General features: G+C 38.5%; 2 protein-coding genes and 2 non-coding genes across 4 annotated transcripts; 2 read left to right on the top strand and 2 right to left on the bottom strand.

Moving 5' to 3' along the window:
- Positions 1-29,121: 29,121 nt before the first annotated feature.
- LOC112696503 (polyubiquitin) lies at positions 29,122-30,767 on the top strand. Its single transcript, XM_025749299.3, has one exon. It carries the CDS (start codon positions 29,683-29,685, stop codon positions 30,601-30,603), a length of 921 nt encoding a protein of 306 aa, XP_025605084.1. The 5' UTR covers positions 29,122-29,682; the 3' UTR covers positions 30,604-30,767.
- Positions 30,768-31,706: 939 nt separating this feature from the next.
- LOC112696504 (riboflavin synthase) lies at positions 31,707-33,142 on the bottom strand. The gene has a single exon (XM_025749301.3). It carries the CDS (start codon positions 32,618-32,620, stop codon positions 31,979-31,981), a length of 642 nt encoding a protein of 213 aa, XP_025605086.1. The 5' UTR covers positions 32,621-33,142; the 3' UTR covers positions 31,707-31,978.
- On the bottom strand, positions 33,117-33,188 carry TRNAP-AGG (transfer RNA proline (anticodon AGG)). The gene has a single exon. It is a non-coding gene; the product is annotated as a tRNA-Pro (tRNA).
- Positions 33,189-46,496: 13,308 nt separating this feature from the next.
- LOC112700182 (small nucleolar RNA R71) lies at positions 46,497-46,600 on the top strand. The gene has a single exon (XR_003153097.1). It is a non-coding gene; the product is annotated as a small nucleolar RNA R71 (small nucleolar RNA).
- The last annotated feature ends 25,489 nt before the right edge of the window (positions 46,601-72,089 follow it).

Genomic DNA, 72,089 nt, shown 5'->3' with positions numbered 1-72,089 from the left:
GATGGCCAGAAGGAGAAAATGGCGCGGGCGCGTGGGGTGCGCGTTCGCATGGATAGGCTTGTGCGACTAGCACAAGTGCGGCCCAGCTCCAGCACAACTCACTACCAAACACCCTATTACGTCGACTTGCAGAGCCACGTGTTCGCGTGGGTGACGCGGACGCGTGGGGAGGCCATGTTACAAATGACGCGAGTGCGTCAGCCACGCGGACGCGTGGGTCAATTTGTGCCAAAGGCACGCCTCCAGCCACACTTTTGCGTGACTCTCTATTTCTTTTCTTCTCGAGTCTAAGGCACTATGATGCGGATGCGTCATCGACGCTGTCGCGTCGTGTGCTCGCTTTTTTATATATAAAAATGCAAATGTAGTATGCATATGAGATGCAAGATATAGGCATTAGTGCTGAGAAGAGTTATAGATGAGGGAAGATAAGGAGAGGGTGAGGAACAATCATACCATGGTGGGTTGTCTCCCACCCAGCACTTTGCTTTAACGTCCTTAAATTGGACGCTCCACTAGCTCAGTCTTCTGCTGTGGGTGGATCCTTCAAGAGGAAGATCTCTAGTTTCTAGTTTTTCGTCATCTTTTCGCCATGGAATAGCTTCAAGCGATGTCCATTGACCTTGATAAGTTCGGAGCTTGAAGGATGGCTCAAGTGAAAGACTCCGTATGGTTCCACCCGCTCTACTCGGTACGGACCATCCCATCTGGATCTCAGCTTGCCTGGCATGAGTCGCATCCTAGAGTTGTAGAGTAGGACTAAGTCCCCAGGTTGGAATTCTCTTATCTTAATGCTCTTGTCATGCACAGCCTTCACCTTCTCTTTATACAGCCTGGAGTTTTCATAAGCATCTAGGCGAAGGCTCTCTAATTCTTGTAGTTGCAACTTCCGTTCAGCTCCGGCTCTCTCATAGTCCATGTTGCATTCCTTTACCGCCCAGAAGGCTTTATGCTCTAACTCAACTGGGAGATGACAGGCCTTTCCATAAACCAAGCGAAAAGGACTCATCCCAATAGGTGTCTTGTATGCTGTCCGGTATGCCCAAAGCGCGTCTTAGAGCCTGGAGCTCCAGTCCTTTCTATTAGGCTTGACTATCTTTTGCAGTATGCGCTTTATCTCTCTGTTAGATACATCTACTTGCCCATTAGTCTGGGGGTGATAGGCTGTTGATACTTTATGGATTCTCTTTAGTAAACCTGTTAGTCTCCTGTTACAAAAGTGAGTGCCTTGATCGCTCACGATTGCTCGTGGTGATCCAAAGCGACAAATAATATGGTTTCTAACAAAGGAAACAACAGTGTTAGCATCATCAGTATTGGTAGAAATTGCTTCCACCCATTTAGAAACATAATCTACAGCTAATAGTATATAAAGATAGCCATTAGAATTTGGAAATGGACCCATGAAATCAATGCCCCAAACATCAAAAATTTCATAGAAAAGCATAATTTGCTGAGGCATCTCATCCCTCTGGGATATATTACCAAACCTTTGGCATGGGGGACAAGATTTACAAAGATTAGCAGCATCTCTAAAAAGAGTAGGCCACCAGAATCCACAGTCTAAAACTTTTCTAGCAATTCGTTGAGGGTCAAAATGTCCTTCACTCTCGGATGAGTGGCAGGCCTCTAAAATGGACTAAATTCTGATTGAGGCACACACCGTCTAATTACCTGGTCAGCACCACACCTCCATAGATATGGATCATCCCATACATAGTATTTGGACTCGCTTTTCAGCTTGTCTTTCTGATGCTTAGTAAAATTAGGAGGAAAAGTATGGCTAACTAGATAATTAGCTACAAGTGCATACCAAGGGGCTACATCAGATACTGCTTGTAAGCTATCAAACGGGAAATTATCATTGATAGGAATGGAATCATCTTTAATGTGCTCAAAGTGACTCAAGTGGTCAGCCACTAAATTTTGGTTACCACTCCTATCTTTAATTTCCAGATCAAATTCTTGCAACAATAGCATCTAACGTATTAGCCTTGGCTTAGACTCCTTTTTAGCTAATAAATATTTTAGAGTTGCATGATCTGAGTACACTACTACCTTAGTACCAGGTAAATAGGCTCGGAATTTATCCAGAGCAAAAACAATAGCTAGAAGCTCTTTTTCAATAGTAGTGTGATTAGATTGAGCAGCATCTAAAGTCTTAGATGCATAAGCAATTATAAAAGGGTCGTTACCTTCATGTTGAGCCAGTGCTGCTCCTACTGCATGATTGGAAGCGTCACACATGATTTCAAATGCTTGACTCCAGTCTGGTCCTCTAACAATCGGAGCTTGAGTTAGGGCGGTCTTTAGCTTATCAAACGCTTGTTTGCAATCCTCACTGAACTCGAACTCAATCTCTTTCTACAGTAGTCTAGATAAGGGCAGTGCTACCTTACTGAAGTCCTTGAATGAATCTCCTGTAAAAACCTGCATGGCCAAGGAACGAATGGACTTCCCTCACAGAATAGGGGTAAGGTAAACTAGAAATAACATCCACCTTTGCTGGGTCTACAGAGATACCAGTATTAGAAACAACATGTCCTAGAACAATGCCTTGTTTTACCATAAAATGACACTTTTCAAAATTTAAAACAAGGTTTGAATGAACACACCTGTCCAATACTTTAGACATACTATCCAAGCAAAGGTTAAATAAATCACCATAAATGTTAAAGTCATCCATAAAAACTTTCATACAGGTCTCAATGAGATCAGAGAAAATACTCATCATACACCTTTAGAAAGTAGCTGGTGCATTGCACAAGCCAAAGGGCATTCTTTTATAAGCATAAGTCCCAAAAGGACATGTAAAGGTAGTCTTTTCCTGATCCTCAGGAGCTATATGGATTTGAAAATAACCTGTATAACCATCTAGAAAGCATTAGTGAGATTTACCTGACAAGCGATCAAGCATCTGATCAATGAATGGCAAGGGATAATGATCCTTACGGGTGGCTTGGTTGAGACGCCTGTAGTCAATGCAAACTCTCCATGCGTTCTGTACTCTGGTTGTCAGAAGTTCTCCTTGCTCATTCCTTATTGTTGTGACTCCAGACTTCTTGGGCACTACTTGTACTGGGCTGACCCATTCGCTATCTGAAATGGGGTAAATGATATCTACTTCAAGTAGTCTGGTAACTTCCTTCTTGACAACTTCTAAGATGGTGGGATTCAATCTTCTCTGAGGTTGACGGATAGGCTTTGCTCCTTCTTCTAAGAATATTCTATGTTCACAAACTTGAGGGCTGATGCCTACTATATCCGCCAAGCTCTATCCAATTGCTTTCTTATGCGTCCTCAATACACTAAGCAGTTGTTCTTCTTGTTGGGAAGTGAGCTCCCTTGCAATGATGATTGGAAACTTCTGCTTGTCCTCAAGGTATGCATACTTGAGGTGTGGAGGAAGGGGCTTTAATTCTATTTTCCGTTCATGGTTTGGTTCTGGAGTCTCTGACCCTGGCGAAAATGGTAATGAATCTTCAGTATGTTCAGAGGTTGTCCCCACACCTGGATCTTGCTCCATGTGACTCTCTTCCATTTCTTCCTGGTGGGTTGCAGCTATAATTTCATCAATGATGTCACATTGGAATATGGAGTGATCTTCTGGGGGATGCTTCATAGCTTTATCTAGATTGAAGCTCATTGTTCTGCCATCTACCTCAAAGGAATAAGTACCCGAAAAGGCATCCAGCTTGAATTTTGAAGTCTTCAAAAACAGTCTACCAAGCAGGATTGACGAAGGTCTCCCTGAGTCAGTTTGGGGCATCTCTAGGATATAAAAATCAATGGGAAATGTGAGCCCCTTAATGCTCACTAATACATCTTCAGCAATTCCAACCACTGTGATAATGCTTTTATCTGCTAACACAAAACGAGTTGCCGACCTTTTTAAGGGAGGGAGCCTTAAAGCATTATATATAGACAAAGGCGTAATACTCATGCATGCTCCTAAATCACACATACAGTCAAAAAATATCACACCTCCAATAGTACAGTTAACCATGCATGGGCCTGGGTCACTACATTTTTCAGGTATATTTCCCATTAAAGCAGATATAGAACTACCTAAAGGAATAGTTTCTAATTCATTAATTTTATCTTTATGTATGCACAACTCTTTTAGAAACTTTGCATATTTAGGCACTTGCTGAATAACATAAAAAAGGGGAACAGTTACCTCAACCTTTTTGAAAATCTCTACCATTTTGGGATCTAGTTCCATTTGCTTTCTGGGCTTCTTAGCAAGGTGTGAAAATGGAATAGGAGTAGCGTCCTTTATAGCTTCAACCTGTTGGGGTCCTGCACTCCTTGGTTGGGCTGTTTTTGCTTCAGCTATGTCTTGTACTTCATCTTCTTCTTCAACATCCTCTACCTCAACCGTGTTTGTAGTTGGGGCATGTACTAGCAGGCTTGACTCCTCTAGACTCATCTCTTACAGTGTGATTCCAAACCTCAGGGTAATTGCATTGACGTCATCCTTTGGGTTGGGTAATGGTTGAGAGGGGAGTCCACTAGAGCTTGAGGACTGGTTGTTGGAGTTATTCAGTGATCCAATCTGTGAGACAAGGGCTTGCAAGGTAGAATTCAGACCATTTAGAGTAGAAGTAAGGTTGTTTTCCATGGCCTGTTGTCTTCGATCAATAGATTGTAGCAATTCATCATTAGGAGATGAAGAGAGGTAAGTGATCTGAGGGGTCTGCTGAGATGCTTGAGACTGCCTTAGATGAGGTGCTCTGTAGGCCTGATTCTGATTCTGCTGCCTGAAGCTATTATTATTATTCCACCTCTGATTTCCATTGTTATCTTTGCCTTCTTTGTTATGATTATCCCTCCAACCTTGGTTAAAATTATCTCTCCAACCTTGGCTGGGTTATCCTGCCATCCATGGTTGTAGCCGCCACCTTGATTGTACCCTTGATTGGGGCGGTCATAGAAGTTGTGGGTGGCTGCCACAGTATGGTCTTCCTGTTGGAGTTGCGGACACTTATCAGTATAATGACTGTAGTCGGCACAGATTCCGCATACTCTTTGTGGAACCAACTATTGGCTATGCTGTGGTGGAGAAGGTTGAGCTTGCTGAGCTTGTTGTTGACTTAGTTGCATCTGCTTCAGTAAATTGGTCATTTCACATAAGCTCTGAGTTATAGCAGCAGTCTCTTTGCAAGAGGATACCTCTGCAACAGCTCTTGACCGACTTTATTTCTGCCTGTGATTTCTAGTAGATTCAGCTAAGTCGCTGATCAATTGCCATGCCTCTTCCGTGGTCTTGTACTTCTTCATAGACCCATTGCTAGCACCTTCCAATGTGGTCTTATCTTGAGATTTTATACCCTGTGTAAAGTAGCCGAGCAATACTATCTTGTCAATCATATGGTGGGGACATGCTTCCAGAATATTATTGAAGCTCTCCAAATATTCATAGAGAGTCTCAGATTCATCCTGAACGATCATGGACATGTCTTTCTTCAGTTTATCGGTAACCTCAGCTGGAAAGAATTTCTCTAAGAATTCTCTTCTAAGAGTATCCCAATTAGAAACAGTCGCTCTGGGTTGAGTGTAGTACCACTCTTTTGCCTTCCCCTCAAGAGAGAATGGGAAAGCCTTTAGCAGAATAGAAATTTCATCAGTTCCATCACGCTTAACAGTGGAACAAGCTGTCTGGAAATCCCTAAGGTGCTTGATAAGCTCTTGAGCAGGTAAGCCATGAAACTTGGGCATCAAGTTGAGTAGTGCAGCCTTTATTTCAAAATCCACAGCCACTGCTAGGTGGCGTGCCTGGAATGGTTGTAGTGTAAAATCAGGGGCTACTTGCTCCTGGATAGTGACTCTCCTAGGTGCTGCCATGTCACCTACGCGTAAAGCAACTAGGTCAGTAGAAAGGGAGCTGATTTCTTCCTTAGATGACGTTTCAGATTCGTCCTCGGAGAGGACTAACCGACGCCGAGCTTGCCTTATACGTGAAATAGTTTTTTCAATCTCAGGGTCAAATACTAGCAAGCTTGGATCAGAAAGTGAACATGTCATTTAACGAAAGAAACGTGTAGCTCATAGTAACAAAAATAAAAAATAAAAAGGCAATTACATAAATTCCAATCAATAAATTAGCACACTATTGCAACTCCCCGGCAACGGTGCCAAAAATTGATTGTAGCGGAAATTGGCAGATTAAGACTTAATTAGAAAAATGGCGTTGCGAGTACAGTTCTTAACCGGCAAAAATCTACTCATCAATTTAGAAAAGGGTTGTCACAATTTTTAGAAATAAAATACTGGGAGTATGAGTCCCAGGTCGTCTCCCAACGAGTTGCAGGAAGATGTGCTATTTTATCAATCAGAGGTTTTCAAAAGGGGTTTTGAATTTGTTGAACAGAAAATTAAATTAGAGAATTTACATGATTTAAATAAAATCTTGACTGGGAGAAGGTTAATTGGAAGTTCTATCCTTGTTAGAATTTTATCAAGAGCAATTAATAATTAGTCATTGTTTTAATTTAGTTAACCCTCAACGAATGAAGGAAAGTCAAATTAAAAATCAACTTCTATTCACAAGTCCTAATCCTCTCCCTTGGGAAGGATTAGAGTTAGTGATTGACAAGTCAACCAACAATAAACCAATTACAATTGAACTCTTGAGTATTCTAACTCAAGGTTCTCCTTTTAATCATCTCCCAATCAAGTTGGGGAAACAACTCACTCATCATAATTATAGACTTCACAAAATCAATGGGGAAAACAAGAGAAGACATAACAAATAATAATAAAAGAGATTAATTAAAAGTAGAAATAGTTCTGTATTAATAACTTATGAAAATAATCCAATGTCAACTCTAGAGGAATTAAGAATATGGAAGACTAAAGGAAAAGTAAATAATAAACTGTAGTGACTAGTACCGGAGGTAGACTCTTCTCAAAAGTTAAAGCCAAAATCTTCAAAATCCTAATTATGAATGTTCAAGTGAGAAAACCTAGGAGAGTAGTAAATTCAGATCTAAAAACTTGAAATTATGCAGAATGAATTCTCCTTCCGTCTCTGCATGTTCCCTGGCTCTAATCTGTGTTTCTGGGCTGAAAACCGGGTTGAAATCTGGCCCAGAATCTTTGCCAGCGACTTTTGTAATTCTGCAGATCGCGCACGTCACGCGGCCGCGTCGTCTACGCGATCACGTCTCTAATACCACGCGTGCGGGTCGTCTACGCATTTGCGTCGTTCGTCCAGCTTCCAATCCGCGCGGCCGCGTCAGGCACGCGGGCGCGTCACTTTGATTTCTTCCATTTCGCGCGGTCGCGTGAGCCATGCGACTGCATGACTTTTCGCTGGTCATCTCCTCAATTTCTTGTGTTCCTTCCATTTTTGCATGCTTCCTCTTCATTCCTTACGCCATTCCTGCCCTATGAAGCCTGAAACACTTAACACACAGATCACGGTATCGAATGGTACGAAGGAAGATAAAAATATACAACTAAAAGGTCTTTAGGAAGCAAGTTATCAATCATAGAATATTTTTAGGAAGGAATTGTAAATACATGTAAATCACATGAATAAGTGGGTGAAGACTTGATAAATCCACACAATTAAATACAATATAAATCATAAAATAGTGGTTTATCAATAGGGGTTCCCATGGGTTTGGCATTTTCCATACCAAATTTCTTAACTAGTTCCTTGGCATACTTTTCTTGATGAATGAAAATACCTTTTTCAGCTTATTTAATTTGTAGCCCAAGGAAAAACTTAAGTTCACCCATCATACTCATGTCAAATTCACTTGTCATGAGTTTTCCAAATTCAGTACAAAGGGATTCATTTGCTGATCCAAAAACAATGTCATCAACATATATTTGGACTAGAATGAAAGAATCATTAGAATTCTTGATAAATAGAGTAGTATCTATGGTGCCTCTTTGAAAACCATTTTTCAAAAGAAAAGAACTAAGTCTCTCATACGAAGCTCTAGGAGCTTGCCTCAAACCATAGAGAGCTTTTGATAATTTGAAAACATGGTTAGGAAGCTCTTTATTTTCAAAACCAGGTGGCTGTTCCACATACACTTGTCTATCTTTCACACCATTCAAAAATGCACATTTCACATCCATTTGATATAATTTAAAACCACAAAATGCAACATAAGCTAAGAGGAGTCTTATGGCTTCCATTCGGGCAACAGGGTCAAAGGATTCATCAAATTCTATTCCTTCTTCTTGGTCATATTCTTGTGCCACTAGCCTTGCTTTGTTTCTTGCAATGCTACCATTCTCTCCTAGCTTGTTCCAAAATATCCACTTGGTGCCGGTCACTTTCTTTCCATTCGGCCTTAGAACTAATGTCCACATTTGGTTCTTTTCAAATTCAAGAAGCTCATCTTCCATTGCCTTAACCCAAGAAAGGTCATCAAGGGCTTCCTTGACATTCGGAGGCTCCATTTGAGAAAGAAGGGTTATGTTTGTCTCTTCACTTTCCTTTCTAGTTGAAGATCGAGTTCTAACCCCATGAGAGACGTCTGGTGCACGAAATTGTAAATCACACTTTTCACAATTCGTACCACTAACCAGCAAGTGCACTGGGTCGTCCAAGTAATACCTTACGTGAGTAAGGGTCGATCCCACAGAGATTATTGGCTTGAAGCAAGCTATGGTTATCTTGTAACTCTTAGTCAGGATATCAATTATAATTATCAGTTGACTTGCAAATGAACAAGAGAGCATGGATTAAATAATACTTATTATGCAGTAATGGAGAATATATTAGAGTTTTGGAGATGCTTTGTCTTCTGAATCTCTGCTTTCCCCCTGTCTTCTTCTTCACGCACGCAAGGTTCCTCCTATGGCAAGCTGTGTGTTGGTGGATCACCGTTGTCAATGGCTACCATCCGTCCTCTCAGTGAAACTGGTCCAGGTGCACTGTCACCGCACGACTAATCATCTGTCGGTTCTCACTCATGCTGGAATAGGATCCATTGATCCTTTTGCGTCTGTCACTACGCCCAACCCTTGTGAGTTTGAAGTTCTTCACAGTCATTCAATCCCTGAATCCTACTCGGAATACCACAGACAAGGTTTAGACCTTCCAGATTCTCAAGAATGCTGCCAATGGATTCTAACTTATACCACGAAGATTCTGATTAAGGAATCCAAGAGATACTCATTCAATCAAAGGTAGAATGGAGGTGGTTGTCAGGCACGCGTTCATAGATTGAGAATAGTGATGAGTGTCACGGATCATCACATTCATCATATTGAACTGCAAATGAACATCTTAGATAGAAATAAGCATGTTTGAATAGAAAACATAAATAGTTGCATTAATTCATCGAGACGCTGCCGAGCTCTTCACCCGTCAAAAAGTACAAAGTTCAGATCTAAAATGTCATGAGATACAAAATAAGTCTCTAAAAGTTGTTTAAATACTAAACTAGTAACCTAGGTTTACAGAAAAAGAGAAAACTGAGATAGATAGTGCAGAAATCCACTTCTGGGGCCCACTTGGTGTGTGATGGGGCTGAGACTTGAGCTTTTCACGTGCGTGGGCTGTTTCTGGAGTTAAACATCTGGTTGTAACCTGTTTTGGGCGTTTAGCTCCAAACTGCAACCTGTTTCTGGCGTTTAATGCCAGAATAGAACATGGAACTGGCGTTAAACGCAAGTTTATGTCATTTATCTTCGAATAAAGTATGGACTATTATATATTGATGGAAAGCCCTGGATGTCTACTTTCCAAACCAGTTGAGAGCGCACCAATTGGACTTTTGTAACTCCAAAGAATCCATTCTGATTGCAGGGAGGTCAGAATCCAACAATATCAGCAGTCCTTTTTCAGCCTGAATCAGATTTTTGCTCAGCTCCCTCAATTTCAGCCAAAAAATACCTGAAATCACAGAAAAACACACAAACTCATATTAAAGTCCAGAAATATGAATTTTTCCTAAAAACTAATAAAAATATTCTAAAAACTAACTAAAACCTACTAAAAACTACATGAAATTACCCCCAAAAAGCGTATAAAATATCCGCTCATCACAACACCAAACTTAAATTGTTGCTTGTCCCTACGCAACTAGATAAATAAAATAGGATAAAAAGAAATCAAGAAGCAATAATATCTCAGAGTTTTAAGTGAAGCTCATATTCTAATTAGATGAGCGGGACTAGTAGCTTTTTGCTTCCGAACAGTTTTGGCATCTCACTTTATCCTTTGAAATTCAGAATCATTGGCATCCATAGGAACTCAGAATTCAGATAGTATCATTGATTCTCCTAGTTTAGTATGTTGATTCTTGAACACAGCTACTTTATGAGTCTTGGCCGTGGCCCTAAGCACTTTGTTTTCCAGTATTACCACCGGATACATAAATGCCACAAACACATAACTGGGTGAACCTTTTCAGATTGTGACTTAGCTTTGCTAAAGTCCCCAATTAGAGGTGTTCAGAGTTCTTAAGCACACTCTTTTGCTTTGGATCATGACTTTAACCACTCAGTCTCAAGCTTTTTACTTGGACCTTCATGACACAAGCACATGGTTAGGGACAGCTTGAGTAAGCCACTTAGGTCAGGATTTTATTCCTTTAGGCCCTCCTTTCCATTGATGCTCAAAGCCTTGGATCCTTTTTGCCCTTGCCTTTTGGTTTAAAGGGCTATTGGCTTTTTTTCACTGCTTTTTCTTCCTTCAAGAATCAATTTCATGATTTTTCAGATCATCAATAACATTTCTCTTGTTCATCATTCTTTCAAGAGCCAACAATTTTAACATTCATAAAATTCAATATAAAAAATACGCACTGTTCAGGCATTTATTCAGAAGACAAAAAGTATTGCCACCACATATAAATAATTAGAATTTTCCTTATTAAAAACTTGAAAAAATTATTGCCTCCTTATTCTAAAAATCTACTATTTTATTCATGTTTGATGATGATGAGAAAAATAAATTATAGCTTAATTGGAGATAAAATCAAAATAGAGATACTAATTACTACTACTCATATATAACTTCTAAGGTAAATTCCTAATAAGAACAATTATCACAGAGTTAAGGCTAAGATTAGGACTTAACAACCTTTATTTTGGGAAGTGGAGGCTCCTTTAGTCTGTGGGGTGCTTGGCCCTTCAAGAGATAGCTTCTGACGCTTCAGTTGCTTCAGTTCACGCCCTTGCTCTTCTTGTTCCCCAAGCAGTCTGCAATGCATGCTATTTTGATTTTTTTTTTGTTCTTCCTTTAGTTGGTCCATATCTTCTTGTAACTTGGTAATAGATGCTTCAAGACGCTCCCAGTATTCAATTTGAGGGATTTCCGAGAGGAACTCCTGTGCTTTCCTCTTGATGGGGTCGTCCTGCACTTGTTGTCCTTCCCTTGACTTTTTGGTGATTGGTTGCTCAACTGAAATATACTCATTTACTCCCATCTTTACCCCAGCATCTTTACATAGCATAGAGATTAAGCTTGGATAAGCCAATTTGACATCTTTGAAGTTCTTGTTTGCAATTGTGTAAAGTTCACAAGAGATCAGTTGATGAACTTCCACTTCTTTTTCCAACATAATGCAATGGATCATTACTGCTCTTTTGATGGTGACTTCAGAGTAGTTGCTATTGGGCAATATAGAACACCCAATGAAGTCCAGCCAGCCTCTGGCGACTGGTTTGAGATCTCCTCTCTTGAGTTGGTTTGGGACACCCTTTGTGTTGGTTGTCCACTTGGTTCCAGGGAGGCATATGTCCTCTAGAATTTTGTCCAACCCCTTATTTGTTCTCATCATTCTCCTATTAAAGGAGTCTGGGACATCTTTCAGTTGAGGCAGCTTGAATATCTCTCTTATTTTGTTAGGGTAGAGGTGAACAATCTTCCCTCTGACCAGAGTTCGATAGTCATAGAAGGCGGTTTTAGCTATTCTCTGCCTGTCTTTTTGCCACATATTAGAATAGAATTCCTGAACCATGTTTCTTCCCACCTTTGTTTCAGGATTAGCTAGGATTTCCTAGCTCCTGTTTTGAATTTGCTCTTGGATCTTCGGATATTCGTCTTCTTTTAGATCGCATTTAACTTCCGGGATCACTGACTTTAGACCCATTATTTTGTAGTAATGGTCTGAATGTTCTTTGGTTAAGAACTTCCCTTGATTCCAAAGTGGTTTTAGAATATTCTCTTTATTGCCTCTTGGAGTGGTTTGTTTTCCCTTAGGAGCCATGATCTTAGTGGGTATTAGTTTAGTGATCACAGATAAACACACCAAACTTAGAGGTTTGCTTGTCCTCAAGCAAAAGAAAGGAAAGGAGAGGGATAGAGGGAGAGCCAAGTTTGAATTGTAGAGGAGAGGAGTGAGGCCAAACGTGGATTTAAAGGGAAGGGGGTGGGTTTTCGAAAATTTTGAAGAAAATATGATAGAAGATATGATTTGTAAAAGATAAGTATGATAGGAAAAAAATGCACTTTTAAAATTTAAAAGATATGAATAATATGAAAGATATTTGAAAAAGATAGATTTGTTTTGAAAAAGATATTATGAAGATTTGAAAAAGATATTGATAAGTTGAAAAGATTTGAGAGGGAAAAGAGATAGATTTATTTTGAAAAAGATTTGAAAAGAAGTTGAAGAGGATTTAAAAAAGATTTATGTTTAGAATTAAGATACATTTGATATCTTTGAAAAAGGATTTCAAAAATTAGGATTTGTAATATGTTTATGCAAGAAATTATGGATGGAAACATGAAAATTTGAAAAAAAAAACAAGTTGGGAACAAAAACTTCCTCCCTTCCACAATCCTGGCATTACACGCCCAACTGCTGCATGTTTTGGCCGTTTAACGCCCAGTTGGTGCTTGGTCCGGGCGTTTAACGCCCAGCTGTTGCTTCTAGCTGGCGTTAAACGTAGCTGGGCGTTAAACGCCAGAAACTCCTTTATCACTGGGCGTTTTTCTGAATGCCCAGGATGCTGTAAATGTGGCGTTAAACGCCAAGAAGCTGCTTCTTTCTGGCGTTTAATGCCTAGATGGCTATCTCTACTGGCGTTAAACACCCAGTAGATGTTTCTTTTGGGCGTTTAACGCCCAAAACAGCTTTTACTAGCGTTTTCGCACCAGTGAGCTTCTTTTTGCTGTTTTATCCTCTGAATCCTTCTGTAACTCTGTGAACTCATGCAATTGCTATTTTACCTTGAGGATAATTAATATGAACCTGTAAAATTATCATTTAATTAACAAATAAGCTTTGTTTATGGCTGGGTTGCCTCCCAGCAAGCGCTTCTTTATTGTCTTTAGCTGGACTATTACTGAGCTTTAATCAAGTCTCAGTTTTGAGCATTCTTGCTCAAAATTACTTTTAAGATAATGTTTAACTCTCTATCCATTAACAACGAATTTTTTTGTTAGAGTCATTATCCTGAAGCTCTACATATCCATATGGTGACACACCTGTAATCACATATGGTCCTCTCCACCGGGATTTCAACTTTCCGGGGAATAATCTGAGCCTAGAGTTAAACAGCAAAACTTTCTGCCCTAGCTCAAAGACTCTGGATGACAGCTTCTTATCATGCTATCTTTTTGCTTTCTCTTTATAAATTTTTGCATTTTCGAAAGCATTGAGTATGAATTCCTCTAGCTCATTTAACTGGAGCAATCGTTTTTCTCCTGCTAACTTGGCATCAAGGTTTAGGAATCTGGTTGCCCAGTAGGCCTTATGTTCCAGTTCCACTGGCAAGTGACAGGCCTTTCCATATACAAGCTGGTATGGAAAAGTCCCTATAGGAGTCTTGAATGCTGTTTTATATGCCCACAGAGTATCATCCAAGCTTCTTGCCCAAACCCTTCTACGGTTAATCACAGTCCATTCCAGGATTCTTTTAAGTTCTCTATTAGAGACTTCAGCTTGCCCATTTGTCTGTGGATGATATGGAGTTGCCACCCTGTGGCTAACTCCATATCGAACCATAGCAGAGTAAAGTTGTTTATTGCAGAAATGAGCACCCCCCATCACTGATTAGTACTTTAGGGACACCAAATCTGATGAAAATGTGTTTTTGGAGGAATTTCAACACTGTCTTAGTATCATTAGTGGGTTTTGCAATAGCTTCCACCAATTTGGATACATAATCCACTGCCACTAGAATATAAGTGTTTGAGTATGATGGTGGGAAAGGCCCTATGAAGTCAATACCCCATACATCAAACAACTCAATCTCTAAGATCCCTTGTTGAGGCATGGCATAACTGTGAGGCAGATTGCCAGATCTTTGGCAACTGTCACAATTACGTATAAACTCTCGGGAGTCTTTATAGAGAGTAGGCCAGTAGAAGCCACATTGGAGGATTCTTGTGGCTGTTCGCTCACTTCCAAAATGTCCTCCATACTGTGATCTATGGCAATGCCAGAGGATCTTCTGTGCTTCTTTTCTAGGCACACATCTACGGATTACTCCGTCTGCACATCTCTTGAAGAGATATGGTTCATCCCATAGATAGTACTTTGCATCCGAGATCAATTTCTTTGGTTGCTGCCTACTATACTCTTTGGGTATGAATCTCACAGCCTTATAGTTTGCAATGTCTGTAAACCATGGTACTTCCTGGATGGCAAAGAGTTGCTCATCCAGAAAATTTTCAGAGATCTCAGTAAGAGGGAGGGACGCCCTTTCGACTGGTTCTATTCGGGACTTGTGATCTGCTACTAGGTTCTCTGTCCCTTTTCTGTCTCTTATTTCTATATCAAACTCTTGCAGAAGCAACACCCATCTTATGAGTCTGGGTTTTGAATCCTGCTTTGTGAGTAGATATTTAAGAGTAGCATGGTCAGTGTACACAATTAGTTTTGATCCTACTAAATAAGATATGAACTTGTCAATAGCGTAAACCACTGCAAGTAACTTTTTTTCTGTGGTTGTGTAGTTCTTCTATGCGTCATTTAAAATATGACTGGCATAATAAATGACGTACAGAAGCATGTCATGCCTTTGTCCCAACACTGCACCAATGGCATGGTTACTGGCATCACACATTAGTTCAAATGGTAATGTCCAGTCTGGTGCAGAGATGACTGGTGCTGTGACCAGCTTAGCTTTCAGAGTCTCAAATGCCTGCAGACACTCCTTATCAAAGATAAATGGCGTGTCAGCAGCTAGCAGATTACTCATAGGTTTTGCAATTTTTGAAAAATCTTTTATAAACCTCCTATAGAATCCTACATGCCCCAGAAAGCTTCTGATTGCCTTAACATTGGCAGGTGGTGGAAATTTTTCAATTACCTCTACCTTAGCTTGATCCACCTTTATTCCCTTGTTCGAAATTTTGTGCCCAAGGACAATTCCTTCAGTCACTATAAAGTGACATTTCTCCCACTTTAAAATGAGGTTAGTCTCTTGGCACCTCTTTAGAACAAGTGTTAGATGGCCAAGACAGGAGCTGAATGAATCTCCAAATACTGAAAAGTGATCCATGAAGACTTCCAGAAAATTTTCCACCATATCAGAGAAAATAGAGAGCATGCACCTTTGAAAGGTTGCAGGTGCATTGCACAGACCAAATGGCATCTTTCTGTATGCAAATACTTCAGATGGACATGTGAATGCTATTTTCTCTTGATCTTGGGGATCTACTGCAATTTGATTATAACTTGAATATACATCCAAAAAGCAGTATTAATCATGACCTACTAGTCTTTCTAGCATCTGGTCTATGAATGGTAAAGGAAAATGATCCTTTCTGGTAGTTGTATTGAACCTTCTGTAATCAATACACATACGCCACCCTGTAACTGTTCTTGTAGGAACCAGTTCATTTTTTTCATTATGAACCACTGTCATGCCACCCTTCTTAGGGATGACGTGGACAGGGCTCACCCAGGGACTATCAAAAATAGGATAAATAATCCCAGCCTCTAGTAATTTAGTGATCTCCTTCTGCACCACCTCCTTCATGGCTGGATTCAGCCGCTTCTGTGGTTGAACCACTGGCTTAGCGTCATCCTCCAATAGGATCTTGTGCATGCATCTGGCTGGGATAATTCCCTTAAGATCACTGATGGACCACCCTAGAGCTACCTTGTGTGTCCTTAGCACTTGAATTAGTGCTTCCTCTTCCTGTGACTCTAAGGTAGAGCTTATGATTACAGGAAAAGTGTCACCTTCTCCCAGAAATGCATATTTCAGGGATGGTAGTAATGGTTTGAGCTCGGGCTTAGGAGGTTTCTCCTCTTCCTGAGGGATTTTCAGAGGTTTAATTATTCTCTATGGTTCCTCCAGATCAGGCTGAACATCTTTAAAGATATCATCTAGCTCTGATTCGAGACTTTCAGTCATATTGACCTCTTCCACTAGAGAGTCAATAATATCAATGCTCATGCAGTTGTTTGGGGTGTCTGGATGCTGCATAGCTTTGACAACATTCAACTTAAACTCGTCCTCATTGACTCTCAGGGTTAATTTCCCTTTTCAGACATCAATGAGGGTTCGTCCAGTTGCTAGGAAAGGTCTTCCTAGAAAGAGAGTTGCACTCTTGTGCTCCTCCATTTCCAGCACCACAAAGTTAGTGGGAAAGGCAAATGGCCCAACCTTGACAATCATGTCTTCAATCACGCCTGATGGGTATTTAATGGAGCCATCAGCAAGTTGGAGACATATCCAGGTTGGTTTGACTTCTGCAGTCAAACCAAGCTTTTTGACAGTGGATGCAGGTATTAGGTTGATACTTGCTCCAAGATCACATAGAGCTTTCTTGGTACAAGTACCCTCTAATGTGCATGGTATTATGAAACTTTCGGGATCTTTAAGCTTCTCTGGTAAGCTTTTTTAGAATGACTGCACTGCATTCTTCAGTGAGGTAAACTTTTTCAGTTTCTCTCCAATCCTTCTTATGACTTAAGATCTCTTTCATGAACTTAGCATAAGAGGGTATTTGCTCAAGTGCCTCTACAAATGGAATCTTTATTTCAAGAGTCCTGAGATAGTCTGCAAAGCAGGCAAATTGCTTATCCTGTTCCATTTGGCGGAGTTTCTGAGGATAAGGCATTTTGGCTTTGTATTCCTCAACCTTTGTTGCTGCAGGTTTATTTCCTACAAAGGTGGTTGGGGAAGCCTTCTTAGAGGGGTTGCTATCAGCACTTGTATGTGTCTGATCCCTCACTAGCATTTGAATGCTAGGGTTGGAAGCTGGATTGGCGTTGGATGCCAACTCCTTACCTATTTCTGGCCTTTGAATGCCAGAACTGAGCTTCCATTGGGCGTTTCATGCCAACTCATTGCCTGTTTGTGGCGTTTGAACACCAGAACTGAGCATCGGTTGGGCGTTTAATGCCAGCTCTTCACCTTTTTCTGGCGTTTGAGCGCTAGAATTATTCCTCTATGGGCTCTTACTGTCCTCAAAGGGATTATGGGTAGTAGTTTGTTCATTTCTTGGCTTCCTGCTACTTTGAAGTGAGGTATTTAATGTTTTTCCACTTCTTAATGAACTGCTTGGCACTCTTCTGTTATTTGTTTTGATAACTGCTGTTCTGTTTGCTTCAACTGTACTTTCATATTCATATTAGCCCTTCTTGTGTCTTATAGTATCTCCTTGAATTCGGCTAGCTGTTTTGTTAGAAAATCTAATTGCTGATTGAATTCAGTAACTTGTTCTGCAGGACTGAGTTCAGCAGTTACTGTTTTAGCCTCGTCTTTCATGGAAGGTTCACTACTTAGGTACAGATGCTGATTTCTGGCAACTGTATCAATGAGCTCTTGAGCTTCTTCAATTATCTTTCTCATGTGTATAGATCCACCAGCTGAGTGGTCCAAAGATATCTGAGCTTTCTTTGTAAGCCCATAATAGAAGATGTCTAACTGCACCCACTCTGAAAACATTTCAGAGGGGCATTTTCCTAGCATCTCTCTGTATCTCTCCCAGACATCATAAAGAGATTCATTATCTCCTTGTTTAAAGTCTTGGATGTTCAGCCTTAGCTGTGTCATCCATTTTGGAGGGAAATATTGATTCAGAAATTTTTCTGACAGCTGTTTTCATGTCCTTATGCTAACCTTAAGTTGGTTATTTAACCACCTCTTAGCTTGGTCTTTTACAGCAAATAAAAACAGTAATAATCTGTAGACATCCTAATCTACTTTCTTATCATGTACTGTGTTAGCAATTTGTAAAAACTGTGCCAGAAATTCTGTAGGTTCTTCCTGTGGAAGACCGAAATACTGGCAACTTTGCTGCACCATGATAATGAGCTGAGGATTCAACTCAAAACTACTGACTCTGATGGAGAGTATACAGACACTGCTCCCATATGAAGCAGTAGTGAGGTTAGCATATGACCCCAGAGTCCTTCTAGACTGTTCATTTCTACTTAGGTCCATGATGGAGAAAGGAAGATGACATGGATTTATTTTATTTATTTTATTATATTTTAAAAAAATTATTTTTGAAATAATAAAATAAAATAAATAAAAACTAGTATAAAAATAAAAAATATTTGAAAATATTTTATGAAAATTTTCGAAAAAGTGAGGAGAGAGAAAGTGGTTAGGATATTTTTGAAAAAGATATGATTTTAAAAAACTTGACAACTAAGATATGATAAGATAAAATTTTGAAATTGAAATCTGAATTTTTATGAAAAAATTCGAAATAATTGCTTAAAAATAGTTAGAAAAGATATTTTTTATTTTTGAATTTTATTATGAAAGAGAAAAACACGCAAAAGACACAAGACTTAAAATTTTTAGATCCAATGCTCCTTGTTTTCAAAAATTTTAGAGGGAAAACACCAAGGCACACCAAACTTAAAAATTTTAAGATCAAAACACAAAGAAGACTCAAGAACACCTTGAAGACTCACAAGAACAACAAGAACAAACGAAAGAACACCAAACTTAAAATTTTTAGAAAACCAAAATAAAATTTTCGAAAATTAAAGAATATTAACAAGAGAACACCAAACTTAAAGTTTGGCACAGGATTTAATCAAAGAAAAATTATTTTTGAAAAAATTTTAAAAGAAAGATACCCAATTACCAAGAACACAAGCACAACGCTCTAGCCAACTAAGCTAGAAATTTAACGTGTTTTAATAAGGTATTTAATAAATAAGAAACTTTTTTTTAAACTAATATTTTGAAAAAGCACAAGAAAAATAAGAAAAGACACAGAACAAGAAAAACTAAAGATTAAACAAGAAAAATTGACAAGAACAACTTGAAGATTAAGGAAGAACAAAGAACATGCAATTCGAAAATTGAAAGACAAAGAAAAGCATGCAATTGACACCAAACTTAAAACATGACACTAAACTCACAGAAAAACTAAAAAATAATAAAAAAAATAATTTTTTTGAAAAATTTTGAAAAGAAAATAAAAGACTCTGACCCAAAAGACAAAATTTTCCTAATCTAAGCAACAAGATTCACCGTCAGTTGTTCAAACTCGAACAATCCCCGGCAACGGCGCCAAAAATTTGGTGCACAAAATTGTAAATCACACTTTTCACAATTCGTACCACTAACCAGCAAGTGCACTGGGTCATTCAAGTAATACCTTACGTGAGTAAGGGTCGATCCCACAGAGATTGTTGGCTTGAAGCAAGCTATGGTTATCTTGTAACTCTTAGTCAGGATATCAATTATAATTATCAGTTGACTTGCAAATGAACAAGAGAGCATGGATTAAATAATACTTATTATGCAGTAATGGAGAATATGTTGGAGTTTTGGAGATGCTTTGTCTTCTGAATCTCTGCTTTCCCCCTGTCTTCTTCTTCACGCATGCAAGGTTCCTCCTATGGCAAGCTGTGTGTTGGTAGATCACTGTTGTCAATGGCTACCATCCGTCCTCTTAGTGAAAATGGTCCAGGTGCACTGTCACCGTACGACTAATCATCTGTCGGTTCTCACTCATGCTGGAATAGGATCCATTGATCCTTTTGCGTTTGTCACTACGCCCAACCCTTGTGAGTTTGAAGCTCTTCATAGTCATTCAATCCCTGAATCCTACTCGGAATACCACAGACAAGGTTTAGACTTTCCGGATTTTCAAGAATGCTGCCAATGGATTCTAGCTTATACCACGAATATTCTGATTAAGGAATCCAAGAGATACTCATTCAATCGAAGGTAGAATGGAGGTGGTTGTCAGGCACGCGTTCATAGATTAAGAATAGTGATGAGTGTCACAGATCATCACATTCATCATATTGAAGTGCGAATAAACATCTTAGATAGAAACAAGCATGTTTGAATAGAAAACAGAAATAGTTGCATTAATTCATCGAGACGCTGCAGAGCTCCTTACCCCCAACAATGGAGTTTAGAGACTCATGCCGTCAAAAAGTACAAAGTTCAGATCTAAAATGTCATGAGATACAAAATAAGTAACTAAAAGTTGTTTAAATACTAAACTAGTAACCTAGGTTTACAGAAAATGAGTAAACTGAGATAGATAGTACAGAAATCCACTTCTGGGGCCCACTTGGTGTGTGCTGGACTGAGACTTGAGCTTTTCACGTGCTTGGGCTATTTCTGGAGTTAAACATCAGGTTGTAACCTGTTTTGGGCGTTTAACTCCAAACTGCAACCTGTTTCTGGCGTTTAACGAAAGATTGGAACATGGAACTGGCGTTAAATGCCAGTTTACATCGTTTATCTTCGAGCAAAGTATAGACTATTATATATTGCTGGAAATCCCTGGATGTCTACTTTTCAACCCAATTGAGAGTGCGCCAATTGGACTTCTGTAGCTCCAAAAAATCCATTCCGAGTGCAGGGAGGTCAGAATCCAACAGCATCAGCAGTCCTTTTTTAGCCTAAATCAGATTTTTGCTCAACTCCCTCAATTTCAGCCAAAAAATACCTGAAATCACAGAAAAACACACAAACTCATAGTAAAGTCCAGAAATATGAATTTTGCCTAAAAACTAATAAAAATATACTAAAAACTAACTAAAACCTACTAAAAACTACATGAAATTACCCACAAAAAGCGTATAAAATATCCGCTAATCAACGTCCCCAATAATAAATTTCTCAGGGTAATTCTTCAAGAATCTCCATTTACGAGGTCTGGTAGACTTGGAGGCAGATTTAGTTACCAGGGGATTCTGGGTACTGCTAGTTTCAGGATTTTCTTCAGATTCATAAGACAAAATGGAATTGTCTCTTAAATTTTCAGCCACTGCAGTTTCTGGTTCAGCTTGTCCAGAATTTTCATTTTCATGATTTTGTGGAGTCTCATTATCCTTTTGAGCTTGAATCCCTGCATTACAGTCTTCCAAAACACTTTGCACCAAGTTAGTATCACAAAATGTAACATGAATGGACTCCTCAACAATTCTAGCATCTTGATGATAATCCCTATATGCTTTACTAGTTGTGGAATATCCTACAAATAAGCACTCATACGCCTTTGGATCAATTTTTCCTAAATTATCTTTGTTATTAAGAACAAAACATTTACATCCAAAGATGTGCAAGTAATCCAAGTTTGGTGGGTAACCTTTCCAAAGTTCATAAGGGGTTTTCTTAAAAAATTTTCTTATGATAGTTCTATTCAAAATGTGGCAAGCTGTGTTAACCGCTTTAACCCAAAGGAATTTTGGAACATTGCTCTCACAAAGCATAGCTCTTGTCATTTCTTGAATACTTCTATTTCTTCTTTCCACAACACTATTTTGTTGGGGTGTCCTTGGACAAGAGAAGTTGTGAGATATTCCAAATTCCTCACAAAAGGATTCAAATAAATTGTTTTCAAATTCAGTTCCATGATCATTTCTTATAGAAGAGATCTTTAAATCCTTTTCATTTTGAATTTTCTTGTAAATGATTTCAAAGGCCGAAAAAACTTCATTTTTATGTGCAAGAAATAAAACCCAACCAAACCTAGAATAGTCATCCACAATCACTAAACCATAATATTTACCACCTAGGCTTTGAGTTCTTGTTGGACCAAATAAATCAATGTGTAGCAACTCAAGTGGCCTTTTAGTAGAGATGTCTTCCTTTGGTTTAAATAAACTTTTTGTTTGTTTTCCCATTTGGCAAGCATCACAAGTGATGCCTTTGTCAAACCTTATTAAAGGAAGACCTCTTACTAACCCTTTCTTTACAAGTTTGTTTATTTGAAACATACTTTCATAGCCCAATCTCTTGTGCCATAGCCACTTTTCAGATTCTTTAGAATGAAAACAAGCTACATTTTGATCCTTTAGTTCATCAAGAGTAAGTCCATACACATTATTAAAACGCTTGGCAACAAAAAGTACTTCATTAGTCTTTTCATTTACAACAGAGCATTCAAATCTTTTGAAAGTCACTAAGTATCTTAAGTCACACAGCTGACTTATACTCAAAAAATTGTGCTTCAAACCACATACCAAAAATACATCATCAATAAAAGTAGAGTGTTCATTACCTATTTTTCCAACAGCAATAATTTTACCTTTACCATCATCTCCAAAGGTCACAAAACCTCCATCATACTTGTTTAGTTTGATGAAGTAAGTTGACCTTCCAGTCATGTGCCTTGAGCATCCACCAAGGTTGCGAGAACCGGACCGATCAATAAACCGGTGAGGTGACTGGTTCACTGGTTTAATGGTTCAACCGGGGTTCAACCAGGGTTCAACCGGTTTAATTAAATATTAAATAAAATTACTAAAAATTTAATATATAATTTTAAATATTTAAGTTTAAATAAAATTTAACCTAATAAAATTTAAAATTTCAATCTATAACCTAATAATAAAAAATAACAAACAATTGACACAAATCGGTAATAGCCACTCACCATTGAATTTGCAAACATAATCATAATTTAAATTTTGAACAAACAAACAGAATAACAAAAATATATGAAATCAAAACAAACAGATTATGAAATCAAATTGCAGTAACAAATTAACAAAAAGGCTTGTTGTAGTTATTGGCATCAATGTATAATTTAGTTTTTTAAAATCAACAAAATTATTCTAAAAAATTTAACAAAAGTACCAAAAACCATTAACAAGTCATAAAATAAAAGAATAACAAAAGAGGCAGCAACTAGATTTCCTTCATCAGTTAATCAATAGAGTTAAATAGTTAATCCATTTGAATTTTTTCTTTTACAATTACAACAATCAAAGTTCAATCTATCCAACCATCAAAATCCAGAATATAAAAAATAGCAAATCATAATCAGTATAATTAACAAAATAAAAAATAAATTAAACTACCGAAGAACTCAAGAAACAGGGAGAGCAACATAATCAAACTCTGTAATTTTCTACGGCGGCAGAGTGAGTGAAGAGTCCACGGCGGCAGAAAAACGTTCAAACTTCGCTGTGAGTTCGACAGAGAAAGGGATCGAAGACAAAGACGGGCAAAGACGATGAGGACAGAGACAAGTTCATGGAGGCCGACGACGACATGGACAGAAGTGGCTTGATGACACCAACAATAGCTCCGAGCAGACCTGGCGATGCGAGGAGAAGGGATCTAGGAGGAGAAGAGGGGCGGCCAACGAGGACGAAGACAGAGGTGGGATTGACGACACCACGATGACAGAGAAGCTGAGAAGGTGACGCTACTGTTGATGGTGGCGGCGCTGGAACTTAGAAGGGTAGTGGCGGCGCTGGAACTCAGAGAGGGAGAGAGAGGGGTATTAGGGTTTTCTTCTGAGAGAGAGGGGTAACTGGGTAGTGGGTAGCTTTTATATAGGTTTTTTAAATTTTTTTATTTTTAACCTTTGAAAGCCGTCAAAAAATCGACCGGTTTTACTGGTTCATCGATTAACCACCGGTTCAACTGGTTTTTTTACCGATTTTTTGCCAAACAGTTTTTGGCATCACCCGAACTGGCCAGATGACCGGTTTTCGGTTAACCTGATTGAACCGACCAGACCGGTTCGATTTTCAGAACAATGGCATCCACTATCCAAGTACCACATATTCTTTTTGTTCTTGGATGCTAGGCAAATTTGCATGAAAAGCTTCAAGTAACCATAGGTATCCAAATTAATTTGGATCCTTTGAAGTTAATCCATCTTGGTTGCCCAAGTGCGTTGAAATCACAAACAACATTGTAAATTTGGTTTCCCACAACTCTCTTTTCAATGAAACATTGTGCATATGAGTGACCAAATTTCTTGCAATTAAAACAATGATTTTCTGATGCATATCGCTGAAATTGAGGTGAGTTATTTTGCTGGAAATGATTAAAAGGTTGAAATTTTCTGGTTTTTGGAAGAGGTGCATTTCTTTTGACAAACTGGTTTTTGTTATAATTGTTCCTCTTTGCAAATGCATTTTCACTAGAATTTTTGAAAACTTTTGGACTTTTCGAATATGAGGTTTTGTTGTAAAATGGTGGTTTCTTGAAAGCAACCTCATTTTTCGAAATGTACCCCAGATCTGACCTATTTGAAGTAGGTTCGGTTCTTGGTGAAGGTTTAGTTTCACTTGTGTAAACTTCATCAAATTTTTCTTCAAATGTGGGAACATATCCAATACCAGATTTGTTGGATGCGAATTTAGTATTTGATGAAGAAGCCACAAATTTCAAAGAGAAATCATTAAAAACTGCACTTTCCTTGGTTATATAACCTAAACCAGATTTTTCAAACAATGATTTTTGGCTTGCAAGTAATTTGTCCAAGTTACTAGAACTTTGAGCAAATTTTGCTAAGTCACCATATCATTTAATCTTTCATTTTCATCAATTAACTCTTGAGAAGGATCCACAATGTGCTTTCCTTTTAATTTTTCAAGTTCAGATTTTAGAAATCTGTTTTCTTCAATAATGTCCAAAGCACATTCAGTTTCCTTCACTTTTTCTTTTAAAAAATTATTTTCAGCTTTTAACACATCTTTTTCAAATCGGCATTTATTGTACTTATCTAGCAGTTTTGAGGTGTTTAGAGTAAGATCATCAATAATGGCATGTAAATCATCTATAGACAAGTCATAGTAATTTACCTCATCAAGATTATTATTTCCAGCCATGAAGCAGTCTTTATCTTTCCTCATTGGAGTCGTTCTCAAGATCCTCCCAAGCTCCCATGAGTACTTTCTTCTTTTCTTTCTTTCCTTTGTCCTCCTTCTTGAGCTTTGGACAGTTTAGCTTGAAGTGTTTAGCCTCCTTGAATGATGACACATCACCTTGCTCAAGTCCATTTTGTGTTCCTTTGAGCTTGAACCCTTGTACTTGCCCTTGTTCTTCATCATCCTTCTAAATCTCCTAACAGAAAACATAAACTCATCATCTAAAATATCATCACTAGACTCACTCTCTTTTGATTCTATTTTTGACTTGAGGGCTATTCCCTTTTTCTTTGAGTCCGGGTTTGTGTGTGTGGTTTCATAGGCAAGGAGTTTTCCTCTCAGCTCATCATAGGTTATAGGGCTTAGGTTATTGCTCTCGGCTAGGACAGTAGCAGTGATTTTCCATTCTTTTGTGAGGCTTCTAAAGAGTTTTCTCACTAGGATTTGTTCTGAGTAGTTTGTACCCATAGCATCAAGGTTGTTGATTATGATTCAGAATCTCTCAAACACTTCATCAATGCTTTTCCCAACTTTCATATTAAACATCTCGTACTCTTTTCGCAGCATATCAATCCTCATTTTTTTAATCTGTTTAGTGCCTTCATGTGTAACCTGGAGTTTCTCCCAGATTTCTTTGGCTGTATTGCATCTAGACACCTTTCGGTACTCTTCAAAGCTAATAGCACAGTGAAGAAGGTTGATGGCTTTAGTATTCAGCTCCATCTTCTTCTTGTCGTCCTCATTCCATTCAGCTTTTTCTTTTGGAGTCACCACTCCATCAGCACTTATTTTTGTTGGAATCTTAGGACCGCTCACAACAATCTTCCATATGTTGTAGTCAATGGATTGGATGAAGATCCTCATCCTCTCTTTCCAGTAGGCATAGTTCTTCCCGTTGAAGAAAAGAGGTCTGTTGTTTGACTGGCCTTCAATGAGGGTGTAGGCAACCGTGATTGTGCCCAAGTTGTTCGTCATTGGATCTTTGCTCCAAGCGGTTAAGCTTGATTCTTGAGACCTCAGCTCCTAATACCAATTGAAGGTTGTAGTAGGCTTAGAGAAGGGGGTGAATCTATGCCTTTCTTTTATGTTATAGAAATAACCCTTTAAAGCAAACTTTCAATTCTGATTCTATTTGAACTCAGCAGCGAAAAATTTATGAGACAATTTATTTTTGTCTCATGAATATCAAAAAATAGAACAAAGCATAGAAGAGAGAAGCTGACACCATCATGTATCCTGGTTCAGTTGCCTTGTGCAATGCAACCTACATCCAGTCTCCACCACAACAGTGGTGGAATTTCCACTACTATAGTTAAAATATTACATACACCAATTCCACAGGATTGACACAATCCTTTCACACTCAAGTTTTAACCTAACTTGATATTGGCTATGCTAATACCTAACTCTTCACTCTTAGTGCTCACCCAACTAAGAAAGGGGTACCTCACAGGTATAAGATATAAGACACAAACTTACCTAAAAGAATCTGAAATAACTCTAGGCTTTTCTCTCAAGTGTATCACTCAGCCTTTTTCCACTCAATGGCTTTTACTTGAGCTCTCTCATAATACCTTTTCACTTAAAAAATTACAGAAAGATAAACATTAAAAAGTAAAATACAATCTGTAAAACATGAAGGAGATTAACTCTTCAACAGCCTCTTTGCTATGTGATAAACCAGATTTGCATGTCTCTAATTTCGTTCTTTATTTTTAGCGGAATGCTTCTTTGAAAGAAAGCACTGTCCAAGTAGATGAACTTCTTCAGAGAACTTCTTCATAGAACAAAACCTCAATACACTGGTTATCTCTCCTTGCTTTTGAATGATAAAAAATCTTCTTTTATCTCCTTGCATGTTGCTGGGTTCTTCTTCCTAGGTCAACTTCTTGAGCTTTGTGCTTCACAAACCCATTATCTCACTTTTTTCCATTAATCCTTAGAATAGAAACTTTGCTCTGACCTTCTCTTGTTGACCGAAAGCCGTAGAAAAGCAGAAAACAGATATCATCAATGGTAAACCCAGATCGTGGCCATTGAGAAGCTACTTGGTCCCCAAGACTCACTTGTGACCGTAGATGCACAGAAGTGAGAGCAGAGATCATCTTTCCCATGTATATCAGAATGGATAAGTAGAACGTTAAAGATGAAGAGAAGAGGATATGATACATGTATAAGGAAATAAAATCACCTTTAGCTTCTTACCTCTTCTTGATACAGATTGATGTGGGTGATTAGACTTCAACCTTTTGGTTAACCTTCTCTTTCTTGCTTCTTTGATGAATAACTTAGGGAAGAAGCTCTCTCTCTCTCTCTCACTTCTGTGATTTCTGACCAAGAGAAAAAATTGAACGTTGCTTTTAGTGAAAGCAAATGAGAGGAAGTTGCTTGCTATCGGGCTTGGATCATTTCATTTAGCCCGATTTGATTTCTCAGTTTTGTTCCCTTTTGGGCTTCGTTTCTATTGTCAGCCCACCCGCCTTTTTTATTTTTCAATCAAATTTGGGCTGCTGTATTGAATTTTGGCCTTTAACAGCTAATCACAAATAATTAATATTGGTTAGTTAATTACCCAAAAATAATGTTTGTCATCATTAATTAATTTAGTTAATTTCTTAACTCAACACCGTTTCTAACTTTTGAAGAGAAGTCTGAAAAGATAGTTTTCTTGTCTAAAAAGAGGAGCTTTTTCTTTCCTAGATCCCACCTTAAAATTTTAAGTACTGCTACACATACAAGTCTTTTTGGCATACAAGTCATACAAGTTAACCCTAACCCAACAAAATTTACTTACATAACGCACGCTTAAAAATCACTTTGTTCCTCTTTGTATCCCGCATTCCTCCTCCTCCTCTTCCTTCTTTTTCTCATTTTTCTTTGCGTTTCTCCTCTTTTTTCTTCGCGTGTTTCATCTTCATTGTCATTTTTCTTATTACTATTGTTGTTGTTGCATTTTTTCCCTCCTCCTCTTTCTATTGCTTTTACAACATTATGTATTTTTTCTTTTATTTGATTTTTTTCTCCTAAGAAGAATTATGAGAATATGAAATAAGAAGATGAAGAAGAAGAAGCAACAAAAGATGAGGAGGGGAAAGAGGAAGAGTTTTGAATTATGTAGAACTTATCAACACATATACACCAAAAATTTTTAAACAACGCACTCAAATATTTTCATGTTACATCCCAATATCTTTATGTTACACCCAAATTTGCTGAAAATATAGAAAAATATTTTTCTCTAATGCTGCATTTTTTTCTTCTTTTTTTTCTTATTTCTTTCTTTTTTAGTTGAATGAATATAAGTTTATCCTCTTTCAACTAATTTTGTACCATTATGTATTTCTTCTTCTTCTTTGTTTGATTTTTTTTATTCTTGTTAAGAGAGTATAAAAAGAAAAAGATAAAATAAGAAAAAAAGATGAATAAGAAAAAAAAGAAGATGATGATTGAAAAAGAAGAAGAAGCAGCAGAATATGAGGAGGAGAGAAAAGAAGAGTTTTGAATTATGTAGAACTTATAAGCACACATACACTGAAAATTTTTAAACAATACACTCAAATATCTTCATGTTACACCCAAATATTTTCGTGTTACACCCAAATTTGTTGCAAATACAGAAAAATATTTTCTTTAATGCGAAACTTTTACATTACATTCAATTCAAACCATCAATGATGAACAACAATTTTCACAAATAAAAATATTATTCACCTACAGAATCATAAACTATTAACGAAAATATTAACTAGAATCGAATCACACCTCAACCACTTAATTGGATTCAAAACAATAATCAATTTCGTTCTGATTTAATTGATAATCTGAACTTGAATTATTAATTATCTTTAACAACGGAATAACTGATGATGGAAGAGAATGAGGAAAAGAAAGGAAGAAAAGAAATTTCAATAAAAAAAGGAAGAAGAAGAGGAGGAGGTGGTGGTGGTGTTGGTGACGACGATAACAAAGAAGAATAAAAAGAAGAAGAAGAACGTGCAGTAAGAAAAAGAAAAAGAAAAATGTGCGATATGACAAAAGAAAAAACGTGTGTGCATGAATATAAATAATTTATATAAAAAATAATACTAAATTTTTTATTCTTCCAATTTTATTGCATCAACCAAATAGAGAAAAATCTATTTTCTTTATTTTTTCCTTCTTCCATCCATTTTTATTGATCTTAACGACAGGTTTAAACAATAAAAAAAGGGATTTGGATCCTCTAGAGTTTGAATTTTACTTTAGAGAGTAAAGTGTGATGTCTCATTATTTATTTTATAGATGGAACCAAAAATAAATATGAGAGAAAAACTATTCAAAGATAGAAAATCACACTTTATTCTTTAAAATAAAAATTTAAAGTAAAAATTCAAAATTTAGAAGATTCAAATAAAAAAAAAATCCCAAATCAGAGTCGAAACAAATGAACAATTGAGGCAACTCTAGAATGTTCTACAGTGCTCACTCCTAATACCTAAATTACCCTTCATCGATCGCCACAGTTTGTTTCCAGTCCTTGGTCACATTCCATAACCCTCCAGAATCCTCTTTCCCAGATCTATATAAGTTCCCTCCATTCTCTGGTCTCATCATCCCAATTCGAAAATCACTAATAAACTTCTCGGGCGTTCTCAAGAAATCAAAATCTCTCTCTCTTTAATTCGATTCCCGATTACTTCGTGTTTCATCTCAAGAAACTATTATGCAGATCTTCGTGAAAACCCTAACAGGGAAGACGATTACCTTGGAGGTGGAGTCCTCCGATACCATCGACAATGTGAAGGCTAAGATCCAAGACAAGGAAGGCATCCCGCCGGACCAGCAGCGTCTCATCTTCGCCGGAAAGCAGCTCGAAGACGGTCGCACCCTTGCCGACTATAATATCCAGAAGGAGTCCACGCTCCACCTCGTCCTCCGCCTCCGTGGCGGCATGCAGATCTTCGTCAAAACCCTAACCGGAAAGACGATCACTCTGGAGGTTGAATCCTCCGACACAATCGACAACGTGAAGGCCAAGATTCAAGACAAAGAAGGCATTCCTCCCGATCAGCAGCGACTCATCTTCGCCGGGAAACAGCTAGAGGATGGTCGCACCCTCGCCGATTACAACATTCAAAAGGAGTCCACGCTCCACCTTGTTCTCCGTCTTCGCGGCGGCATGCAGATCTTTGTGAAAACCCTAACGGGAAAGACCATAACTCTCGAGGTTGAATCTTCGGACACAATAGACAACGTGAAGGCCAAGATTCAAGATAAAGAAGGAATCCCTCCTGATCAACAGCGACTCATCTTCGCTGGGAAGCAATTAGAGGACGGGAGGACGCTTGCTGATTACAACATACAGAAGGAGTCGACGTTGCATCTTGTTCTTAGGTTGCGTGGAGGGATGCAGATTTTCGTGAAGACTCTAACCGGAAAGACGATAACGCTAGAGGTGGAGAGTTCTGATACTATTGATAATGTGAAGGCAAAGATACAGGACAAAGAGGGGATTCCACCGGACCAGCAGCGTCTAATCTTTGCTGGGAAGCAGCTTGAGGACGGACGCACTCTGGCCGATTACAACATTCAAAAGGAGTCCACCCTCCATCTTGTTCTCAGGCTCCGTGGCGGTGAACTCTGATTGCTGATTGTGCTGGGGTTGTTTTCTTTCTGATGTTCTAGTTATAGAATTTGGACTTTTGTTTCTTTTCCTGTGCCTTGTGAATCTGTTACTGGTAATTAAGATTGTACTGTTGTTCTTCTGCTGAAGTATTGATTAATACAGAATAAGATTTACTTATGCTATTACTTTGTGTTGTGCATCTTACGTCGTTCGATTTATGCATTTATGCATATTGAAGTGCTGATCTACGTGCGCTTGGGTGATTGAAAATTGAATACTTTTGCTGGTGCCCAAGTTCTGATTTTTTTGTTGGTGGTTTTGAAAAATAAATTTCCTTTGTGGCTACATCAACTAGTGCATTTTCATCAACTAGGTGCTTTTGTTGATTTTAGTGGTGCATTCGGCTCATTATCCTTCTTGTGTTGCTAGGAACTTGTTGCAAAGGTTCGGAAGCTTGGAACGAAACTGCACACTATGAATCAATTATGAGTTCTTAAAAGAATAGCGTTTGATATCAGGAAAACAAGATCTATTTTATTTTATCTTTCTTTTCAGGATATTGTTTGATTTGTCTCTTGCGGTACAGTTAATCTGCCTGAGATCTCATTCCTTAGAAAAGATCACTTAAACGTGACCCATCGAATGGCATGGAATAGAAGATTTAACCAAAATTTTCCCAGATGAATGGCATGACATTGTTTTAAGCCTAAACGCCATTAATATACACCATCTCTGTGCTCGTTGTTTAAGACGTTCCCCCTTAATAACCATCGCCTTCTTGTAGAATACTTTGCCCTGTTTAATAAGTACCCCTGCCTTCTGTCCTTGTCAAAAATATATAAGGTGAACAAGGAATAATAGTAAGTAGAGAATATTAAATTGTCACTACGTGTAAATTCACTTAGTAGATAAAGAGAGTTCTATTAGAAGAAGAAACAACACGAGCAATGAGGATGACAGGATAAAATTTTCCTTCAAAACACATTGGTATTTGGTATTGGTTTATAAGACACATCTAGATATTAATGGACAACTTGAAATTTTATTTTCATCCTCCCATTCATATTTGCACTTAGCTATAAAAAAAAGTTGTTATAAAAAAAAGTTAATGTCCAAAGCGGTAAGAAATTTATTTTTCTTTCTCTTTTATTTTATCAAACTATAGTTAAGTAACAATTACACATATCCCCAACCGATAATGCAAGTTGAGTAGCTCTCATACAACAAATACATATAAATCAGCAATAACATGTGCTTGATTTTGAAGGCAAACAAATTTTTTGTTGACGGGAAATGAATTTTATCCTCCAAATTCAGCATGCTCTATCATCAATCTTTGCCCCCACACAACAAAATTGCTAACAAGAAGAAAATTCAAAATGAAAAAAAGTGATCAAGAACTTGAAGATGAGACTGAAACAGCATAACCGCCAAGGAACCTCTTCACATACTTGCCAAAAATATCAACCTCCAAGTTAACTTTCTGCCCAACCTCCTTCAACGGAATAACCACCTTCTGCTGTGTATACGCCACAAGCATGAAACTGAACCACCCTTCTTCATCACAAACCTCCACAACCGTTAAACTCGTACCATCCACGGCTATGAACCCTTTTGGCACAACGTACCTCAGCACCTCCTTCTCCGCCTTCACCTTCACCCATAACGAATCCCCTTCTGGAACCTTCGATAATATCAGCCCCGTGCCGTCCACGTGACCCTGTACCACGTGTCCTCCCATGCGGCTCGTTGGGGTCAACGCCCGCTCCAAATTCACCGCCGACCCGACTTCCAGTTCGGCCAGCGACGTCTTCCTCAGTGTCTCCGGCGACACGCCCACGGTGAAGCTAGACGCGTCGAACTCCGTCACGGTGAGGCAGGTCCCGTTGACCGCGATGCTGTCGCCGAGGCTGATGCCGTCCAGGACGGTCTTGGCATGGATCTTCATGATGAAGGCACTGGTTCCGGGGCCGTCGTATGTGGCGGCGCCAATTTTCTCGACGGCGCCCATTTCTTCGACAATTCCGGTGAACATGATTGGTGTGGTTGAAGAATGAATGAATTGGATCAGTGGGCGTGTGGAGAATCAAAGCAGACAGATAGATCAGCAGCGGTAGCGGCCTCAGCTGCAGTAGAAGGGAGGAGACAACAGCGGCTTAGGGTTCAGAAATGGAGGTGAGGACAGAGGAGGACCTACTTACTAACTTTTTATTTCCCATCTAAAATGTGATAACTCATAACTTGGTCTTATTCTCTTATATTTTTGGTGATAGTGTTATTATTTTAGTCCCTTGGTGCATGATTGGATGCAAGAATGATAATAAATTTGGCTTTTTTTGTTTGTTTGCCCATCGATTAGTATAAATGTGAGTTTGAGATACTGTTTTTTTTTTTTTTAGAATTGTACTGCATATTACCACAGCTTAACACAGCTTGTAGGCCATAGGGTGATGGTATGCGGCTATGCAGAACACGTTGAAATCCTTGTGAATGAACGGTTTCAGTTTGATAAAAATCATTGTTAGTAAATGGGGGCATTCCGAGAATTGAACTCGGGACCTCTCGCACCCTAAGCGAGAATCATACCACTAGACCAAATGCCCAGTTTGAATGTATTTCCGGTTATTCTAATTTCTTAGCGGCGTACGGTTATATTTGCGAAAAACATGGATTGCAGCCAAGATCTGTGCTACATTGGAAAGTAGGATATATTTGCCTTCTATTTTCACCTTAACTAATGTGTGCAATTCAATTGGGATAACTTAGATACCGGTGCACTTACGGGATTTGATGCGTCTCTGACTCTCTGTGAGTAAGATACAGATATAGGTCCAGTTTAATTAATTTTTTAAAAAAAATATTTTTTTTGGTGACTTTTTAAAAAAATAATTTAAATAATAAATTGTTATATTAAAAATAGTTTATAAATAAATTATTTTATATTTAGATTTTTAGTTTTAAAAATATTTATTTTATAAAAATATAATAAAAATAGTAGTATTATGAGAGAAATTATTTTTTTAATTTCTCTATAAATTTTTAAATTATTTCTTAAAATGTTAGAATTTGATTTTGAAAATTATATCAGACATTAATACTACTTGTTCATACACTGACCCAACGCTAAGATCCAGGTCCAAACTATAGATCTAACCACAAGGTTGGGCTCCTCAGAACACTGACCTTCTCTTTAGAAGTCGGTTCTCCCCACGACTTGCTCTAAAGAAGTCGGGAGCAAAGATTAGCTGGTAGATAATATTTGCCCTTAAAATCTCTCAACCCACTTTCAGGAGTCATATCGTAACCTCCCTAAGATAAAGGGACAGTTATCCACCCTAAAAGGTGGAACTACTCCAACGGTGGTTATTGGTTCACCACTATAAATACACTAACACCCCTCAGGTATCTCTAAGTCCCAATACTCTCTAGACCTGCTCACACCCTTGCTAACTTAGGCATCGGAGTGTCTTTGCAGGTACCACCCCCTATTCTCTCACACTCACAAGTCGGAAGGAGTCTCTAAAGGCGCAAACCCGCTCAAAGGCTTCCCCCCTCATACGATTGGGCCAACCCAACGAGGCCAACCCATTAACCTCCGGTTACCCAACGTAACATTGGCGCCGTTGCCGGGGACCCGAGGGATCAATCCATAATGGCGGATAACTCACCAGAAGATGGTCATACAACGTCTGATTCCGAGCAAGAAAATCCAAATATCGGAAATAATGACGCAGATTTGACCCTTCATCAAGGAACCAGCGACCAGCATGGAGAAGGCACCTCTGGGCTCAAAAACCCAAAGGTAAACTCCTCGGAAGGACGAGAATCCATAAAGGAAGGGCCACCCCATACAACCGAACTAATGGGGCTGGTCCACGGCCACCAAGGTCGTCTGGAGCAACTGGAACAGGAACTAGAACGACAACGAGAGGCGGAGTGAAACCTCAGGGAGGAAATAGAATGACAAAAAGAGTTGGAAGAAAAACTCTTAAAACTTGAATCCTCCCTCAAAAGTCGGAACTCCCGCGGCTACCGAGAAGAGTCGCCCCTGGGAGGAGAGGACCCGTTCAGTGAGGACATAATGAGGGCGAAAGTTTCAAGAAACTTCAAAAGTCCTGATATGAACCTCTAGGATGGAACCACAGACCCGAAGCATCACTTAAGCAATTTCAAAAGTCGGATGTATCTGGATGATGCTTCTGATGCAACTCGCTGCAAGGCTTTTCCGACCACCCTGTCGAAAGCGGCGATGAAGTGGTTTGATAGCCTCCCTCCAAGGTCAGTTACTAGCTTTGAGGACCTCTCAAGAAAATTCCTAATGCGATTCTCCATCCAGAAGGATAAAGTAAAACACGCACCGAGCCTCCTGGAGTTAAACAGGAGGTCGGGGAACCTCTGCGTAATTACATGGAAAGGTTCAACAAAGCGTGTTTAGAAATTCAAGACCTACCCACAGAGGCAGTTATCATGGGATTAGTAAATGGACTTAGAGAGGGCCCCTTCTCTTAGTCTATATCAAAAAGGCACCTGACCTCTTTGAGCGATGTACAGGAGAGAGCAGAAAAGTACATCAACATGGAGGAAAATGCCAAACTACGGGAGCCCAGCTGGCGACTGGGGCCCCTCACTCAGCAAAAGAAAAAGAAAGGGAGCCTAAGAAAAAAGAGGAGGTCGGTCCGGACAGGCCTAGGAGATATCATTCCTACACTCCTCTAAAAGTATCCCTAGTAGACGTATACAGAGAAATCTGCAACACTAAAAGATTGCCGCCTCCCAGACCCATCAAAAATAAAAAGGGAGGGGGGAGTCACAACGACTACTGCGAGTACCATAAGATATATGGCCACTCAACAAATGATTGCTACGACCTCAAAAATATGATAGAAAGGTTGGCCAGGGAAGGCCGACTTGATAGATATCTCACGGATAGGTCGGACAATCATGGAAAAAGAAAGTAAGATGATGAAGACAGAAGAGACCCGCCGCCACAAACCCCCGAGAGACACATACATACAATCTTTGGAGGATTCGCAGAAAGGGGGATCACTAAATCATCTCGCAAAAGACACCTGAAGTGAGTTTATCAAGTTGGAAACGAATCTCCCGATCTCCCAACCATCTCGTTCACCAAAGAGGATGGATAGGGGATTGTCCCCGGGCATGATGACCCGGTGGTAATAACCATGATCTTGGCAAATGCCAACCTCCACAGGACCTTGGTGGATCAAGGGAGTTCGGCAGATATACTTTTTAAATCCGCATTCGATAAGTTAGGGTTGGATGAAACGAAGCTAAAAGTTTACCCGGACACCCTATATGGATTAGGAGACATGCCAATTAAGCCACTGGGATACATCCCCCTTCACATGACCTTCGGAAAGGGGGAAAATTCCAAAACTCTAAGCATTGACTTCATCATCATTGATGTCGGATCGGCGTATAACGCCTTAATCGGCAGAACTACGTTAAATCGGCTCAGAGCGGTGGTGTCAACCCCTCACCTTTGCATGAAATTCCCAACACCTAAGGGAATAGCGACGGTACGAGGAGACCAAAAATTGGCAAGAAAATGCTACAATGAAAGCTTAAACCTCCGAGGAAAGAGCAAGGAAGTCCACACCATAGAACTCAGGAGAATAAAAGCAATAGAAGAGCTGCGACCACAACCGGGTGGAAGAACCGAAGAGGTTCAAATTGGAAAAGAGGAAGAAAAAAGAACCAACATAGGGGCCACCTTAGACGAAGGTCTGAAACAAAGGCTAATAAAGCTCCTACAACAAAATTCCGACCTCCTCGCTTGGAAAGCTTCCGACATGCCAGGGATAGACCCTCGGCTCATGTCCCACAAGCTTTCGGTACACCCCGGATCACGACCCGTACAGCAGCGCAGGCGTAAGCTTGGTGCAGAACGAGCTCAGGTGGTGGAAGAACAAGTACAAGCCCTCTTGGAAGCCAACTTCATCCGAGAGGTCAAATATCCGGCATGGCTAGCAAATGTAGTGCTAGTTAAAAAGCAAAACGGCAAGTGGAGGATGTGCGTCGATTATACCGACCTGAATAAAGTATGCCCCAAAAACTCGTATCCACTTTCCAGTATTGACACCCTAGTAGATGCAAGCTCAGGGTATCAATACTTGTTGTTTATGGATGCTTACTTGGGATACAACCAAATCCCGATGTACCAGCCGGATGAGGAAAAAACTTCATTCATCACACCTAGAGCAAACTACTGCTATGTGGTGATGCCATTTGGGTTAAAAAATGCCGGGGCCACATATTAAAGGTTGATGAATAAAGTGTTCGCCCCCCACCTTGGGAACTTAATGGAGGTCTATGTAGATGACATGCTGGTAAAAACTAAGGAGGAAACCGACCTCCTGACAGATCTCTTGCAAGTTTTAGACACCGTAAGGTCACATGAGATGAGACTAAATCCCACAAAATGCACCTTCGTGGTGGAGGCGGGAAAGTTTCTAGGGCTTATGCTTACACAAAGGGGAATTGAAGCAAACCCCGATAAGTGTAAAGCTATATTGGAAATGAAAAGCCCGACTTGTCTGAAAGAGGTCCAACAATTAAATGGAAGGCTTACCGCCCTTTCCAGGTTCCTGGCGGGATCAGCACTAAGATCCCTTCCACTATTTTCCCTATTAAGAAAAGGATGCTAGTTCGAATGGACTTCAGAGTGCGAAGAAGCTTTTCGGGAGTTCAAAAAGTTCTTGAGTCAGCCTCCAATCCTGACCCGACCCATAGTCGGGGAAGAGCTCGTTCTATACCTGTCAGTAGCAGACAAAGCTATAGCATCAGCTCTAATATGGGAAGATGAAGTCGGGCAGCATCCTGTGTACTTCACCAGCAAAGTTCTACAGGGCCTAGAACTAAAGTATCAAAAACTTGAAAAGTTTGCATACTCCTTAGTGGTGGCCTCACGCCGATTATGGCCGTATTTCCAAGCACACACAATAAAAGTCCGAACGAACCAGCCCATAAAGCAGGTCCTTCAGAAGACGGACATTGCGAGGAGAATGGTTCAATGGGCAATAGAACTCTCTGAGTTCGACTTGAAATACGAAGCCCGAACGGCAATAAAAGCTCAATGCCTCACCGACTTCCTAGGGGAATACGCGGGAGACCAAGAGGAGAAATTCACTACATGGGAGTTATATGTAGATGGGTCCTCCAATAAAGCTGGAAGCGGGGCAGGCATAATATTGGTCAGCGAAGGGGGAACGCAAATTGAAGTTTCCCTCAAGTTTGAGTTTTCAGCTTCCAGCAATCAGGCAGAATATGAAGCCTTGATTGCAGGGTTAAAGCTGGCAGAAGAAGTCGGTGAGATCAAAGTAATGATATTCAGCGACTCTCAGGTGGTGACCTCCCAAATAAATGGAGAGTATCAGGCCAAAGATCCCAACATGAAAAAATACTTGGACAAAACCTTGGAGCACCTTAGGCACTTTGAAGAGACCGAGGTAAAGCATATAACTCGGGACCTCAACAGCAGGGTAGATGCCCTCTCCAAGCTTGCATGTACCAAACCAGGAGGGAACAACAGAAGCCTGATCCAAGAAGCTCTCCCTGAACCCTCCGTGGATAAAACGGAGGTTGCTCAAGATGTCTTTGAAATCACCGGGTTAGACCTCGGATGGATGAAGCCCTTAGTCGAATACATGAAATTCGACATCCTTCCCAAAGAGGAAAAAGAGGCCAAGAAAATCCAGAGGGAAGCACAAAACTACACGATGGTGAAAAATATTCTCTATAAAAGGGGGATATCAACACCACTACTAAAGTGCGTCCCGACCTCAAAAACAACTGAGGTGCTAGAGGAGGTACACAATGGAATCTGCGGGAACCATCTTGGAGCAAGGTCGTTAGCTAGAAAAGTAATCTGAGCTGGATTCTACTGGCCGACCTTACAAAAAGACTCCACGGAATTTGTGAAAAGGTGCCAGCCATGCCAAATGCATGCAAACTTCCATGTAGCCCCTCCAAAGGAACTCATTAGTATAACTTCCCCATGGCCTTTCGCAAAATGGGGATTGGACTTGCTAGGACCATTCCCACAAGCGCCGGGACAAGTAAAATATCTAATAGTGGGAGTGGATTACTTCACAAAGTGGATAGAAGCAGAACCATTGGCCACCATCACCGCTCAGAGAAGTCGGAAGTTCCTCTACAAGAACATTATCACCAGATATGGGGTACCCCACTCTATCACCACTGATAATGGCACTCAATTCACCGACTCAACCATCAAAAGCCTAGTAGCCAGTATGAAAATCAAACATCAATTTACATCGGTGGAACATCCACAAGCAAATGGACAAGCCGAGGCTGCAAACAAAGTCATATTGGCAGGGTTGAAGAAAAGGTTGCAAGACGCAAAAGGAGCATGGGCCGAGGAACTCCCACAAGTACTTTGGGCTTATCGGACCACACCTCAGTCTGGCACAGGAGAAACACCCTTCCGACTTGCTTATGGCATAGAAGCCATGATACCGGTTGAAATCAATGAGCAAAGCCCAAGGGTGAACTTCTACGATGAGGTTGGAAACATAAAGGGGCACAAAGAAGAACTTGAACTTCTCCCTGAAGTCCGCGAACGAGCCCATATTAGAGAAGCAGCATTGAAGCAAAGGATGACGAAAAGATACAACCAGAAAGTCATTCGAAGGAGCTTCGCCTCAGACGACTTGGTCTTAATTAGAAATGACATAGGAGTCAACAAGTCTAGGGAAGGAAAGCTCGCCGCTAATTGGAAGGGACCATACAAGATTAGTGAGGCCCTAGGAAAAGGTTATTACAAGGTGACTGACTTAAACGGCACCGAGTTACCCAGGTCGTGGCATGCTTGTAATATGAAAAGGTACTATAGTTAAAAGCGAACTCTACTCCCTGACGTACTCTTTTCCCAACTTCATGATTTTTTCCCAAAGTAAAAGGGTTTCTTCTGAAGAAGGGTTTTTAACGAGGCATCACAGTAGAGACTAAGAGGTCATAGATAGCCCAAAACCCTTAGTAGCGATAAAGTACCTTTGCAAATAAATAAAGATCCTTTTCAAATATCTCTTATAAATTCCTTTTCGCTTTCTACGAAACGCGCCGACTTAAGCTCGACAAAGCGTGAAAATCTCATGAACCGACCTAGATGGTCGTCAGGATAAAATGACGAGGTACAAGTCGGTGTAAAGAGGTTATTGGTGGACGAAATTGTGATCACTTGTTATGTATTTATAAAAGATGTATACTCTGAGGGCATTGTTTATTTTCTTCACAATCTCGTTCAACTAACCAGCAAGTGTACTGGGTCGTCCAAGTAATAACCTTACGTGAGTAAGGGTCGAATCCACAGAGATTGTTGGTATGAAGCAAGCTATGGTCACCTTGCAAATCTCAGTTAGGCAGATTAAAAATGGTTTATGGGTTTTCGAATAATTAATAATAAAAAGAAATAAATAATAAAAGGGATAGAACACTTATGCAGATTCATTGGTAGAGGTATCTTTTAAGTATATACAGCTGCTGCATGGCTCAAGCACGCCTGCTCTCCTACTGCTTCTACTCAATCCTTCTTACTCCTTTCCATGGCAAGCTTTGTATAGGGGTTCACCATCAACTGTGGCTACTTTCATTCCTCACGGGGAAATAACCTGTGCGGCTGTCACTCGCACAGCTAACCAGTCTGGAGGCATCACCCATGGCTGATGGCTACATCCCATCCTCGCAGTGAAAACTATGCAACGCACTCTGTCACAGTACGGCTAATCACCGGTTGGTTCCCGCTCCTACTGGAATAGAATCCCTCTTTTGCGTCTGTCACCAACGCCCAGCAGGTTAAAGTTTGAAGCACGTCACGGTCACTCATGATCGGAATCCTACTCGGAACACCACAGACAAGGTTGGACTTTCCGGACTCCCAGGATCCTACTCGGAACACCACAGACAAGGTTGGACTTTCCGGATCCAGATGAATGCCGCCAACTATCTAACTTATACCACGAAGATTCTGTTGGGGAATCTAAGAGATACGCATTCAAGCTCTGTTGCATGTAGAACGGACATGGTTGTCAATCACGCGCATTCATAAGTGAGAATGATAATGAGGGTAATCTGACTCATCACATTCATCATGTTCTTGGGTACGAATGAATATCTTGGAATAAGAATAAAAGAGAATTGAATAGAAGAAGATAGAATTTCATTAATACTTGAGGTACAGCAGAGCTCCACACCCTTAATCTATGGTGTGCAGAAACTCCACCGTTGAAAATACATAAGCAAAGAGTTCAGGCATGGCCGAATGGCCAACCCTCTCTAACGTGATCACAGGATCAAAAATACAATCCAGGATGTCTAATACAATAGATAAATGTCCTATATATACTAGACTAGCTACTAGGGTTTACATGAGTAAGTAATTGATGCATAAATCCACTTCCGGGGCCCACTTGGTGTGTGCTTGGGCTGAGCTTGATGAATTCACGTGTAGAGGCATTTCTTGGCGTCAAACTTCAGGTTATGACGTGTTTTGGGCGTTTGACTCCGGATCATGACGTTTTTCTGGCGTTTAACTCCAGACAGCAGCGTGTACTTGGCGTTCAACGCCAAGTTACGTCGTCATTCTTCGAATAAAGTATGGACTATTATATATTGCTGGAAAGCCCTGGATGTCTACTTTCCAACGCCGTTGAGAGCGCGCCAATTAGAGTTCTGTAGCTCCAGAAAATCCATTTCGAGTGCAGGGAGGTCAGAATCCAACAGCATCAGCAGTCCTTTTGTCAGCCTTCTTCAGAGTTTAGCTCAAATCCCTCAATTTCAGTCAGAATTTACCTGAAATCACAGAAAAGCACACAAACTCATAGTAAAGTCCAGAAATGTGAATTTAACATAAAAACTAATGAAAACATCCCTAAAAGTAGCTTAAACTTACTAAAAACTATATGAAAACAATGCCAAAAAGCGTATAAATTATCCGCTCATCACAACACCAAACTTAAATTGTTGCTTGTCCCCAAGCAACTGAAAATCAAATAGGATAAAAAGAAGAGAATATACTATAAAGTCCAAAATATCAATGAATATTAATTTAATTAGATGAGCGGGACTTGTAGCTTTTTGCTTCTGAACAGTTTTGGCATCTCACTTTTTCCTTTGAAGTTTAGAGTGATTGGCTTCTCTAGGAACTTAGAATTTCAGATAGTGTTATTGACTTTCCTAGTTAGGCATGTTGATTCTTGAACACAGCTACTTTATGAGTCTTGGCTGTGGCCCTAAGCACTTTGTCTTCCAGTATTACCACCGGATACACAAATGCCACAGACACATAACTGGGTGAACCTTTTCAGATTGTGACTCAGCTTTGCTAAAGTCCCCAGTTAGTGGTGTCCAGAGCTCTTAAGCACACTCTTTTGCTTTGGATCACGACTTTAACCACTCAGTCTCAAGTTTTTCACTTGGACCTTCATGACACAAGCACATGAATAGGGACAGCTTGATTTAGCCGCTTAGGCCTGGATTTAATTTCCTTGGGCCCTCCTATCCATTGATGCTCAAAGCCTTGGATCCTTGCTACCCTTGCCTTTTGGTTTTAAGGGCTATTGGCTTTTTCTGCTTGCTTTTTCTTTCTATTTTTTTTCGCCACTTTTTTTTTTCTTTTTTTTTTTTCACTGCTTTTTCTTGCTCCAAGAATCAATTCATGAATTTTTCAGATCATCAATAACATTTCTCTTTGTTCATCATTCTTTCAAGAACCAACAATTTTAACACTCATAAACAACAAGATCAAAAATATGCACTGTTCATTCATTCATTCAGAAAACAAAAATTATTGCCACCACATCAATATAATTAAATTAAATTCACTAATAATTTCGAAAATTATGTACTTCTTGTTCTTTTGAATTAAAACATTTTTCTTTTAAGAGAGGTGAAAGACTAATGGATTTTATTCATAGCTTTAAGGCATGGTTTACACACTAATGATCATGAAGTAGAAACACAAAAACATAGATAAACATAACACTTAAAAACCGAAAACAGAAAGAAAATAAAGAACAAGGAATGAATCCACCTCTTAGTGGCGTCTTCTTCTTGAAGGACCAATGATGTTCTTCAACTCTTCTATGTCCTTTCCTTGCCTTTGTTGCTCCTCTCTCATAGCTCTTTGATCTTCTCTTATTTCTTGGAGAGTGAGGGCGTGTTCATGGTGTTCCACCCTTAGTTGTTCCACGTTTTGGCTCAAGTCTTCTAAGGAGGTACTGAGTTGCTCCCAATAGTTGTTGGGAGGAAAGTGCATTCCATGAGGCATTTGTTGATGAACTTCCTCATGTTCTCCTTGGGGGCCGTGAGGGACTTCCCTTGTTTGCTCCATCCTTTTCTTGGTGATGGGCTTGTCTTCTTCAATGGAGACATCTCCATCTATGATAACTCCAGCTGAATAACATAGATGGCATATGAGGTGGGGGAAGGCTAGCCGTGCCATGTATGAAGGCTTGTCAGCTATTTTGTAGAGTTCATTGGCTATGACTTCATGAACCTCTACTTCCTCTCCAATCATGATGCTATGAATCATGATTGCCCGATCCACAGTAACTTCAGATCGGTTGCTTGTAGGGATGATGGATCTTTGGATGAACTCCAGCCATCCTCTAGCTACAGGCTTGAGGTCCAGTCTTCTTAGTTGGACTGGTTTGCCTTTGGAGTCTACTCTCCATTGGGCGTCTTCCACACAAATGTCCATTAGGACTTGGTCCAACCTTTGATTGAAGTTGACCCTCCTTGTGTAGGGGCGTTCATCACCTTGCATCATGGGTAGATGAAACGCCAACCTCACATTTTCCGGACTGAAATCTAAGTATTTCCCCCGAACCATTGTGAGATAGTTCTTTGGATTCGGGTTCATACTTTGATCATGGTTCCTAGTGATCCATGCATTAGCATAGAACTCTTGAACCATCAATAATCCGACTTGTTGCATGGGGTTGGTTATGACTTCCCACCCTCTTCTTTGGATCTTATGTCGGATTTCCGGATACTCATTCTTTTTGAGCTTGAAGGGGACCTCAGGGATCACCCTCTTCTTTGCCACAACATCATAGAAGTGGTCTTGGTGGCTCTTGGAGATGAATCTCTCCTTTTCCCATGATTCGGAAGTGGAAGCTTTTGCCTTCCCTTTTCCTTTTCTTGAGGAAACTCCGGTCTTGGGTGCCATTGATGGTGAATGAAAAATAAAAAGCTAGGCTTTTTACCACACCAAACTTAAAATTTGCTCGTCCTCGAGCAAAAAGAAAAGAAGAGTAGAAGAAGAAGAAGAAGAAAATGTGAGTAGAGAGGGAGAAGGGGGGTTCGGCTATGTAGAGAAGAAGGGGTTATGTTGTGTGAAAATGAAGAAGAAAAGGGAGGTATTTATAGGGAGGGGGGAGGGTTAGGTTTCGGCCATTTTGGGTGGGAATGGGTGGGAAATTGAATTTGAATGTAGTGGGGGTAGGTGGGGTTTATGGGGAAGAGGAGGTTGATGTGAGTGGTGCATGGGGTAATTGGGAAGAGAAATTGATGTGATTGGTGAAGGTTTTTGGGAAGGGTGACATTGAGAATGAGATTTGGATTAGGAGAGTGTGAATAGGATTAAAAGAAAAGGTAGGTGGGGATCCTGTGGGGTCCACAGATCCTGAGGTGGGAATCCTGTGGGGTCCACAGGTCCTGAGGTGAAAAGAAATACCATTCCTTCACCCTATAGGCGTGTAAATTGCCTTCATGCACCATTCTGGCGTTCAAACGCCCATTGGTGCATGTTCTGGGCGTTAAACGCCCATGTGATGCTTGATTCTGGCGTTGAACGCCAGTTTCAAGCTTGTTTCTGGCGTTCAGCGCCAGATTGTCCTCTGCGTGCGCATCCTGGCGTTAAACGCCAGGATGTTGCTTGTTTTGGGCGTTCAGCGCCAGGAAGATGCTCTGTTCTGGCGTTGAACGCCCGCCAGATGCATCTTCTGGGCGCTGAACGCCGGCCCGTGCGTCCTCCAGGGTGAAAAATTTTTTTCTTCTGTTTTTGACTCTGTTTTTAATTTTTTTGATTTTTTCGTGACTCCTCATGATCATGTACCTAATTAAACACAAAAATAACAAAGAAACAAAATAAAATAAAATTAGATAAATAAAATTGGGTTGCCTCCCAACAAGCGCTTCTTTAATGTCAATAGCTTGACAGTGGCTCTCATGGAGCCACAGAGCAATCAAGTCAATGTTGTCTAGTCCCAACACCAAACTTAGAGTTTGGATATGGGGTTTGAACACCAAACTTAGAGTTTGGTTGTGGCTTCACAACACCAAACTTAGAGTTTGACTGTGTGGGCTCTTCTTGACCTTGAACTGAGAGAAGCTCTTCATGCTTACTCTCTTTTGTCACAGAGGGATTGCCATGTGCTTGAAACACAAGGTATTCTCCATTTAATTGAAGGACTAACTCTCCTCTGTTGACATCTATCACAGCTTCTGCTGTGGCTAGGAAAGGTCTTCCTAGGATGATGCATTCATCATCTTCCTTCCTAGTATCTAGGATTAGGAAATCAGCAGGGATGTAAAAGTCTTCAACTTTTACTAGCACGTCCTCTACTATCCCATGAGCTTCTCTCATGGATTTATCTGCCAATTGTAATGAGAACAAGGCAGGTTGTACCTCAATGATTCCCAGCTTCTCCATTACAGAGAGTGGCAAAAGGTTTATTCCTGACCCAAGATCACATAGAGCTTTCTCAAAGCTCATGGTGCCAATGGTGCAAGGTATTAAGAACTTGCCAGGATCTTGTCTCTTTTGAGGTAGAGTTTCCTGAATCCAAGTATCCAAATCACTAATGAGCAAGGGAGATTCACTTTCCCAAGTCTCATTACCAAACAGCTTGGCATTCAGCTTCATGATAGCTCCTAAATATTGAGCAACTTGCTCTCCAGTCACATCTTCATCCTCTTCAGAGGATGAATAATAGTCAGAGCTCATGAATGGCAGAAGGAGATTTAGTGGAATCTCTATGGTCTCTAGATGAGCCTCAGATTCCTCAGGATCCTTATTAGGAAGCTCCTTCTTGCTTGGAGGACGTCCCAGGAGGTCTTCCTCACTGGGATTTTCGTCCTCCTCCTCCTTTGTGCATTCGGCCATGTTGACTAAGTCAATGGCTTTGCACTCTCCTTTTGGATTCTCTTCTGTATTACTTGGGAGAATACTGGGAGGAGTTTCAATAACTTTCTTACTCAGCTGGCCTACTTGTGCCTCCAAATTTCTAATGGAGGATCTTGTTTCATTCATGAAACTGAAAGTGGCCTTTGACAGATCAGAGACTATATTAGCTAAATTAGAATTGTTTTGTTCAGCATTCTCTGTCTGTTGCTGAGAAGATGATGGATATGGCTTACTATTATTCAGCCTATTGCGTCCACCATTGTTAAAACCTTGTTGAGGTTTTTGTTGATCCTTCCAGGAGAAATTTGGATGATTTCTCCATGATGAGTTATAGGTATTTCCATATGGTTCACCCAGATAATTAACCTCTGCCATGGCAGGGTTCTCAGGATCATAAGCTTCTTCAGAAGCTACCTCTCTAGTACTATTGGATGCATGTTGCAATCCATTCAGATTTTGAGAGATCATGTTGACCTGTTGAGTCAACACTTTGTTCTGAGCCAGTATGGCATTCAGAGCATCAATTTCAAGAACTCCCTTCTTCTGAGGGACCCCATTATTCACGGAATTCCTCTCAGAGGTATACATGAACTGGTTGTTTGCAACCATGTCAATGAGTTCTTGAGCCTCTTCAGGCGTTTTCTTCAGGTGAATAGATCCACCTGCAGAGTGGTCCAATGACATTTTCGAAAATTCAGATAGACCATAATAGAATATATCTAATAAGGTCCATTCTGAAAACATGTCAGATGGACATCTCTTGGTCAGCTGCTTGTATCTTTCCCAAGCTTCATAGAGGGATTCACCATCTTTTTGTTTGAAGGTTTAAACATCCACTCTCAGCTTGCTCAGCTTTTGAGGAGGGAAGAACTTATCTAAGAAAGCAGTGACCAGCTTATCCCAGGAGTCCAGGCTATCCTTAGGTTGTGAATCCAACCATATTCTAGCTCTGTCTCTTACAGCAAAAGGGAAAAGCATGAGTCTGTAGACTTCAGGATCAACTCCATTCGTCTTTACAGTATCACAGACTTGCAAGAATTCAGTTAAGAACTGATAGGGATCTTCAGATGGAAGTCCATAAAACTTGCAGTTTTGTTGCATCAAAGCAACTAGTTGAGGCTTAAGCTCAAAGTTATTGGCTCCAATGGCAGGAATGGAGATGCTTCTTCCATCAAACTTGGATGTTGGCTTTGTGAAATCACCAAGCATTCTCCTTACATTATTATTATTATTTTCGGCCATCTCTTCCTCTTGTTCGAAATTTTCTAAAAGGTTGCCTCTGGATTGTTGTAATTTAGCTTCTCTTAATTTTTTCTTCAGAGTCCTTTCAGGTTCCGGATCAGCTTCAACAAGAGTGCCCTTTTCCTTGTTCCTGCTCATAAGAAAGAGAAGAAAACAAGAAAAGAAAAAGGAATCCTCTATGTCACAGTATAGAGATTCCCTTATGTTAGTAGAAGAAGAAAGGGGTAGAAGAATGAAGGAGGAGGTTCGGATTTGTGGATGAAGAGAGGTGAAGAGAAGTGTTAGTTGTTAAATAATTAAATAGAATAAGAGAAGAGAAAGAAATTTTCGAAAATAATTTTGAAAAAATGGTTAGTGATTTTCGAAAATTAAAGATGAGATGAGATTAAAATTAGAATTTAAAACAATTAAAAAGAATTTTTGAAAAAGAGGGGGAGAATTTTCGAAAATTTAGAGAGGGAAAAGTAGTTAGGTGGTTTTGAAAAAGATAAGAAACAAACAAGGAGTTAGTTAGTTGATTGAAAAAGATTTGAAATCAAAGTTTTAAAAAGATAAGAAGATAAGAAGTTAGATAAGATATTTTGAAATCAAATTTTGAAAAAGATAAAATTTTTGAAAAAGATAAGATAAAAGATAAAAAGATATATTTGAAAAAGATATTTGAAAAAAAAAAGATTTAATTTTAAAAATTACTTAACTAACAAGGAACTACAAGATAAGATTCTAGAATTTAAAGATTGAACCTTTCTTAACAAGAAAGTAACAAACTTCAAATTTTTGAACCAATCACATTAGTTGTTAGCTAATTTTTCGAAAATTGGATAAAAAGATAAGAAAAAGATTTTGAAAATATTTTGAAAAATAATTTTGAAATTTTCGAAAATGCTAAAAAAATGAAAAAGATATGATTTTTGAAAAAGATTTTGAAAAGATAAGATTTTTAAAATTGAAATTTTGACTTGACTTGTAAGAAACAACTAATTTTAAAAATTTTTGACCAAGTCAATCCCAAAATTTCGAAATTTTGGAGGGAAATAAGGAAAAGATATTTTTGAAATCAAATTTTGAATGAAAAACACAAAAATGACCCAAAACATGAAAATTTTGGATCAAGACACAAGATGCATGCAAGAATGCTATGAATGTCAAGATGAACACCAAGAACACTTTGAAGATCATGATGAACATCAAGAACATAATTTTGAAAAATTTTGATGCAAAGAAAACATGCAAGACACCAAACTTAGAAATTTTTAATGCATGAAAAATATGAATGCAAAAATGCACATGAAAAACAACAAAAGACACAAAACAAGAAATCATCAAGATCAAACAAGAAGACTTGTCAAGAACAACTTGAAGATCATGAAGAACACTATGAATGCATGAAATTTTCGAAAAAAAAAATGCAAGAAAAATTTTAAAAGCATGCATTTGACACCAAACTTAAAAATTAACACAAGACTCAAACAAGAAACACAAAATATTTTTGATTTTTATGATTTTCTAATTTTTTTGTATTTTTATTGATTTTTTTCGAAAACAAAGTTTAGAAAAACGAAAAATAAAAGAAAAATTTTTGAAAAAGATTTTTGAAAAGAAAATTACCTAATCTGAGCAACAAGATGAACCGTCAGTTGTCCATACTCGAACAATCCCCGGCAACGGCACCAAAAACTTGGTGGACGAAATTGTGATCACTTGTTATGTATTTATAAAAGATGTATACTCTGAGGGCATTGTTTATTTTCTTCACAATCTCGTTCAACTAACCAGCAAGTGTACTGGGTCGTCCAAGTAATAACCTTACGTGAGTAAGGGTCGAATCCACAGAGATTGTTGGTATGAAGCAAGCTATGGTCACCTTGCAAATCTCAGTTAGGCAGATTAAAAATGGTTTATGTGTTTTCGAATAATTAATAATAAAAAGAAATAAATAATAAAAGGGATAGAACACTTATGCAGATTCATTGGTAGAGGTATCTTTTAAGTATATACAGCTGCTGCATGGCTCAAGCACGCCTGCTCTCCTACTGCTTCTACTCAATCCTTCTTACTCCTTTCCATGGCAAGCTTTGTATAGGGGTTCACCATCAACTGTGGCTACTTTCATTCCTCACGGGGAAATAACCTGTGCGGCTGTCACTCGCACAGCTAACCAGTCTGGAGGCATCACCCATGGCTGATGGCTACATCCCATCCTCGCAGTGAAAACTATGCAACGCACTCTGTCACAGTACGGCTAATCACCGGTTGGTTCCCGCTCCTACTGGAATAGAATCCCTCTTTTGCGTCTGTCACCAACGCCCAGCAGGTTAAAGTTTGAAGCACGTCACGGTCACTCATGATCGGAATCCTACTCGGAACACCACAGACAAGGTTGGACTTTCCGGACTCCCAGGATCCTACTCGGAACACCACAGACAAGGTTGGACTTTCCGGATCCAGATGAATGCCGCCAACTATCTAACTTATACCACGAAGATTCTGTTGGGGAATCTAAGAGATACGCATTCAAGCTCTGTTGCATGTAGAACGGACATGGTTGTCAATCACGCGCATTCATAAGTGAGAATGATAATGAGGGTAATCTGACTCATCACATTCATCATGTTCTTGGGTACGAATGAATATCTTGGAATAAGAATAAAAGAGAATTGAATAGAAGAAGATAGAATTTCATTAATACTTGAGGTACAGCAGAGCTCCACACCCTTAATCTATGGTGTGCAGAAACTCCACCGTTGAAAATACATAAGCAAAGAGTTCAGGCATGGCCGAATGGCCAGCCCTCTCTAACGTGATCACAGGATCAAAAATACAATCCAGGATGTCTAATACAATAGATAAATGTCCTATATATACTAGACTAGCTACTAGGGTTTACATGAGTAAGTAATTGATGCATAAATCCACTTCCGGGGCCCACTTGGTGTGTGCTTGGGCTGAGCTTGATGAATTCACGTGTAGAGGCATTTCTTGGCGTCAAACTTCAGGTTATGACGTGTTTTGGGCGTTTGACTCCGGATCATGACGTTTTTCTGGCGTTTAACTCCAGACAGCAGCGTGTACTTGGCGTTCAACACCAAGTTACGTCGTCATTCTTCGAATAAAGTATGGACTATTATATATTGCTGGAAAGCCCTGGATGTCTACTTTCCAACGCCGTTGAGAGCGCGCCAATTAGAGTTCTGTAGCTCCAGAAAATCCATTTCGAGTGCAGGGAGGTCAGAATCCAACAGCATCAGCAGTCCTTTTGTCAGCCTTCTTCAGAGTTTAGCTCAAATCCCTCAATTTCAGTCAGAATTTACCTGAAATCACAGAAAAGCACACAAACTCATAGTAAAGTCCAGAAATGTGAATTTAACATAAAAACTAATGAAAACATCCCTAAAAGTAGCTTAAACTTACTAAAAACTATATGAAAACAATGCCAAAAAGCGTATAAATTATCCGCTCATCAGTTATAAAAGTCGATCGTGAATAAACTCGGAAATTAATCGACTAACAAATCGGAAATTCCGAGAAGCAAAGAAATGCATCGCAAAAATAACCTAAGTTATGAAAACTCAATATATCAAAAATTGAGCACAAGGAATATCGAAAAGAGGTCAGAAAACCCATGGAAAGCAATAAAGACTGTCTCAAACCTTCAAAATTCCAAAAGCTTAAGAAAAGAGACAGTCGGCCAAGAAAAAGCAAAAAGATCAAAAAGGGTTTTTTTTTCTTCAAAACCTAAAGGAGAAAAAAGAATGCACACAACCAACGAAAATAACCTAAACCCTTGTCCAAAAAAGGAAATTTTTAATTTTTTGTTTATGGCCATAAAAGGCCAAAAAAAGTGTCAACAGTGTACCACAACAGCATAAAAATAAATAGTGGGGACCCACAGGCCGGGCCCCCATATAGCCAAAGATAAAATTTTTGAGATTTTCAAAGAGCGTTACCGTCACCACCTGGAAGAATAGTCGGAGCACCACCAGAGTCAGGGAGAGAGACATCCATAGGAGTTGGAAGAGAAATGTCAGGAGCCTTGGAAGAACTCGGAGCATCATCTGGTCGGGGAGGAGACTCTATAATTCTCTGACCCCGAGTCTTCAGTTCAGATTTAGAAACAGGTCAGGGAGGAGACACGACCGCCCCATCAATTACAACCTTGTCCAGATCCAAGGGTGAGAGGTCCAGGTCGGGAGCAATGACCCCGACCTGTTCCCTAAAAACCCTCAAAGCTTCCTCGGACCCCTCGGCGATAGAATCCTCCAGCTCCGCATAAGCATCCCAAGCCCTCATTAGATCTTTTTTTACCTCCACAAGGTCCTGGAACAAACTTGAGTAGCTCTGCTCCGCCTTCTCCCGTAGGCCCTCCGCCATAGAACATCGGCCCATCAACTTCTCTCCCTCCTTCCGGAGATTATCCCTCTCTTTCCTCAGCTTGGTGACCTCCTCCCTCAGACTTCTCTCAGACTCTTGATACAAAAGAATCCTCCCCTCTAGCTCCTCAACCCTCTGGGATGAGCCCAAAGAGCTAAGGGGAGTCTTCTCAATGATGTCAAGAAACTTGGTGCACACCCCTGCCACCCTGATACTCTCCTGAGCCAGAATAGTAAGGTGGTTTCGAAGAGAAGCATCATCCATACTTATACGTGTATAAGGATAGATATGCTCCCGGATGAATTGACGCGCATCCACCTTGGCCTTACCTTCAAAAGGAGAGCTAGACTCTAGAGCCTTGCATTTTTTCTTTTCTGGCTCAGGAGAAGGTCGGGAAGAAGGAGGCGACAGAGAAGAAGCCGAGGAAGAAATAACGATAGGTCGGGCAGGGGTCCCCAAGCTGTGAGAAGAAAGGGGAGGAGAAGGACCGGTTGCCCTGGCACCACCAACCCTGGCGCGGGATCTAGCCTTGGCCTCCTGAACCCTCTGGTAAGACTCCCTCGAATTCTTCTTCGCCATCTCTGCAAAAACCATTAGGTAAAAAGTCAATAAAACAAATCGGAGAAAACAACTTAGAAAGTTGGAAAACCCAACAAACCAATACGACACTACCTAATTGGGCTTGCACAAAGGTTGGGGACCCCTGTAGGAACTTCTTGGTATCTAAATAAGGGGCTCTCCCCCAAACTTCTCGGAGGAACCCAACGATGTCCGCCTCCACCTCGTCCAAATCATCTAAACTATATTTCTCGTAAGGAGAGGCCTCTAACCAGTATAGAGGAAAGCGAGGGGAAGAATTTTCATCCAGGAAAAAAGGGTGGTGACCCTCTGGTGGACGAAATTGTGATCAACAATAATGGCTCTTTGGCATGTGCATAAAAACATTAACTCAGCACTTTCTTTCCACAATCTCGTTCAACTAACCAGCAAGTGTACTGGGTCGTCCAAGTAATAAACCTTACGTGAGTAAGGGTCGATCCCACAGAGATTGTTGGTATGAAGCAAGCTATAGTCACCTTGTAACTCTCAGTTAAGCAGATTAAATGGTTATGGGTTTCGAAAATCAATAATAAATAGAAAATAAAAAGGGATAGAAATACTTATGTAAATCAATAGTGGGAATTTCAGATAGGCGTGTGGAGATGCTAGAATCCTTTCGAATCTCTACTTTCTTATTGCTTTCATCCAATCCTTCTTACTCCTTTCCATGGCAAGCTGTATGTAGGGCATCACCATCATCAATGGCTATTTCTAATTCTCTCGAGAAAATGGTCCTATGCGCTGTCACTGCACGGCTAATCGTCTGGAGGCATCACCCTTGTTGATAGCTACATCCCATCCTCTCAGTGAAAATGGTCCAAATGCTCTGTCACAGTACGGCTAATCATCTGTCGGTTCTCAATCAGGTTGGAGTAGAATCCATTGATTCTTTTGCGTTTGTCATCACGCCCAGCCTTCAGGAGTTTGAAGCTCGTCACAGTCATTCAATACCGGAATCCTACTCGGAATACCACAGACAAGGTTAGACTTTTCGAATTCCCGGGATCCTACTCGGAATACCACAGACAAGGTTAGACTTTCCGGATCCCCATGAATGCCGCCATCTATCTAGCTTATACCACGAAGATTCTGTTGGGGAATCCAAGAGATATGCGCCCGGCCTAAGGTAGAACGGAAGTGGTTGTCAGTCACGCGCGTTCATAGGTGAGAATGATGATGAGTGTCACGGATCATCACATTCATCAAAGTGTTGTGCAACGTATATCTTGGAATAAGAATAAAAGAGAATTGAATGGAAAGTAATAATAATTGTATTGAAACTTGAGGTACAGCAGAGCTCCACACCCTTAATCTATGGTGTGCAGAAACTCCACCGTTGAAAATACATAAGTGAAAGGTTCAGGCATGGCCGAATGGCCAACCCCCATGAAGGTGATCAAAAGACCGAATGGTCAAAAGATGACTAATACACTAGTAAAAAGTCTTATTTATACTAAACTAGCTACTAGGGTTTACATGAGTAAGTAATTGATGCATAAATCCACTTTCGGGGCCCACTTGGTGTATGCTTGGGCTGATCTTGATCTATCCACGAGCTGAGGCTTTTCTTGGAGTTGAACGCCAAGTTATAACGTGTTTTGGGCGTTCAACTCCGGATCATGACGTGTTTCTGGCATTTAACTCCAGACAGCAGCATGTACTTGGCGTTCAACGCCAAGTTACGTCATCAATTTCCGAACAAAGTATAGACTATTATATATTGCTGGAAAGCTCTGGATGTCTACTTTCCAACGCCGTTGAGAGCGCGCCATTTGGAGTTCTGTAGCTCCAGAAAATTCATTTCGAGTGCAGGGAGGTCAGATTCCAACAGCATCACCAGTCCTTTTGTCAGCCTTTTTTCAGAGTTTTGCTCAAGTCCCTCAATTTCAGCCAGAAATTACCTGAAATCACAGAAAAATACACAAACTCATAGTAAAGTCCAGAAATGTGAATTTAACATAAAAACTAATGAAAACATCCCTAAAAGTAGCTTAAACTTACTAAAAACTACCTAAAAACAATGCCAAAAAGCGTATAAATTATCCGCTCATCACCCTCTACAGCTTGCACTTTGAAAAAGAAGTTTTTAAAGTCATGAAAGAATTCATCAAAAAGGGTTAAGACTCTCCGGCCTTGTATAGCCCGGAAAGAAACCCATTGTTGTTTGTTATTTTGCCCACTAAAGGGCTTAGTCATGTGAAAAAGAAAAAAGAAAATCCTCAAAGAAGTTGGGAAATCTAGGGCATGGCTAATGAATTGATAAATTTTCAAAAAACCCCAAGAGTTGGGGTGGAGCTGTGTAGGAGCAACATGGCAGTGGCCTAAAACATCAATTTCAAAGTCAGAAAAAGGGAAAAAAATGCCCAGGCGGGTAATCATACTCTCATACATATAGAAAAAATGAGGGACTGTCTCAGAGACCCTCTCAAAGCAAACCCGGTCTTCGGGACCTGGGACAACCAGTTCATATTTCGGCTCGTCCTCATCAAAGGTACAAAGCCTATGATGAGTGCGGAGGTTGGTGATGAAGTCCGTGTCAGCAAGGGATTCTTCTCCCAAAACCGTGATATCCACCCATTGAGCAAGAATTTCAACAGAAGACATTTTGTTTTTCTAGAAAAACCTACAAAGAAAAAGAAAAAAAAAGGATAAAAAATAGGGTCTCTAAAAGTGCCTGAAGTCAGATCCCTGACAAAACAAAGTCTATGACCAACTCTCCTCTCAAATAAAAAACATGCAACTCTACAAAGAAAGAACAAGAAAAGAAACTGACCTTTTTCTTGCGAGAAAATGGAAGCAACGACACTCGAAAAGGAAGGAGCTTTCTTCTTTCGATCAAAGGGTGTAGATGGAAAAGTTTTCAGAAACAAAACAAGCAAGGAGAAGGGAAAGTATTTATACACACGTTAGGGGCATAAAGGTAAAATGACGTAGGCCATTCAAAAGTTGCACCGTTACCGATGTAATCGCCCCCGCGTATAAATGCTCAAACCCCTAAGCGACGCGACGTTTGATTTGACGTGACTGTTGAAAACTTTTGAAACACGTCGATTCCGAAAAATCACGTCGGATCCTTATCAGGTCGACTATGGACCCGAGTTATAATACTCGACCCCAATCCTTAAAAGGAATTGGGCTTGAGTAGGGGCACTGTTTATACCTTGGCCTAACGCTAAGGCCCAGGTCCAAACTACAGATCCAACCACAAGGTTGGGCTCCTCAGAACACCGGCCTTCTCTTTAGAAGTCGGTTCTCCCCACGACTTGCTCTAAAGAAGTCGGGAGCAAATATTAGCTGGCAGATAATAACTGCCCCTAAAATCTCTCAACCCACTTCTAGGAGTCATATCATAACCTCCCTAAGATAAAGGGACGGTTATCCACCCTAAAAGGTGGAACTACTCCAACGGTAGTTATTGGTTCACCACTATAAATACACTGACACCCCTCAGGTATCTCTAAGTCCCAATACTCTCTAGACCTGCTCACACCCTTGCTAACTTAGGCATCGGAGTGTCTTTGCAGGTACCACCCCCCATTCTCTTACACTCACAAGTCGGAAGGAGTCTCTAAAGGCACAAACCCGCTCAAAGGCTTTTTCTCTCATACGATTGGGCCAACCCAACGAGTCCAGCCCATTAACCTCCGGTTACCCAACGTAACACTACTATTTTTCATAAATTAAAAACTCAAAAAAGTTTTTTTTTTAAACTTTCCAAACATATTCATAATGAGATGTGTCTATTATTTGATTTGTGAGATACAAAAATGAAAATATATTTATACACAAATATATACAAAATATATATTTTTTATGTTTCAATAAAATGATGAGACACAAATTTTAAGTAATGAATATGGATTTACACTTTTCTAGACTATTTTATCCATTTATTTTCTAAAGTTTTAAATATATCTTTTTTTGTTACAAATCCTAACTAGTGATAATCTCTCTTCCTTTATTTTTGTAGTATTAACTAATCTCTTTTTTTTTTCTGTTTTTGCATATTCGAAGCTTCTTCATTTGTATGTGTGTTGTCTGTGTTGTGAAACTCTTTATTATTTTATCACAATCTTTTCCTTCCTTTGTACTAGAAAACTCAACTCAAGGTTTAAAACTATATTAACCTTCACCTTTGTTTGTATTATATATTTATATATTGCAATATTAGTTAATTTTTTTTCTTTGAGCACATATAAGTTGGGTTTTCATCTTTTCTCTGTTTTGGGTATGCATGATCCAAAAACTAGTTGAGGTTTCTTCTTCTCTTTTAATATATATTCATGTTTTTGAAATATATATGTACTACTTATTAAAATAGTTTTCCATGGAGATTTTACGAGCTGAAGAAGATGTAACTCTTTTACCAAAATATATATTCGTAGGAGATGATATTATAGTTAATGAAGTCGAAACAATTGATATGGAAAGTAACCATGAATGAATTTAATGGCGTGAGAACCTAGCAACTGAAATGTGGAAAATATGGAGAGAACATGGTGTGCAGAATTTTTATCTTTGCTAGTTTTATGTATGCAATTGTCCTAGACTATAAATTATTGTATTTGAATTCATTTGAGTTTTTTTTTCTTGGTGGCATATGTATTTGCCAACTCGGGTTCATTACTTGTATTCTAGTTAAAGATAGGGATAAGTATTATTTTGGTCTCTAACGTTGAGGCTCGGAATCAAAATTATCCCTGATGTAGTTTTTAATTTAGAATCATCCTTAATGTCGTATTTGAATTTAAAATTGTCCTTTTTAATTTTTTCAAACATAAATGCCCTTTCATTTGTTACCGGTAGTTATGACAACAGAAAAGCATTATATATATATATATATATATATATATATATATATATAATAAAGGGAAAAGCATTATAAATATATATATTCAATTGAAAGGAAAAAAGGGTAAAGTAACGTGAAAGCCACTATTGCAGATTCCACCATCGTCGACCTCTTGGAGGGAGAACGCCATGGCTGTGCAAAGCTCAACCTCGTCAAATCTTCGTCGCATGGTAGGTTGCTAATTTGTTTCCATGGTGAGAAGCTGGTGGTTCGAACCTCGGGGACCAAGGAGAACCCAGGTCGCAGATTCTGAGGCTGTGTTTACTTTGAGGTTTATTTTTTTCTTTTCCTCTGAATTGAGTCATTTGGGTGATGGAATGGAGAGTAAAGACGGTGGATATGTGCAGGTGTAACAAGGTTGCAACTTCTTTCGTTGGGCAAATCTAGAGACAGAGGTGGAACACTCAGAAATTACTAGAATAAGGAGGAAGGTTTTTCTCACTGAAATCAAGAACAAAAGCGGCAGAGTAGAAGTTAAAGGTCGTTGCTGTGTTAGGGTTTTTTGGGTGGGTTGGATTTGTGTATTTGCTGCTGCAGAATTTTTCTAAAGCAAGGCAAAAGTGTGTAATTCCATTGAACCTGGTATGAGAAGTGTGTAGGGGTATGTTGTTGTTGTTGTTGTTGTTGTAGGTAAATTGGGCTAGGGTTTATTTATTAGGTGGGTTACCTGAATCTATTCTGTTAAATCTGTTTCAACATGTATAAATGACTAGTATGTAAGCATGGTTGGTTTCTGAAATAAGAGTGGAATTTTTGCTTGGCAAATACATGGGTTCCATTACTGAACAATGACATAATAATGTCATAAACATGAAACAAAGACAAACTTAACTCAACAAGGTAAATGTCATAATAACATACATAATAAACATAGTGTTTCACATTACCAGAACATTAACAGAAACTTAACTAAAAAACAAAAGGGTTGGTTGGTCAAAGCCAATAATTCAGTACAACAGTCAGTAGCACATCGGCAAAATATAAGCAACAAAAAGTAGCTAACAAGTCCACATTGACTTTATTAGAACCTTAACACAAACTTAACTCAAAATAAACCAACATGCATTGTATAGAAATATGACAATATGATGCTAAGTTTTCCATTTCTCTAAAGCAATCCCCATCTTCTTAGAGGCAACTTTGCCATTAACTTCAGTTTTTTTGGAGAAACGTGAGGTGCTCTAAAAATCCTGATAGAGAAGTGTCCAACAGGTTGGCTTGAAGATGTGGCAAGGGTTGGCTGAGATGCTGAAAGAGTTCTGATGGTTGGCTGTGCTGAGGATGAAGGAGGTGCTGAACTTATTGGGTTGGCAAGCTTCTTGGGTTGTGGATCATGTTGAGCTGAACAATTGGGCTTAGTGGTTCCCTTGGGCTTGCCTCTAGGCCTTTTTGGCTATGTTTCAAAGTTGGAATGGGCTGAAGTTGGTGGCTGTGTTGCTGAAGCAGCTTTCCCCTTGCTTTCTTCTGCTTGCCTTTGCTTAGCTTCTATGAATATTGGGCCTAAGAAACAATTGCAATTAACCACAACAATATTATGCTTATGAGAAACCTCATATAAGAAGCAAGGGAAATTAAAAATCATACCTCATCCTCAATAGGTTTAGGGCATATGCTTTTGTTGTGTCCAGTTGAATCACATATAGAGCACCTTTGTTTCTCCTCCTTCCTTGACATGTGAGTGCAGTTGCTCTGTTCTTCATCTCCAATAGTTGGTTTACTCTTTTTCACTGGCCTGTGACTAGGCTTTCTATACAGGGGTGGCATAACATCAGGATGTGTTGTTCTCTCCCATAGATCAGGTCCATTCAATGGGTGTATGACTGACTCGTAGCACTTCAAATATGCTTCTTTCATATAACACTCGGCCACAAAAGGTTTACTGGTACACGAAATCGTGTTACAAAATTTCGTGTAGCTGACCAGCAAGTGCACTGGGTCATCCAAGTAATACGTTACGTGAGTAAGGGTCGATCCCACGGAGATTGCTGGCTTGAAGCAAGCTATAGTTATCTTGTAACTTTTAGTCAGGAGATTAATGATAAAAATGATTTTTGTTTATGAAGAATGAATAACATGAAATAAAAAGTACTTGTGATTCAGTAATGAGGAACAGGTTGAGGTTTTGGAGATGCTCTGTCTTCTGAATCTCTACTTTCCTACTGTTGTCTTCTTCACACACACAAGGTTCCTTCCATGGCAAGCTGTATGTTGGTGGATCACCGTTGTCAATGGCTACCATCCGTCCTCTTAGTGAAAATGGTCCAACTACGGGTTCCGTAGGGCTAATCATCTGTCGGTTCTCACTTGTGCTGGAATAGAATCCATTGATCCTTTTGCACACTGTCACTACGCCCGGCATTTGTGAGTTTGAAGCTCGTCACAGTCACCCCTTCCCAGATCCTACTCGGAATACCACAGACAAGGTTTAGACTTTCTGAATCTCAAGAGTGCTGCCAATTGATTCTAGCTTATACCACGAAGACTCTGGTTCCACAGATCTAAATGCTCTGTTGTCAGGAGAAGCAATCAAACTTATGGACCAGGAACCCAAGAGATACACACTCAATCTAAGGTAGAACGGAAGTGGTTGTCAGGCACGCGTTCATAAGTTGAGAATGGTGATGAGTGTCACGCATCATCACATTCATCATGTTGAAGTGCGAATAAATATCTTAGAATTGAAACAAGCGTGATTGAATAGAAAACAGAAGTAATTGTATTGATTCATCAAGACACAGCAGAGCTCCTTACCCCAACCATGGGGTTTAGAGACTCATGCCATAGAAGATACAAATTCAGATGTAAAATGTCATGAGGTACAAAATAAATCTCTAAAAGTAGTTTTTATACTAAACTAGTAACCTAGGTTTACAGAAAATGGGTAAACTAAGATAGATAGTGCAGAAATCCACTTCTGGGGCCCACTTGGTGTGTGTTTGGGCTGAGCATTGAAGCTTTCACGTGTAGAGGCTATTCCTGGCATTAAACGTCAGCTTTGGTGCCAGTTTGGGTGTTTAACTCCAACTTTTATGCCAGTTCTAGCGTTTAACGCCAGAAAAGGGTAAAATATTGGCGTTAAAACGCCAGTTTGCGCTATCAAATCTCAGGCAAAGTATGGACTATTATACATTGCTGGAAAGAACAAGATGTCTACTTTCCAACGCAATTGAGAGCGCGCCAATTAGGCTTCTGTAGCTCCAGAAAATCCATTTCGCGTACAGGAGGATCAGAATCCAACAACATCTGCAGTCCTTTTTTAGCCTCTGAATAAGATTTTTGCTCAGGTCCCTCAATTTCAGCCAGAAAATACCTGAAATCACAGAAAAACACACAAACTCATAGTAAAGTCCAGAAATATGATTTTTGCATAAAAACTAATAAAAATATACTAAAAAGTAACTAAAGTATACTAAAAACTACATGAAAATACCACCAACAAGCGTATAAAATATCCGCTCATCATTCACTACAACAAATATGGCCTTTAGCAACGCCAAATTTTGCAACACCTTAACACCGTTCTCTTAGATAGGTTTAGACAACGGTTTTTTAAAATGTTACTGTTGAATTCAATTTTTCATCAATTTCTAGCAACAAATTAAAACAGTTCTATTTGACTATTTTAAAGAACGGTTTTATAACCGTTACCATGATTTGGCTTTAAGCAATGGTTTTTTATTGTTGTTTAAATAATTACACAAAAGAAATGCATTAAAACCGTTGCCGAAATGCTACTCTTTAAAACCGTTCCATTAGATGGTCTTAGACAACGATTTTTACAGTGTTGCTGTTGAAGTTCATTTTTCATTATGCTATAGTAATAAAATAAAACCGTTCTCTTTGACTATTTTAAAGAATGGTTTTACAACCATTACAACAATTATTTATGAAACAACCATTTTCTAATATTATTTAAATAATTATACTAATTATACAAATTAAACAATACTAATAAAAATAATTTCAGATAATTATATAAATTGAAACTATTTTTTCTATAAATATTGAATTTATAAAATACTCAAAAACTATTGTTATAAATAAATAACAAATATTATTTAACAAAATAAAATTGAAATAAATTTATTATAAATATATAAAAAATATTATATTTTGAACACATAAAGCTAAAATAAATTTATAATAAATATTATATATTTTTATTATAAATATATAATAAATATTAATATAAAGAAATAAAATTAAAATAATTTTAAAATAAATATTATATATCTATTATTGATTATTAACTTTTCCCTAATTAATAAAGGAATACAGCAAATAAGAAACTAAGAAAGCCATCATTATCTTCTCTTTGAAACCAAAGAGCGAAGAATGCTCTTCCTCCCTCCACCGTACCGAACCATAACCCACGCCATCAGAATCAGAGACGTCATCGCACCGCAGCTCTCCATGAAGCCCTAAGTCGCACTATCATCGCAAGTCACCAGGAAGCTCCAAATCGTAACTCACCATCATCGCACCATCATCATCGCTGCGTCCTTCTCGAAATCATCGCTGCCGCCTTCTTCTCGGCGTTGCTGAGTCTCTCCTCTCCACGGCGTCGTTGCTTCTCCCTTCTACGAGGCTTCACTGCTTCTCCACGGTTTAGGGTTTAGGGCTTAGGTTAGTTTGTTATTTAAGGTAGCAAAACTTTTATTATCTGCGAGTAGTGTGTTCGGTGGCATTATGGTTCTGTTTCTCTGCTTTCTGTGAGGTGTTCTATGGTGGATTCCCAATAACTCCTTATTGAGAATTATAGAGTAATTTCTATATCGCTATTTCTCAATTATTTATTTATTTATTTTATTTATCTGCTTTGTTTATTTTAGCCTTATTGTATAATGTTATTATTTTAGTGAGTTGTGGACTGCTTTTCATATTGGTTGGTTTCATCTGGGATAACAGAGGAATTTCATGCTTATTCCAACTATTTGACTTAGAGATCAGCATAAATTCTGCTCTTCTTCCTACATGCCTCAATTAATCAAGAGAAATATTTATTATTTTAAATATTTTATGGAATAGATAATTTTTTTTATTTGAATTAGTTTAATGAGAATAAAATTTATCATTTTCTTCTTTAAACTACCCTAATCATTGCTTGCTAGTTCCTACTTACTACCCATAAGTGCACTACCATGCATGCCAGTTGCCACTCTTGTACAAAAAGTTACAAAACTCCTTTCTTTTTTATTTTGGTCATGGGTTCTGTTCTACAACTTCATCAGAACTAAATTTTATATAAAAGACCTTCAATTGACAGACTTAAATATACTTTAACAGAGGAATTTCATGCTTATTCCAACTATGTAGGTTAAAGTCCTACGTTCGTAATAAAAGCCGCCACGAAGGTTCAATTGCTGAAGGATATTTAGCTGAGGAATGCTTGACATTTTGCTCAAGGTATTTAAGTCCTGATGTGGATACAAGGCTGAGTAGGAGGACACAAAATTATGATAATTGCAGTGAAGCTGACATATGTCATGATAGCTATTTTGCATGCTTGGGGCAACCAATTGGTGGAAAGAGGAAAGGGCAACCTTTTTCTCTAGATACCAACTCAAAAATACAAGCTCATCGGTACATCTTATTCAATTGTGATAAAGTTAAATACTACATTAGGTATTTTTCTTATATATTTTCCAATTACCAATTCTCTATTAGCAAATTTAACTTACTCGCTTTTACTTACTTTAGAGAGTATAAGGAACATGTCAACAATCAAACTAAAGGTAGAAAATGGACGAAGACAAAAACTCTAAGCCATGATTTTAGTGAATGGTTCAAAGAGCGTGCTTCTCATAAAGATGTTCCGAAACAACTTAAAGATTTGTCTAGAGGCCCAAACACAGTTGCAAAACGATTTTCTAGTTATGTAATCAATGGCTACAAATTTCAAACTAGAGAACATGATGTAAGCCACACAACTCAAAACAGTGGTGTGACTTTGGTGTGCAAAACACCAAGCTTTGCTAGTGCCAAGGACAACAACCCAATGACAAAAGCCGTAACATATTTTGGTGCAATAAATGACATAATTGAGTTAGACTATTATGCATGGTTCAAATTTTTTCTCTTAAACTGTGATTGGTTTAAAGTTGAGGAAGAGAATTTTGGTCTAACTTCAGTTCATTTTAATAAAAGATGTTCTTGGGATGATCCTTTTGTATTAGCTTCACAAGTCCACCAATGCTTTTATATTCAAGACCCTTTTAACAAAGACAAGCATTATGTCATGGACACAGTGCCAAGGGATTTATTCAATATGTATGATGGGTATGATGTTGAAGCCGAAGAGTCTAATCAGAAGGACCCCTTTGATCAAGCGAATAATTTGTTTGTGCCAAAGGATAATTGTGAAGTTCAATGGACTAGAGAAAACATGCCAAATACAATCATTGAGAAACCTTCACTTGTTCTACAACAAGCTGAATATGATGATGATTCTGATCTTTAAAGAGATTTCTCTTCTCAACATAGAATAATTTTTTTACTTTTAGTTTTGGTGTAATTGTTTATGAACAGGTGCATTTCTTATAGATTCTTGGTTCTTTTAATATGAGATTTGGTTTTTTATTATTATGTTAATAGATTTTTTACGATGTATACTAATCTCATTATTTTATTTCCTTTATCAGAAAATGTTAAAAAAATTTATTGAACATGAGATAAATTCAAAGTCAAGTGCTGAATTACGTGCAAAGTTCTTCAAAAATATTGAAGTTAAGCGAGAAAAGATATCTTCTAGTCAGCAGCAACATCAACCACCACCACCACTTAAGACGATAAAAATCGTTAGTGATATGGAAAGGGAGCCGAAGTTAAGAAAAATTGGTGTCCAAGCAAATGATAAGCAGAATTTTGTAGAAAAGCCAAAAGTTACAAAAAAAGTGCAGAATTTGAAGAAAAGTAAAGTACAGATGGAAGCAAGTATGACTCACTCACAAAGATTAACATGTAGACAAGAAAAAGAACTTCTAGGCTCACAAGAATACTACAGAAGTAGATTCTAGAATGAGTCAAGATTTGAAGAGAAACGAGACCCCAATTGAAGATGATATTGAAGAGTGTGGCAGCTTGCAAGAAAGGCCAACTAAGAAGGAAAAAACACGTTAATTTGCTTCAATGCCGATTGATACATTTCTTAAACTTAACAATGAACCTGATGGTGAAGAGCAATTGGATGAGAATGAAGGAGATATTATAGAGGAGTAGGACAAGGATTATATTAATCCAACTGAGGCTGAGAACATAGACAATACTTTGAAAGGTAAACTTTTTACAGGTTCTCAAATTTTTTTCCTGTTTACATTTTCTTAGTTTAATTAGTTTGTTCAGTTTTTGTTAAATTAGTCAGTTTAGTTATGCATGCTTAGTGGATTATAGGTGGTTTGGAAGTTATATCTGATTTGTAGTGGATTTAGGTTGAACTTTTTGGTTGCTGCTGATGCCAGGAATGAACGGTTTCAAATTGTATAGTGTTGTTTTATCCTTGTTAATGGCTGATTTCATGCCTTATTTTCATGTCATTTTCGCTTGCTGCAATTTAATTCATATAAATTGATCCTGATTAGTGCTGATTTGATTTTAGTGAGTTCATATGGGTTAATTTTGATATTTGTTTAAATTCAGAAACATTCTATTTACTGCTAGAGTGCTGTCAAAATTTCTAAAAATTTGTGTGTTAATTGAATTCCAATTGGTCAATCGAATTTGGTAATTTGTTACTTTAGTTTTGTTTCTTGACCAAATTCAACTCAAAAGGTTACTTTAATTTGTTCCTTTTTTTTCAATTAAATATCTTATAAATTAAATCAATAAGAAGGATGGTATATAATTAGTATTTTTGTATAGAGACAACAGTGAAGAAAACACCTCCTTCTTTCCCTTTCTCCTCTTTTCTTCTTCTTCCATTTTTTCCCTCCCCTGTCTTCGCAACTAGAACAAAAACACCACTGTTCCCCTGTTTCTACACTCATCCTCCATAGTGCACTACCAGTAGCCACCTCTGGGTCGATATTGCTCTGCCTCTATTCTCTCTCCCCTTGTCATTTTCTGTTTCTGCTTCTTCTGTAGGTTCTCAATTTTTTTCTCTCTTTACATTTTCTAAGTTTAATTAGTTTGTTCAGTTTTTGTTAAATTAGTTAGTTTAGTTATGCATGCTTAGTGGATTATAGGTGATTAGGAAGTTATATCTGATTTGTAGTGGATTTAGGTTAAACTTTTTAGTTGCTCCTGATGCCTGTAATGAATGGTATTCTGAGCTGTTTTAATTGACAAATGATAGTTATAGCAGTTTTGTTTCAAATTGTATAGTGCTGCTTTATCCTTGTTAATGGTTGATTTCATGGCTTGTTTTGATTGAGCAATGATAATGATGGCCTTATTATGCTAATTTTTATATTGCTGTTGATTGCCATTTTTGCTTGCTGCCGTTTAATTCATATAAATTGATCCTGATTAGTGCTGATTTGATTTTAGTGAGTTCATATGGGTTGATTTTGCTGTTTGTTTAAATTCAGAAATGTCCTATTTGCTGCCAAAATGCTGTCGAAATTTTTAAAAATTTGTGTTAATTGAATTCCAATTTGTGAATTGAATTTAGTAATTTATTACTTTAGTTTTGTTTCGTGACCAAATTCAACTCAATAGGTTACTTTAATTTGTTCTTTTTTTTCAATTAAATATCTTATAAATCAATAAGAGGGATGGTATGTAATTAGTATCTTTATATAGAGACAACAGTGACGAAAACACGAGGACCTACACAATGCTTGAAGATTCATGCAAGACAGTTGGAAGATAGAGAAGAAATTACTCTAGATATTGAAAGAGGGCAATTGGTCCTACTGATGAAGCTTTAAACAACTTGAGCAAATTTTTGGGCACAGTAGCAAGGAATTCAGTTTTTGTCCATTAATTTACACAAATTGGAAGGGGATTAAAGATAAAGAAGCCATTTGGGAATATGTTCAAGTGAGAACTTTAGTCTTGTTTCTTTAGAAAGTATCTGAAAATGTACACATGTATTTTATTCTTACTAGCAAATAATATTTGTGTTTTATAGGCTAAATTCATTATTCCAACTGAAGGAAAGAAGATGGTCCTTGCTCGTATCAATGACAACTGGAGAAGATATAAGACCACAATAAAGTAAACTCATTTTCTACCATACAAATGTGTTAATGAGATGTTGAAAAATCATCTTAAGAGTATACCTGAGAGTCATTTTTGCAAGTTAATTGCTTATTGGAGAACTGAGAAAGTTAAGGTAAGACATGTGAAACTTAGTGTAATTGTTTATGCAATTATATTATATACACATATAAGTGAAGTATGATGATTTTTTTATAATACTTGTCTCTTGTTATGTAGAAAATGTCTGTGCAGAATAAGAAAAATAGGGCACAACAGAAATTTAGGCATCGAAAGGGACCAATAAATTTTGCAAGAATACGTGCAAGATTGGTACAATTTTTAATTCTTTGTGAATTTGTATGTGTATGTGTGCTGTGCCTTTTAACTCTATATAAATTCTATTTGAATTGGATTTATAGGCTGCTTCTAAGGAAAATAATAAACCACCTACTCAAGCAGAAATGTTTGTTGAGACTCGCCAAAGCACAAAGGGAAAATCATTGGATGAAGACACTCTGGATGTTATTGTAAGTATTAGAAGTTAATTTGGTTAAAATAGGTTATGGATTTCTTATGTCTTGGAAATTTGTCCATCACTTGTGGTTACTTTTATGCTTGCGTTGAGTTCAAGAATCTTGACATTATTCTTAATCTCTATTATTTGTTTCGATGTTGTCAAATGATATATGCTTTTAGTCCAATTGTGTATTTACTCTTATTTTATTACTATTATTTTTTTCACATTAATATAGGCACATTTGCAAGCTGAGAATAAAAAGTCTAAAGAATCAGCAATTAGAGCTTTCCAATTCATATTTGGGAAAGAAAAGGCAGGGAGAGTGCGATGTCATGGAAGAGTTACCACACCAACTTTGTTGAAGAAAAATGAAGAAATTACCACCCTTAAGCGGCAACATGCAACTGAGAAAGCAACATTAGAGAACAAGGTTGATGTGATGCAAAAAGAAGTAGATGAACTAAAATCGCTTGTTAAGATGATGCTGCAACAAAAAAGCTCAGGAGTGGACCTTGACATGTTAGCTGCTCAATTAGGAAGCACTTTAGGCAATCCAAAAAATGATGTGCATGAAGAGGTATTATTTGTTGTTAAAGTTTCTATATGTTATCATATCTTAAATAATGGTTGATTATGATGATATTGATTCAATTGTTTTGTGTATCTAAATAGAAGAATGTTATGATATATATGTTTGTTCTCTCTCTCTCAAACATTTTTATTTAACATTATTAGTATTAAAGATGTGTAGTTTTATATTTGATTTATTTTTTTTTTGTTTACAGGAAAACTATGTTGAAGGGGAAATTGAACTTGATTAAGGTCAAATTTTTAAAAGCAAATGTTTCAGAGTAAAAGTCATGAACTTGTGAACATGATAACTATTTGCTATGTAGCTATTTCAACTCTCTTTTGTTATTATATTTTTTGTAAACTTAGATGATATTGTGGATCTTATAACAATTTTTATAAGTTAAATTTGATGGAAAATGTTCAATTATTTTTCTTTAGTGACTTGATTCAAATATTTTAGATTATTTATTGACACTAAATAATTAAAAAAAATCTGAAATTAATTTCATTCACGAGAAAACTATTATAAATAAAAAATTATATATTACAAAAAAATCGTTGTCAATAGTTACAAAACACAATGATGTTAAAACCGTTGTAAAAAATGACTACATAATAAAACTGTTGCTAAAACACGACTCGAATGGTAACGCTTTAAAACCGTTGTCTTAGATGACTATAAAATAGCAATGGTATTAAAACCGTTGCCGAAAAATGACATCAACGGTAACGCTTTAAAACCATTGTTCTAGATGACTATAAACTGGCAATGGTTTTAAAACCGTTGGCTATGTGAATAATAAAATCACAACAGTTTAAAACCGTTGCCTATCCAGTTACAGTATTAAACCATTGGATCATTAATAGGAACGGTTCTAAACCGTTGCTTATCGAGTAACTAATCAAAACCGTTGTTTAAAATTTTCTGTCAAAGCCGTTGTCTATGCCACTAACTGTGGCAACGGTTTTTCTGTTACCGTTGCCTTAGATAAAAAACCGTTGCCTTTGTGCATTGGTAATGGCCGCATATATCACAGGTAAAAACTTCCAGCCACTAAAACTTTTGATTTATTTGGTATTTTGAGTTGCTTTTAAAAGGCTTTTAAATATCTATAAGTCTATCTTAAGTGAGTACAAATTTCATATCCATACCTATTTTGTAGAGTTAGTTATGTCTCTTGGAAGTTGGGCTATTCGTCGAAAATTCAAAACCAATTTAAAGAAACATGGTAGTATTTTCAATTGTCATTTAATTAACCAAACGAGATGTTATGGGTTTGAAACTTGTTTTTCCTGAAACTTAGGAGTGTTAAGTGTATTCTCACCAAAATCTAGAAGTATCGGATTAGAATTGGATTTATCATAAATTTTTTAAAAACAAAGCTGCCTGTTGTATTTTTCTGAATCTTCCTAGGGCAGCAGCAGATTTTTTTTAAGTTTGTCATCAAATTCAATTATAATCTAAATACAATAAAACTTTAATTTTAATCCAAAGGGTATGTCCATATTTGGCAGCATAAATAACCTTAGTTAGATGAAAAGAAAATGATAGACTTTTTTCCAAAAGAGTTGATGTTAAATGCTTATACGGAGGGTTGTGTAATTAAATGGTGATGCGGAGGTATGTATGATAAAACGGTGATGCAGAGGTAGGGATGGAAAAACTTCCCGAGACGCAGGGATTCCTATAGGGACTGGCCCGAATAGGATCCGACTATGGGGAATTTTTCCTGTGGGGATGGGGATGGGGGACAAAATTCCCCCGAGGTAGGCGCAGGGGCCCGAGCGGGGATCCCCGCCCCATCCCCGCTAATCTCTGAAGTTCATAAATTTAGTGAATTGTCCTTAATAGTTTATTTCTCTTATATGTTTTTTAGTCATTTCACACACACACACACACACACGTATATATATATATATATATATATATATATATATATATATATATATATATATATAAACTCAAAACTCCTAATCCTCATTTGCATAACTCTTCTTCAATTCCGAAATCCCTAACACTGTCCATACTCCATCCAACCTATCTGCAGCCACTCTCTCGTCGCTCTCCCTTCTCACCGCATCGTCACACCTCACCGTGCCATGATCCTCACTGTGTTGTGCTCTCTATTTGCGGCGTTCCTTTCCATAACTTTGTCGTCGTGTCCATTCTCCTCTCTGTTGCCGCGTCTCCCACCTTATCCACTTCTCTATCCTCTGGCTCGCCGTTGCGTTCCCCCACTGCGTCATTTCGAAAGAATTCACCATCTTGTCGTTTAGATTTTTTGTATAAAATCTTGTTATTTTTTTATAGAATGGATACTTACATCTCTATTCATATGGAAATTAATAATTAGTTAGAACTATCAGATAGATGGGGAATGGGGTCTCCGCAGGGAATGGGGCTCTGTGGGAAATGGAGATGGGGAGCAATATTCCCCCACGACGGGGAACGGGGGCGGGGATGGGGAGTAAATCTGGGGGCGGGGATGGGGAGCAGGGAGGCATCCCCCGCCCCCGCCCTACCTCATTGACATCCCTATGCGGAGGTGCGTGTATGTAATTAGTGATGTGGAGGTATAATGAAAAAAAAATAAGAAACAATGAATGAAACAAAAGTTGAGAATTGTATGTTGAATGGGCCTTATGCCAAATTGCTAATACGAAAGTGCCCACCTAACTGATGGCCTGAGATTGCTAATGTGGGAATATTTTCCTAACTGATAGCCTGTCTCTTACTATGTTGCCAAGATATCCTAATTGACATGGGTTTTTCCAGGATGATAATTGTGCCTAACTAACACGATAAAGAGACCATATTTGTGGTTCGCCCCTAGAAACATCGAGTTGCGGATAGACAATTGACGCATGAGCTCATGACCTGCACTAGGAACAGGCATGCATCATAAATTATTTGCGCACTTGCATTTGATTGTGGTTGTTCATTATTTTCCTGTGATTGTGGTCTTTGCCTTGGTGACTTGCTTGTGCGTTTAATTGGTTATTTTATTATGCTGCGAACTTGGTAATGTGGTTTAAGAGAGGGATTTAAACGGCTTTAAGTAAGACGTAGGAAAAATTTTAAGGGTTTAATAAAGAAAATAGTTTTTGAGATACGAGTTACGGCATTCACTTTCTCTACTAAGAACATGCGATGACGACATTCTCACCCTCCTACAGATCTTCTGTTTCAACGATAGGTTCAGGAACTCTTGGCAAGGAGCTGCGGCTGATCCACATAGTTTCAAATACATGTATTCGTATTTTCTGTATTTGATTTAGTCTTAGATTTTATTTTTTCCCTCGTCGTTTATTGTTTTGGTTTTTACAGGGGTAGGACTTGTATTTTAAAAATCCTGAGATAAGTTTATGTATATAATGTTATGTGAATATATATTTATATATATCTTTGTGATTAAGTGATTTAGAGTAAACTTTTTGTTTTTCTCGATTAAAACTCTAGTTTGTATCTGTAAAGGCTCGATATTAAATAAAGATAATATAAAGTAAAAATGTTTAGAGAAAAGTAACGCCTAAACTTTTAGTATGATCATGAGGTGGTAAAAGTTAGGGTGTTACATTTCCTAGATGTAGTCTCACTATGAAGCACATCAGAAATATACACAAGCGTCTAAAAGAAAAATATATATGTGTGGCTAAAATGTTGGGTTGTAGTGGCTTTGGATGAAATTTTGAAAAGATGTGTACTGAAGTGGATAGTAAACAAGCATTGAAAGCTTGGGGAAAGGTGTCATTTTTCGCACATTTAATCATTCTTCTTACAAGCACTTTTTAATTTTCATGTAATTGTACATATATGCATTTATAATGTACATTTTGTTTTAAGTTGTATAGGGTCGCAATATGACGCTTTACACTCTAGGCAAGCCATTTTAGTTGTTTGAACATCTAGGAAGCATTTTTGGCTAGGATAGAGCTACCGCTCTTGAAGCATGTAGTGGAAAAGATGTTGAAGAAGATGTCACACCAGGCTTTACATTTGCTGCGGCCACATCTGGTGGCTTGGGTTTAGGTAGAAACGATGTTGACATGGAGGATTTAGCAGCCGCCGAGAGCGAATTACCCAATACCTTTTCGGCATAGTATGTTTCATCAAGTGAGAAAAATCAAGAACGTCAAACTGCAACTATAAAAAGCAACGATGATGCAATCCTATCAAACTTGGCTGAAACTTTTAATGCTGCGGTTGATGGTCAAGAAAAGAATGCACAAGTACTAGCCAATGCCATGTCTGGGTTAATGAGCAAGTGAATCTTGGCTGAACATTAGAGAGTCTTGGTTTCAACACAATGGAGATCATGCAAATTGCAAAGAAATTTGTGCAGAATCCAGAATTGAAGGCAACCTTTTAGAGTTTGGACGACAAAAAGGCGGCATTCGCACCAGATATAATAGACAACTTTTAGCTATTGTTAGTGTAGTTGGTGGTCTTAGTTGGTAACTTATTGGGGTGTATTGCTAAACTTACTAGGGTATTTTGCTAAACTTATTAGACTTTTCAGTGTTAATTTTTTGCCATTATGCAATTAAATTATCCATCAAGTGAATTTTGATTATATTGTGCAATTTTGCACTTAAAATTGTGCAACCCTTGAATTTTTCATTATCTATGTTAATTTTCTACACTTAAGTTATTTATCAGGTGAATTTTACTTATATTGTGTAATTTTACTCCAAAAATTATGCACTTCTGCAGAATTGGAATCAAATTTTGCTTTCTTTGTGTTGATTTTCTATTATTCTGCACTTAAGTTAATCAACAGGTTTAATGCACTTCTTATGTTGATTTTCTGCATGATGTTTACAACCTGGGTTCTTAATTTCTGCAGTTGCATATTTGTGCAAAGCAAACAAAATATACTCCAAATACTATTAGCTAAAAAAAGAAATAGCGAACCAAAATAAATATTAAAGAAACCATTTTCTATTGAATTTTCAATTTATATAATTTCATTACAAGTGAAGGACCCAACAAACAATTGTGTGTTTCCTAAAACTATATCGGTATAACTCTTATACTA

Source organism: Arachis hypogaea, chromosome 6 (assembly GCF_003086295.3).
Source record: "Arachis hypogaea cultivar Tifrunner chromosome 6, arahy.Tifrunner.gnm2.J5K5, whole genome shotgun sequence".
NCBI lineage: Eukaryota > Viridiplantae > Streptophyta > Magnoliopsida > Fabales > Fabaceae > Arachis > Arachis hypogaea.
The sequence above is the reverse complement of the archived record's forward strand: the minus strand, read 5'-3'. Positions and strand labels throughout refer to the sequence as shown.

Excerpts from the sequence above, each read along its gene's own strand:
- LOC112696503 (XM_025749299.3), top strand. The coding sequence starts at position 29,683 with ATGCAGATCTTCGTGAAAACCCTAACAGGGAAGACGATTACCTTGGAG.
- LOC112696504 (XM_025749301.3), bottom strand. The coding sequence starts at position 32,620 with ATGTTCACCGGAATTGTCGAAGAAATGGGCGCCGTCGAGAAAATTGGC.